At 39.4% G+C, this 72,089-nt stretch overlaps 1 long non-coding RNA gene across 1 annotated transcript; it reads left to right on the forward strand.

The window, feature by feature from the left end:
• The first annotated feature begins 458 nt into the window (after positions 1-458).
• On the forward strand, positions 459-41,220 carry LOC138427815 (uncharacterized). Its single transcript, XR_011252187.1, has 3 exons — positions 459-680; positions 21,094-21,220; positions 41,062-41,220. It is a non-coding gene; the product is annotated as an uncharacterized lncRNA (long non-coding RNA).
• The last annotated feature ends 30,869 nt before the right edge of the window (positions 41,221-72,089 follow it).

Here is a 72,089-nt window from a genome sequence, read left to right on the forward strand (position 1 = left end):
CAGCGCCTGATCAGGCGGGAGCCAATCAGCAGCCCCCAAGCTTGTCTGACTCCGTCTGCGCCAATCAGGAGGTGCTATCCTTATAACCTCTCTCTCTTTGAATCACACAGGGCGGTTGTCGCCTGTTTTGGGGAGGGGAGCCTGACTCAAGAGTTCAGGCTTTCTCTAGACCTCAGTTTGCCATTCACTGGAATGGGGAAAATACTGAAACAACACTCAGCTGGGGAGACAGCTGCACATAGAATTCTAGGAGAGTGTTATAAACGAATGGAGAACACGGTGTCTTCCTTCCCAGCACAGATCCTGTGCCTCTGTGCTTCGAAAAATTGTATTGAGAGAGTTTCTCTTCCCTCACTGCCACCCCCTCTCTGACTCAGGATTATCAATATGGGCTCTTCATCCATGATTGTCTTGCAGGCGGTGCGACGTTGCTGACCACAACAGGCCAGTAGGCAGAGCTAACTTTTATTCTCACCAACAATAGTGCAAACACCTGTCAGTAAAAGGCAAAGAGCAAAGGATCAGCAAAACAGGCTGAAGACTGGATAGTCACAGGGTAGAGCAGAAGCAAGAACGTGTTTGGGAGTGTTCAGGGCTGATGTAACCGGAACATGCAGGACTTGGAGTGCAACGTGGCGAGAGGCCTTGAAAGCCAGCCTGGAGCGTTTAAACATGCTTCCGTGAGTGACACAGAGCCCCGGGAGCCACCAGCTATTTTCAAGCAGGAGAAGGAAATAATCTCCGTTCTTCCAGAAGTTATCTCTGATGATTCAGAAAGTTAACATAAAGAGCAGATCAAGGATCACATTGGGGCTGGAAGATCAGATCGATAGGAGGTCATGAGACCTAAACACTAGGATATTAATGGCCAAATGGAAAGTACGGGCACTGGGTTGAGAGGTCTTTTGGAGTCAAATCGATAGCACTTAATTGATTGGATGCTTCCCGGGTAGCACTAGTGGTAAATAATGATCCTGCCAAGGCAGGAGACGGAAGAGACACAGGTTTGATCCTTGGGTTGGGAAGATCCCCTGGAGGAGGGCATGGCAACTCACTCCAGTGTTCTTGCCTTTAGAATCCCATGGACAGAGGAACCTGGTGGGCTACAGTCCATGGGGTCACAAAGAATCGGACACGACTGAAGCAGCTTAGCACGCATGAGAGATGACCTGGGAGAGTAGTCAGAAATGACTTTGAGGTTTCACTCCTGTTTGACTGGAAAGGAAGCACCTGCACTAACTGAAATAGGTGGTTTAAAAAAGAGAGAGAAGCAGATTTTGGAAAGAGAATAGGAGTTCAACTTTTAATATGTGGAGTTGAAATTACAAGAATATCTATGTGGAAAAAATACCTAGTAGACTGTAGGGAATAGGGATCTTAGTGCTAGGAAGAAAAATAAAAATGAGCTCCAAGGGATTTATACTGAAACTAGGAAGAAAACCGATCACCTGGGAAGGGACTGCACAGTAAGCAGATTCAGCAACAGAATCTTGGGAAATACTGACGCTTAACAGGAAGAAAGAGGACACAGAGTTAGCAAAACCTAGACTAACAAGTATGAGATATGAGGGAAAACAAGCAAGCAAACTAGAACAGCATATGAGAAGTAAAATATTAATTCCAGGAAGAGGGAGCAGGACATTGCAAAAAACAGATATCTGACAAAAGGACATTGGTTAAATAAATTATGAAACGTTTATTTAATAGACTATTATGCAGAAATTAAGATTATCTTGTAAAATTGTTGCCATCAGAAGATGTTTAATAAATCTTATTAAGAGAAGCATTCCTTTTTAAAAATAGTATGTACAAAATTATTTTTTAAAATTACATATATGACTGCAAATGGGCATGAGGGAAATTTTAGGGGGAGGGAAATGTTCTATATGCTGATTGAGGCAGTATTAACACAACTGTATACAACTGCCAAACATCCTCAAACCATAATGCCTTAGAAAAGGAGAAGTGGCTGGCGATGGTGTCTATTTCATAGAGTTATTCTGGGAATTAAGTGGCATGGTGCCTGGAACATAAGAAGGGCTTGGTCAGTGGCGAAGGAAAGGGTAATGGTAAAGAAGGAAAAACTTCTTCCTCTTTCCTTTCTAGGTTTGTCTGTTGTTCTAAGAATTAAGTTGACATGGGACAGATTAACAAGAGATAATAAAATTCAACTGCATACCTATAGGGGCCCTATAAGAAAAATGAGATCCAAAGACAGCTGTTACAGGTCTTGGGAGAAGTAAGCCACTCCTCACCGGATTTGTCCAACCTCTAGTATGGGGTGTGATAATGGATGAGCTTACCTCTTTGATTCCACCTAATTCTTAAAAAATATTTAACTTTTTAAAAAAGTCTTTATTGAATTTATTACAATATTGTTTCTGTTTTTATGTTTTGGTTTTTTGGCTGGGAGGCATGTGGGATCTTAGCTCCCCGACCAGAGATTGAACCCTCATTCCCTGCATTGAAAGGTGAAGTCTTAACTACTAGACAGGCAGGGAAGTCCCAGGTTCCACCTAATTTTAAGACTCTATGATTTTAAGTATATGAAAGCCCTTTCTCAAGATGATAGAAGTTAAATTTTGTTGTTTTCAGTCTGTGGAATGGATGTCCACCTTGCCTCTTTTGATTGTCTGAGCAATATCCCATCTCTTTATGGTTTTAAGCACATCTATTTAAATTGTCTTTATGACCTGGAATAGAGGAGCTTAAAATGGTAATGTCTGGCTGATAACAACTAACTGGATTTCAAAGTAGGCCTCTGGTAGAAATTTTATTATTATTGTATTTTATTGAAGTATAGTTGATTTACAATATTACATTAGTTTCAGGTAGACTGACTAAACTGAACTGAACTGATACAGCATAGTGATTCAGTTTTTTTTTTAACAGATTATACTCTATTAAAAGTTATCATAAGATAATGGCTATAATTCCCTGTGCTATATAATATATCCGTTTCTCTATTTTATATACAGTAGTTGATGTCTCTTAGCTCCATACCCCTAATTTTCCACTCTCCCTTTCCCTATCCCCTTTGGAAACTACTAGTTTGTTTTCCACGAGTCTGTTTTGCCTATACATTCATTTCTGTTATTTTTTATTTATTTGCGTTATTTAGATTATACATAAGTGATATCATACAGTATTTGTCCTTCTCTGTCTGCCTTATTTTACTAAGCATAATATTCTCTAGGTCCATCTATGGTGTCACAAATGGCAAAATTTCATTTTCTCTTAATGTCTGTGTGAAGTTCCATTGTGGGATTTCCCAGATGGCTCAGTGGTAAAGAATCTGCCTGCCAATGCAGGAGACACAGGAGGCATGGGTTCAGTCCCTGGGTCGGGAAGATCCCCTGGAGAAAGGAATGGCAACCCACTCCAGTATTCTTTTTTTTTTTAATTTTTACTTTACAATACTGTATTGGTTTTGCCATACATTGACATGAATCCACCACGGGTGTACATGCATTCCTAAGCATGAACCCCCCTCCCACCTCCCTCCCCATAACATTTCTCTGGGTCATCCCTGTGCACCAGCCCCAAGCATGCTGTATCCTGCATCAGACATAGACTGGCAATTCGTTTCTTACATGATAGTATGCATGTTTCAATGCCATTCTCCCAAATCATCCCACCCTCTCCCTCTTCCTCTGAGTCCAAAAGTCCGCTCTACACATCTGTGTCTCTTTTGCTGTCTCGCATACAGGGTCATCATTGCCATCTTTCTAAATTCCATATATATGTGTTAGTATACTGTATTGGTGTTTTTCTTTCTGGCTTACTTCACTCTGTGTAATCGGCTCCAGTTTCATCCATCTCAGAACTGATTCAAATGTATTCTTTTTCCACTCCAGTATTCTTGACTGGAAAATCCCATGGACAGAGGAGCCTCACAGGGTCACAAAGAGCTGGACATGACAGAGCACACACGCATACAAAATTCCCGTGTGTGTGTGCGTGTGTGTGTGTGCGTGCGTGCGCATGTGCACACGCGTGTGCATGCCACATCTTCTTCGCCCACCTGTCTGTTGAGGGGCATTTGGGTTACTTCCATATCTTGGCTGTTGTAAATAGTGCTGCTATGAACATTCAGGTGCATGTATTTGATTATTTGGCTTTAATATGGGTGCACATTATATTTTACTATCTGTATCACTCATTTTGGCATGCTGCAATATAATGGAGAAATTATTAGATGAGGAGTTAATAGGTCCTAGTTTCAGGTGAAACTAAATGCATGACTTTGAGAAAGGCATTAAATGCAGGAGCTTTCAACATGTGATCCATATACACCTGGAGATCCCCCAAGAAGCTCTCAGGGATCTTTGAGACCGCAATGAACTTCATGATAATATTAAACCTTTGTTTGTCTTTTTTCACCATCATGTTGACATTTGTACCAAGTAATGTAAACTTTTTGCACCTTGACAGGAATCAAGGCAGCAGCACCAAAATATACTAGAGTCATTGTATTTCTGTCACCCACTTGGAGGGAGTTCAGTTTCACTTAAAACTGTTCTTGATTAGGAAGTAAAATTTATTAATTATACTAAATCTTGACAGCTGAGAACATATCTTTTAAAAGTTTTGTGTTAAAAACAGGACGTATGCATAGAGCACTTCTGCTAACTATCACAAAATGATGATATAATCTTAAGAAAAAACATTACTATAAACACTTGAGTTGTGAGTTAAATTAAGCACTTTTTTCTAATCATTTTTTTCATATAAGATCATTTTTACTTAAAGGAATGACAGGCAAACTATAGACATTCAGACAGATGTTATTTAGAACATTAGTGATTGTTTTCATCAATGAAAACATCAGCTTGTTTTCATTAGTGAAATCTAGGAAAAAACTGCCAGTATATGTTCTCATGATAAAATTTGAGCTTTCAAGGAAAAGTTAGAAGTTAGAAAAACTTGCATGTGGCATTGAGTTGGACAACTCCCCTCAAATTACAGACTCCTCTGATGAAATCAGTGGTATTATTAATGATGGTGATTTTTTAATATTGTAGAATGAAACGTGTGAACATTTTGGAAGATTTGCGTAACGTTGTGAGCCAGTGTTTTCAAAATGAACAAAGAGCATTACAAAATCATGCATGGATAAAAGGTGCATTTGAAATGCAAGAGAGATCAATGGATTCTAATAAAAACAAAAAGTTCATTGATGTGGTTTCATATTCCGCACTGCAACTAACCTTTAAGTTGCTTGTTATTGTTCCATAAAAATTTGTTATGTTATCTGTTTATGTGAACATGTAATAGGTTACTTTTGACTAGACGGACCTTTGTTGGCAAAGTAATGTCTCTGCTTTTGAATATGCTGTCTAGGTTGGTCATAACTTTTCTTCCAAGGAGCAAGCGTCTTTTAATTTCATGGCTGCAATCACCATCTGCAGTGATTTTGGAGCCCCCCAAAATGAAGTCTGTCACTGTTTTCATTGTTTCCCCATCTATTTGCCATGAAGTGATGGGACCAGATGCCATGATCTTAGTTTTCTGAATGTTGAGTTTTACGCCGACTTTTTCACTCTCCTGTCACAAAGAGTCGGACACAACTGAGCAACTGAACTGAACTGAGTAGGTTACTATCTTACAGGTTATTGATAGGTTGTTGTTTAGTCACTTAGTCGTGTCTGGCTCTTTGCAACCCAATGGACTATAGCCCATTAGGCTCCTCTAGTAGAGAATCCATGGGATTCTCCAGGCAAAAATGCTGGAGTGGGTTACTGTGCCCTTCTCCAGAGGATCTTCTCAACTCAGGGATCTAACCTGCGTCTCCTGAATTGGCAGGCCACCAGGGAAGCCCTAATGATAGGTTATGCGGGTTTATTATATGAAGCCCATATAAACAAACCCTCTTCAGAGTCCTCTGCTTTTTAGTAACAGCTCTATTGAGATATAATTCACATACCATAAAATTCAGCTATTTAAAGTGTATAGTTCCCTGGTGTTTAGTATATTCACAGGATTGTGTAACCATCATCACAATCAATTTTAGCAGAGCCTCACTTAACAATTATTAGCAAACTGATTAATATAGCATAAACAGTCTTGCCTATGTTCTCAGGCAGAAAGAAAAGTTACTTTTTTGGAAGTCACTGCCCCATTCCCAGCCACTTTTTGCTGTCAACTTGCTAAACTTGCAATTAGTTAGACTCATAGCCTTTTTTTCCCCACCTGAACTGTTAAGCAAAAGCTTCTACATGCTGTTTGTAAAATTAATATTTTGAATATAAGCATGGTAAATTTCATCTTTTGTTAATCTTAACTTTGCAACCCTTTGAGTTCTTTGAATCCCCAATTCATTCCTCTAAGATATTAAATATCTCTTCCAGTTTTGCTTAATTGAAAATAGGATAAGTATGCCTTCTCTGTCACAGATAAGAGGGTTGTCTAGGTCAGAGCCAAGGACAGTGCAAATTGTTTTGAACTAATCTAAAAGGAGAGATTCTTCTCCCCTGAGTACCATGCAACGAACAGATAAGCTCACCTGACCTACCAGGGTCACTTAACTGTGTCCTCCAAAAAGTTATCTCGTTTATATCATGGGCCAGCCTTAGAACCAGAGCCAGTAGATAGCCAGTGAAAGGGAAAGAAAAAATATTCTATAATTTGGTAGCTTAAGGATAATGTTCTCTGTAAAAATAACCAAAGCTAATAGGGCTTCTGCCTTTTATCCCTGGTGAGGGCAACACAGTAAGATGAAAGGGTAACAGAAATAGTCTGTTACCCAAGTGTTAACAACTTGGCAAGTGTCGGTATCTGCTAAAAGCAGATGTACCCTGAGGCCATCCCTGTCTCTAAAGAAGGAGAATCTAAAGGAAGAAGGAATAGAAGGTGCATTTAGAATCAAGGGTTTGGGAATCAAGATATTCAGTGAAATGTAAAGAAGAGGAAATACATTAGGAGAGATTATCTGAATCTCTTTGAGATTGGTAACATCAGTGGAAAGGCTTTAAACTGTCCCCGGAGAAGTTATCTACTGATAATGGACTAAAGGTGACCCAGGGTTCCTAACAAGATCCCAGAAGGGCAGATCCCAGACTCAACCAGTGTTTCCCTTTCTTCTGTCAGAACTTTGGTTTGTTGAGGTGGTGGAGGTACTGGGGAGAGGCTGGCGATTCATGAGATAAGACAGGATTTGATAATAGATTGAAGGGGTGGGGAATGTTGCAATGGGCTCTGTTCACTTGAAAAGTCTTTTGTAGTTTCTTTGAATTTTGTTTTTATTTTAGACCTAAGTTGTACATAAAAGAGTCAAATAGTTTTATAAGTCTTGTTTTGAAAACAGCAGTATGCCATCTACCTCTCCTCACCGTTTTCTGTTCCACAGAAGTAACTATTTTCAACTCTTCTTTATTGAATTTATCAATATTGCTTCTTTTTTTTTTATGTTTTGGTTTTTTGGCTGTAAAGCAGGTGGGATCTTAGCTCCCCAACCAGGGACTGAACCCTCATCCCCAATGGACTGCCAGGAAAGTCCCCATTTTCAACTCTTTTTAGCTGACTCTTTTGGCATTTACTTCTGTATCTCTAAATGACAGGCTTATGTGGCTATCTGTTGGTATATAGATTTCACATGCGTTACTTATTGACTTCCCTCCACGAAAGATGAGACTACCACCTTCGTTATCATTATTACCACCACCACCACATTCTCATGGGCTGAGCAGGCTTCACCTTCCCTGTCCTCTCCAAATGGCTGTGTTCTGATATTTGGTTAAAACAACATTCAGTGTTTATGTTGCTATGACTATGTAAATATTGCTCACATATAAGCCATGCAATATGCCCATGATATCTTTCTTGCACAACCTTTTGTTTTCTCTGGCCCTCCTGATGACATTTTTTTCATTTAGTTTTCTATGTACTTAATCATCAGTTCAACCCAAACTCCCTGTTAATTGTCTACATCTCTTCTCAATAAATTTGGTCATGTTAGGTATTCTCTCAGTTTCATCTTCTTGAATAAATCTCCCCTGGAGCCCTCTCATCTGCTCCAACCTAGACTGGTTACTCTTTAAGCTGGTGCAGAGCTCTTGTTCTGGGAATTCTCTTTGGCATCATCGTAGAGAATCCCTTTTCTTCTTTTCTAGGTTGGATTCCCTGCTCCTGTATTCTGTGTGACCCTTTTTCTTGGTTTCTTCTTTTTCTGAAGAAACCCATTCTCTGTATTAATCTCATGAAAGAGTGTTCTTAAGATAGTCTCTTTGTCCTTATTTTCCAAAATTTCATGATGCTGTGCCTTGGTCTGGATCCATTTTCATTCAACATCAAGGACTTTGGTAGATTCTTCAATCTAGAAATCCTTGTCATTCAATTCTGATAAATTTTTTGATTGATTATTTCCTCGTCATCCACTCTTTATTCTCTCACTCTAGAGTCTCCAGAATTGATCCTTTATTAGAAAAAAAATCATTCTCTTTTATTTTCCATATCTTTTTCTTTTGCTTTTCTAGGCGGTTTCTTCAACTTCACCCTACAAACTTCTATTGCATTTTTTTAAGATCTTATGATACTTTAATTTCTAAAAGTTCTTTTGGAGTTTTCCTTTTTATTGCCTCTTATCTTGTTCTATGGATGCAATATTTTCATTTATTCCTTTAAAAATATTAACAATAATGTGAGGGAATATTTTCCTTCTCTTTGCATAGTCTCTTGTCCTCCAAGTATTTTCTTTTTCCTGGTTTTTTTTTTGGGCAGATATGTTTCCACAGATAACTGATGATCCTTAGTTCTCTTTCTACATACAAGCGTAGGGCACCAAAGAGCCAATCAGAGGCTCTGAGCATGTGTTGGACACATTTGATTTCCAGTGGACATAAGCAGATCTCTGTGTTTCTGACTGGATTCTTTCTTTGAGTCATCCTCACTACCGTAGGGTTTTCCTTTTAGGCTATCAGCCTCCGCATAGAAGCCCCCTTCAATTTCCTGCCTGAATAGTTCAGCTTGGCTGCCAGCATTTAGAAGCTGAAAGAGGAAAGAGGCTGACCTTCAATATGTAAATATTCTACCGAGCATGGGAATATTTTGTATAATATTGTGTGGTTTCTGTCTCCTGAATGGACCCAGATTGATATAATAACTCTTCCTTTAACTGAATCTGGTCAAGAGACTCTTCATTTTACCCTGTCCACTGAATAAACCTCCAGTGTTATGTGTTGAGTTGAGGTACCACCAAATCTAGAACCTTAGTGGCTTCTTGAGTGTAAATCACAATGCTTCTTGGTTCTCCCCAATGGCTGGCTTAAGCTTTAGCTTTCCAGGTTCTAAGACAGTGATCATTTTTTCATCTGTTTTCCAGCTTCTGAACTCTTATTGTGGTCTTGTCTCTCTTCTTTATGTCCTTGTGAGATTCAGTTCAGTTCAGGTGCTCAGTTGTGTCCAACCCTTTGCGACCCCATGAACCGCAGCATGCCAGGCCTCCCTGTCCATCACCAACTCCCGGAGTCCACCGAAACCCATGTCCATCGAGTAGGTGATGCCATCCAACCATCTCATCCTCTGTCATCCCCTTGTCCTCCTGCCCTCAATCTTTCCCAGCATCAGGGTCTTTTCAAATGAGTCAGCTCTTCACAACAGATGGCCAAAGTATTGGAGTTTCAGCTTCAACATCAGTCCCTCCAATGAACACCCAGGACTGATCTCCTTTAGGATGGACTGGTTGGATCTCCTTGCAGTCCAAGGGACTCTCAAGAATCTTCTCCAACACCACAGTTCAAAAGCATCAATTCTTTGGTGCTCAGGTTTCTTTATAGTCCAACTCTCACATCAGTACATGACCACTGGAAAAACCATAGCCTTGACTAGATGGACCTTTGTTGGCAAAGTAATGTCTCTGCTTTTGAATATGCTATCTAGGTTGGTCATAACTTTCCTTCCAAGGAGTAAGCATCTTTTAATTTCATGGCTGCAATCACCATCTGCAGTGATTTTGGAGCCCCCAAAAATAAAGTCAGCCACTGTTTCCACTGTTTCCCCATCTATTTCCCATGAAGTGATGGGATGCTATGATCTTAGTTTTTCGAATGTTGACTTTAAGCCAACTTTTTCACTCTCCTCTTTCACTTTCATCAAGAGACTTTTTAGTTCCTCTTCACTTTCCGCCATAAGGGTGGTGTCATCTGCATATCTGAGGTTATTGATATTTCTCCTGGCAATCTTGATTCCAGCTTGTGCTTCTTCCAGCCCAGCGTTTCTCATGATGTCCTCTGCATAGAAGTTAAATAAGCAGGGTGACAATATACAGCCTTGATGTACTCCTTTTCCTATTTGGAACCAGTCTGTTGTTCCATGTCCAGTTCTAACTGTTGCTTCCTGACCTGCATATAGGTTTCTCAAGAGGCAGGTCAGGAGGTCTGGTATTCCCATCTCTTGAAGAATTTTCCACAGTTTATTGTGACCCACACAGTCAAAGGCTTTGGCATAGTCAATAAAGCAGAAATAGATGTTTTTCTGGAACTCTGTTGCTTTTTCGATGATCCAGCGGATGTTGGCAATTTGATCTCTGGTTCCTCTGCCTTTTCTAAAACCAGCTTGATATGCCTCCTTTACTCTTATTTTACTAGGGTTTAGGGAGGGAGCAAATACATGTATTCAAAATGTCTTCCTTATCTGGAAACTTTCCTGTAGTCTCTCAGAACCTATTTATCCCACATAGATTCATGGAGTGCCTCATACTGCTTAAGCGCTTGGGACGCGTCAGTGAACAAAACAGAATATCCTTGTACTTATAGAATTTACACTTGTGTGCTTGTAGGTATATCTGTGTGTGTGTGAGGAGAGATAATAAAAATAAACCTAAATCCATAGAGTATATATTAGGTATTATATAGGTAAGGTAGAATATGCATCAGGAGGAGAGAGTATGGAGAAAATGGAGCCCTCCTACACTGTTGGTAGGAATGTAAACGGGTATAGTCACTATGGAGAACAGTATGGGGGGTCCTTTAAAAAACTAAAACTAGAATTACTATATGATCCGGAAATTCTACTTGTGGGCATATATCTGGAAAAGACAAAAACTAATTCAAACAAATACCTGCACCCCAATGTTCATAGCAACACTATTTACAACAGCTGAAACATGGAAGCAATGTAAGCGTTCATTGATGGATGAATAGGACCAAGAAAATGTGGTATGTGTACACAGTGGAATATTACTCAGCCTTAAAAAGAATTAAAACCTGCCATTTGCAGCAATATGAGTTACACTCAGAGATTATCATACTAAAAATGAAGTCATTCAAATATAAGATATAACTTATATGTGGAATCTAAACAAATGATACAAATGAACTTATTTTTAAAACAAATTAGACTCAGACATAGAAAACAAACTTATGGTAACCAAAGGAGAAAGGAGGAGAGGGATAAATTAGGAGAATGGGATTAACAGATACATCGGAGAAGGCAATGGCACCCCACTCCAGTACTCTTGCCTGGAAAATCCCATGGAAGGAGGAACCTGGAAGGCTGCAGTCCATGGGGTCGCTGAGGGTCGGACACGACTGAGCGACTTCACTTTTACTTTTCACTTTCATGCATTGGAGAAGGAAATGGCAACCCACTCCAGTGTTCTTGCCTGGAGAATCCCAGGGACGGGGGAGCCTGGTGGGCTGCCGTCTATGGGGTCACACAGTCGGACACAACTGAAGTGACTTAGCAGCACCACTATACAGAAAATAGATAGGACCTACTATATAATGCAGGGGACTATATTCAATATCTTTTAATAATCTATAATGGAAAAGAATTTGGAGAACATATATAAATATGAACCACTTTGCTGTATACCTCAAACTAACACAATACTGTAGATCAACTATACTTCGATTTAAAGAAAGTGCAGCAGGAATCAGTAGTAATTGGCAGGGGGGAAGGTTGCAGTATTTATTGATAATAAAATGATCAGTGTAGGTCTTATCAAGAAAGTAAAATTTGAGCAAAGACTTGAAGGAATTGGAATCATAAATATGTATATTTCTTGTTGGATGGATTTCCACATGTTTTCCACAAGTTTAGCCTCTGTTTATCCTTAGCTTAAAGGGAGACCAAAGTCTTCTCTTTATTTTGCACCCTCACTGTACTTGGCTTATAACAACTCTTCAGAGAACCCATCCTCACTAGCTGCCTATATGCCTGGAGAGATATTTGAACTTAGGGGCTAACCAGCCATATTCTTTTGGGTAAAACACAATTCCTGAATCTCAGTTTTTCCATTTGTATGTGGGAATGATGGTGAATCACTCGGCCTCATTCTCTACCTGCAAGCTAGTACCTATTTCTTCTAAGGTTAGAAAAATAAAAGCACAATAAAAATTATGTGATGAGCATGACATCTTTGATGACAAGAGAGACACAACTCACATTTTTTTTGGCAGGGAGAAAATACTGAACTTATCTTGGACTTTAGATTTACTAGGGGCTTCCATGATAGCTCAGTTGGTAAAGAATCCACCTGCAATGCAGGAGACCCCAGTTCGATTCCTGGGTCAGGAAGATCCGCTGGAGGATGGATAGCCTACCCACTCCAGTATTCTTGGGCTCCCCTTGTGGCTCAGCTGGTAAAGAATCTGTCTGCAATGCAGGAAACTTGGGTTCAATTCCTGGGATGGGAAGATCCCCTGGAGACGGGAAAGGCTATTCACTCCAGTATTCCGGCCTGGAGAATTCCATGAACTGTATAGTCCATGGGGTCATAAAGAGTTGGACACAACAGAGGGGCTCTCACTTCACTTAGATTTACTCTGGGGTATACTGATGTAAGCTGGTTTGACCCTGCCAATCCCACTTAGCCACCCCTCAAGCTCCCACCCACAGTTTTGCGGCTGACTTCATGATCAGTTGGCCAAGCAATATTCTTCCATCCAGGGTCACAATCAAAGGAACTAACTTTGAGTGCTTACATGCCCAGTACCATGCTGGTGCTTTGCCTGTTGATATTCACAACAGTCTGATGAGACATAAGTTTCTAGCCCTAATTTCAAGTAAGGAAACTGAATGGTAGAGTTTTTGAAATGTGAGCAAATTAACAAGAAAATAAAAACCCCATTTTATTTAGTAGGTATATTACTACGGGTTCTTCCGAGAAAGAACCAAAGAGACTTTTACCTACCCATCTCGCCATCTATTGACTGATGAACAAATGGATAGGTTTACTATAAGGAATTGTTTTACATGATGATGGAGGCTGAGAAGCAAACACCTGCAGAAGTTATTATCTATGCAAGCTAGACACCTGGAAGAGTGGGTGGTATAGTGCCAGTGTTCCATAAAACATTCTGAACTGCAACTCCAGGAGGCTGTCTTCTCAGGCTGTTGTGAGTGTCAACAGGTGAAGCACCAGTATGCTATTCACTCATGTTGATATATCTGTAGTCATTATGTATTATATATGAGTAATATTTCCTGACGGCTCAGTGGTAAAGAATCCACCTGCCAATTCATGAGACACGGGTTCTCTCCATGGTTCAGGAAGACCCTCTGGAGAAGGAAATGGCAAGCCACTCCAGTATTCTTGCCTAGGAAATCCTATGGACAGAGGAACCTGGTGGGCTATGGGGTTGCAAAGAGTCAGACACAACTGAATGACTAAACAACAACAAGTGACTAATATTAATATAATACATGCAACATAGATATAATATTATACCTATTCATTATTGATAAATCTATAGTTATTCATCCATTCTGATACTGATGGACATTTGTTATCAACTTTTTGCTATTAATATTTACATCTGACTCCTTGTAAACATGAGCAAGATTTACTCTAGAATTGGAAGTTTTGGGTCACAAGATTGGGTCACCAGCATCTTTGACTTTATTCAGTTCAGTTCAGTTGCTCAGTTGTGTCCAACTCTTTGTGACCCCGGACTACGCACACCAGGCTTCCTTGTCCATCACCAACTTCCAGAGCTTGTTCAAACTCATGTCCATCAAGTCAGTGATGCCATCCAACCATCTCATCCTCTGTCATCCCCTTCTCCTTCTGCCTTCAATCTTTCCCAGCATCAGGGTCTTTTCCAAGGAGTCAGTTCTTCACATCAGGTAGCCAAAGTATTGGAGCTTCAGCTTCCAATGAATATTTAGGACTGATTTCCCTTAGGATTGACTAGTTTGATCTCCTTGCAATCCAAGGGACTCTCAAGTGTCTTCTCCAAAGCATCAATTCTTCGGCACTCAGCTTTCTTTATAGTCCAACTCTCACATCCATACATGACCACTGGAAAAACCATAGTTTTGACTAGATGGACCTTTGTTGGCAAAGTAATATCTCTGCTTTTTAATATGCTGTCTAGGTTGGTCATAGCTTTTCTTCCAAGGAGTAAGCGTCTTTTAATTTCATGACTACAGTCACCATCTGCAGTGATTTTGGAGCCCCCCAAGATAAAGTCTGACACTGTTTCCATTGTTTCCCCATCTATTTGCCATGAAGTGATGGGACCGGATGCCATGATCTTAATTTCCTGAATGTTGAGTTTTAAGCCAACTTTTTCACTCTCCTCTTTCACTTTCATTAGGAGGCTCTTTGGTTCCTCTTTGCTTTCTGCCATAAGGGTGGTGTCATCTGCATATCTGAGGTTATTGATATTTCTCCTGGCAATCTTGACTCCAGCTTGTGCTTCATCCAGCCCAGCATTTCTCATGATGTACTCTGCATAGAAGTTAAATAAGCAGGGTGACAACATACAGCCTTGACGTACTATTTTCCCAATTTGGAACCAGTCTGTTGACTTTACTAGATACTAATAAATTTCCCCCCCCAAATGGTTGTACCAATTTACAGTCTCACTAGCAGTGCAGAAGAGTTTCCACTATTCCATTTACTCACCAACACTTGATAGTTTCAGACCTACTTTCCAATGTACTCTTGTAGCTTTAATTCCCCCTGCTTGCCTTCATTAATCTTTGATTTCAGCTAAATTATAGTACACACTGATACCTGAATATATCCTGTAATGTACTTCCTTTCTCCCTCAATATTTATTGAGTAAGTATACTATGCCAGAGGCCCAGCTAAATATTAGGAAACAAATATGAAAAGACATAGCTCCTGTCCTAAAAGACTTTCTACTTCCCTGGAGGGACAAGACTTGCAAGTAGAATTTAGAATATAATTGTTATGATGAAAGTCTGTATAAATTACAGTAGACAGTAAGGCAGAAGCAGCACACAAATGTTCCACCATTTGGGGCAGGGAAAGGAAGGGGAGTGGGAGAGACGGTCAGCAGAGCCTTCCCAGAGGAAATAGTTAGCCCATGTTTTCACTCTGGAAGATCTTGTTCTTTTCATGACCAGCTCCAAGGCCAACTCCACACAAAATGTTCCAATCACCCAAGGGAAGTACTTTGCATTTTCCTTACAGCCAGCATTATACCATCTTATATTGTTGTAGATATCTGTATACATATGCCTTACCTCTTCTACTAAATTATAAATTTATTTGTGGGAGGTGTTTCTGTCTTAGACCTCCTTCTGTCTCCCACCCAACCTGGAAGATTACTGACATACACTGTAAATTCAGTCAATGTTGCTGAATGAAAGATTAAAACAAAAGAGTAGTAGCTAAATCATTTGGCTTCCTTTCTTTCAAATGCTTGACTTTTGAAACATTTTAACTAATTACTAAATCAGACTGATTTGGGGCTATTATCCAAGTAACAGGAAGACCTTTTAAAAAACCCTTTATAAACATTTATTTTTAAATTTAATTAATTAATTAAAAAATATTTTTCAAAGTCAGTTGCTCAATTCCTTTGGTGCAAAAAAACATATTATGTAACCTTATAAAATCTGGCCAATCAAAAAGACTTTCTCTAGTCTTGTTTCCTGCTTCCTTAATAAACTCTATATGCCCATTTCAAAAGGTCTTGCCAACATTGGTTTATTATCACTGTACCCATCAGCAGAATGAAAAATGTTGGCATATTTTTTTGGTATAGCAATGGAGAAATGAGGTCGGAGCAATTCAGGACTTGGAAGCTAGTAGCTTTTATACTCTCTGTAGAATGTCTTCCTCTTTCTCTTCCAACCTGAGTTCCCGCCTCATACTGAAACTGACAGTTTGATTTGTTCCAGGATTTTGTGAGAAACATATGCTAGCTATTAACTAACAAACCCTATGCGAAGAAATTTCCACAGCTTTTTATATACACCCACTCAAGTGAAAGTGTAGTTGTTCAGTAGTGTCCAAGTTTTTGCGACCCCATGGACTGTAGCCCATGAGGCTCCTCTGTCCATGGAATTCTCTTGGCAAGAGTCCTGGAGTGGCTTGCCATTCCCTTCTCCAGTAGATCTTCCCAACTCAGGGATTGAACCTTGGTCTCCCACATTGCAGGCAGATTGTTTACCATGTGAGCCACATGGGAAGGCACCCACTTAAGGACATTATCTATACAGATGAAAACAGAAAGTTTCATAAACTTCAGTTCAGTTCAGTCGCTCAGTCATGTCCAACTCTTCGCGGCCCCATGAAGCACAGCACACCAGGCCTCCCTGTCCATCACCAACTCCTGGAGTTTACCCAAACTCATGTCCATTGAGTCGGTGATGCCATCCAACCGTCTCATCCTCTGTCGTCCCCTTCTCCTCCTGCCTTCAATCTTTCCCAGCATCAGGGTCTTTTCCAAGGAGTCAGTTCTTCGCATCAGGTAGCCAAAGTATTGGAGCTTCAGCTTCAGCATCAGTCCTTCCAATGAATTCTTAGGACTGATTTCCTTTAGGATTGACTAGTTTGATCTCCTTGCAGTCCAAGAGACTCTCAAGAGTCTTCTCCAAAGCATCAATTCTTCAGTGCTTAGCTTTCTTTATAATCCAACTCTCACATCCATACATGACTACTGGAAAAACCAGAGCTTTGTCTAGACAGACCTTTGTTGGCAAAGTAATGTCTCTGCTTTTTAATATGCTGTCTACGTTGGTCATAGCTTTTCTTCCAAGGAGCAAGCGTCTTTTAATTTCATGACTATAGTCACCATGTGCAGTGATTTTAGAGCCCCCCAAAATAAAGTCTGTCACTGTTTCCATTATTTTCCCATCTATTTGCCATGAAGTGATGGGACCAAGCTGAAGCTGAATGGCTCTCTGAAGACCTATAAGACCTTTTAGAACTAACACCCAAAACAGATGTCCTTGTCATTATAGGGGACTGGAATGCAAAAGTAGGAAGTCATTAATACCTGGAGTAACTGGCAAATTTGGCCTTTGAGTACAGAAAGAAGCAGGGCAAAGGCTAATAGAGTTTTGCCAAGAGAACGCACTGGTCACAGCAAACACCCTCTTCCAGCAACATAAGAGAAGACTCTACACATGGACATCACCAGATGGTCAACACCGAAAGCAGATTGATTATATTCTTTGCAGCCAAAGATGGAGAAGCTCTATACAGTCAGCAAAAACAAGACCAGGAGCTGACTGTGGCTCAGATTATGAACTTCTTATTGTCAAATTCAGACTTAAGTTGAAGAAAGTGAGGGAAAACCACTAGACCATTCATGTATGACTTAATCAAATCCCTTTTGATTATACAGTGGAAGTGAGAAATAGATTTAAGGGACTAGATCTGATAGACATAGTGCCTGATAAACTATAGATGGAGGTTCATGACATTTACAGGAGACAGGGATCAAGACCGTTCCCAAGAAAAATAAATGCAAAAATGCAAAATGGCTGTCAGAGGAGCCCTTACAAATACCAGTGAAAAGAAGAGAGGCAAAAAGCAAAGGAGAAAAGGAAAGATATACCCATTTGAATTCAGAGTTCCAAAGAATAGCAAGGAGAGATAAGAAAGCCTTCCTCAGTGATCAGTGCAAAAAAATAGAGGAAAACAACAGAATGGGAAAGACTAGAGATCTCTTCAAGAAAATTAGAGATACCAAGGGAACATTTCATGCAAAGATAGGCTTGATAAAGGACAGAAATGGTACGGACCTACAGGAGCAGAAGATATTAAGAAGAGGTGGCAAGAATACACAGAACTGTATAAAAAAGATCTTCATGACCCAGATAATCAGGATGGTGTGATCGCTCACCTAGAGCCAGATATCCTGACATGTGAAGTCAAGTGGGCCTTAGGAAAATCACTATGAACAAAGCTAGTGGAGGTGATGGAATTTCAGTTGAGCTATTTCAAATCCTGAAAGATGATGCTTTGAAAGTGCTGCACTCAAGATGCCAGCAGATTTGGAAAACTCAGCAGTGGCCACAGGACTGGAAAATGTCAATTTTCATTCCAATCCCAAAGAAAGGCAATGCCAAAGAATGCTCAAACTACTGCACAATTGCACTCATCTCACACGCTAGTAAAGTAATGCTCAAAATTCTCCAAGCCAGGCTTCAGCAATAGGTAAACTGTGAACTTCCAGATGTTCAAGCTGATTTTAGAAAAGGCACAGGAACCAGAAATCAAATTGCTAACACCGCTGGATCATCGAAAAAGCAAGAGTTCCAGAAAAACATCTATTTCTGCTTTATTGACTATGCCAAAGCCTTTGACTGTGTGGATCACAATAAACTGTGGAAAATTCTGAGAGAGATGGGAAACCCAACCACTTGACCTGACTCTTGAGAAAGCTGTATGCAGGTCAGGAAGCAACAGTTAGAACTGGACATGGAACAACAGACTGGTTCCAAATAGGAAAAGGAGTACATCAAGGCTGTATATTGTCACCCTGCTTATTTAACTTCTATGCAGAGTACATCATGAGAAACGCTGGGCTGGAAGAAGCACAAGCTGGAATCAAGATTGCCAGGAGAAATATCAATAACCTCAGATATGCAGATGACACCACCCTTATGGTAGAAAGTGAAGAACTAAAGAGCCTCTTGATGAAAATGAAAGAGGAGAGTGAAAAAGTTGGCTTTAAATTCAACATTCATAAAACTAAGATCATGGCATCCAGTCCCATCACTTCATGGGAAGTAGATGGGGAAACAGTGGAAACAGTGGCAACAGAGGCTGACTATTTTGGGGGGCTCCAAAATCCCTACAGATGGTGATTGCAGCCATGAAATTAAAAAACGCTTACTCCTTAGAAGGAAAGTTAAGACCAACCTAGACAGCATATTAAAAAGCAGAGACATTACTTTGTCAACGGAGCCAAGGCTATGGTTTTTCCAGTAGTCATGTATGGATGTGAGAGTTGGACTATAAAGAAAGCTAAGCACCAAAGAATTGATGCTTTTGAACTGTGGTGTTGGAGAAGACTCTTGAGAGTCCCTTTGACTGCAAGGAGATCCAACCAGTCCATCCTAAAGGAGATCAGTCCTAGGTGTTCATTGGAAGGACTGATGTTGAAGCTGAAACTCCAATACTTTGCCCACCTGATGTGAAGAGCTGACTCATTTGAAAAGACCCTGATGCTGGGAAAGATTGAGGGCAGGAGAAGAAGGGGACTACAGACGATGAGATGGCGGGATGGTATCACCAACTCAATGGACATGAGTTTGGGTAAACTCCAGGAGGTGGTGATGGACAGGGAGGCCTGGCATGCTGCAGTTCATGGGGTCACAAAGAGCTGGACACGACTGAGCGACTGAACTGAACTGAACTGAACTGATGGGACCAGATGCCATGATCTTAGTTTTTTGAATGTTGAGTTTTAAGCCAACATTTTCACTCTCCTCTTTCACTTTCATCAAGAGGCTCTTTAGTTCTTCTTTGCTTTCTGCCATTAGGGTGGTGTCATCTGCGTATCTGAAGTTATTGATACTTCCCCCAGCAATCTTGATTCCAGTTTGCCTCATCCAGCCTGGCACTTCACATGATGTACTCTGCATATAAGTTAAATAAGCAGAGTGACAATATACAGCCTTGATATACTCCTTTCCCAATTTGCAACCAGCCCGTTGTTCCATGTCCAGTTCTAATTGTTGCTTCTTGACCTGCATACAGATTTCTCAGGAGGAAAGTCAGTTGGTCTGGTATACCTGTCACTTTAAGAATTTTCCAGTTTGTTGTGATCCAAAACATTCAAAGGCTTTGACGTAGTCAATAAAGTAGAAGTAGATGTTTTTCTCGAACTCTTTTGCTTTTTCGATGATCCAGTGGATGTTGGCAATTTGATCTCTGGTTCCTCTGCCTTTTCTAAATCCAGGTTGAACATCTGGAAGTTCACGATTTATGTACTGTTGAAGCCTGGCTTGGAGAATTTTGAGCGTTATTTTACTAGCGTGTGAGATGCATGTAATTGTTCAGTAGTTAGAGCATTCTTTGGCATTGCCTTTCTTTGGGATTGGAATGCAAACTGACATTTTCCAGTCCTTGGCCACTGCTGAGTTTTGCAAATTTGCTGGCATATTGCGTGCAGCACTTTCACAGCTTCATCTTTCAGGATTTGAAATAGCTCAACTGGAATTCCATCACCTCCACTAGCTTTGTTTGTAGTGGTGCTTCCTAAGGCCCACTTGACTTCACATGTCAGGATATCTGGCTCTAGGTGAGTGATCACATATCATAGGTATTTGGGTCATGAAGATCTTTTTTGTATAGTTCTTCTGTGTATTCTTCCCACCTCTTCTTTATATCTTCTGTTTCTGTTAAGTCCTTTATTGAGTCCTTATTTCTGTCCTTTATTGAGCCCATCTTTGCATGAAATATTCCCTTGGTATATCTAATTTTCTTAAAGAGGTCTCTAGTCTTAAACATAGGTGAGAATATTTCATATTGGCTTGTAAATCCTCTGTGTTAAAAAGACTAATATGCAACTAATATGCAGATTTTAGGTTGGGAAAGAGATACAGCAGATACCAAAGATATCCATACCCATAGACTCTTTGTTGCCAACTCAGCTACACTGGTGACTTAGACATATCAATGGAAGCTTAGTTTGAAGCCAAAATCTATTAACAGGTTTACCTTACAAAGAATTGGAATGGGAATTGATAATCTTTCATGAAGGAAGATAAGAGATAAGTACTTGCCTATCGTAGTGAGAATCTTTAGCTTTTCCTTCATGAGGGAAATTCCCTTTGCATCTAGCCTTCTGCAGATTCTAAGAAAAAAAAAAGATCCTTTTCGTGAAGACGTTTGCAAAATCAAGTGTAATGTTTTTATCTTCTTTGAACATTTCACAGAAAAAGCTATTGTTGCAGTGAGTTAGTTGCCACAAAAATCAGGAGGAAACACACAGGAATTCACTCATCTTACTTGGTGATGGAGGACCAGCACACAAGACCTACAGTAATGTCTCCAAACTTCAAGGTGAGTGTATGTAATACTTCCTGCAGTTACTAGACTTGTATGAAGAAAGCGGACCTCTTCACAACATTATATTCAATCAGGGACTTTATAAGAATGGTGCATGGGATAAAGAGAACGGTGAGTCTCTCCAGTCAGGCATAGGGTCTAACGTTCAGTGGTGCCAGGATGCAGAAGCCAGAGGGCAGAATGATGGCTTCAGGCAGGAATCAACAGGAGGTGTCTCTGCTTCTTCTGTCATCAGTTCTTCTTTCCATTTTCTGAGACATGCACTTCTCTGTCACTGTCCCATATATTCATTCCACTCTACCCTCTGTTTGGGAAGAAAAAGACACCAGGCCCTTGCACAGCCCTGTTCCTGGTCTACTACTGAAGGGCTTACCTTCAATTATTCTTAGCTTGGACATCCATACTCCTTTCCCCTCAGTCTGGCAACCTAGCGAGTGATTCAATAAAAGGAAAAGGTGTTGGTCAACCTTTTTCAGATGCCAGTAAAGGATACCTTCCTACCTTTTGGATTCATCCAACAAAGCTAATAAATTTTTCTAATCCTATATTTCTTAGTCTGTGAGTTCAACTGACTTAATCTCAGATTAAGATAAAGTATCAAACTCAACCTCAGACAGACCAGGCAATGCCAAAATTTTGACACTAACATTGAAAAGAGAAGTAGTTCTCCTGTTCAGCTGAGCATGCCTACTCTCAAACAATTTAAAATTCTAGAATTTTAGAACTGGTAGAGAGACCTTTGTCCTTGTGACTACCCTTTAGTCTTGCTACTCATGAGTCTTGCCTCCAAAAATGTCCACTTTATGTGAAGTGGAACTCTGGTGCAGCCAGAATTTTTTCTGATACCTCTTTGTAATCAGAGAAAACGCAAGTGGCTGAGATCGTTGTCAGTATGTGGGTGTGGCTGGGGAAAAAATACCCTCTGTGACCAATAGTTCTTTCATCACTGTACTCTGCTTTCATACTGTTGCTCATGAATAAAACATATTCACAGGACATTTTGTACTTTTCTTTCCTTATTCAGTTTATGCAGATAGCCACTTCCTTTGGGCAGTAGGACAGAAACCTCAGTTCTGTGTAGCTAGAGATGAAGAAAAAGAGGCATGAAGAAATTACAGCATTTGTTGAAGACCACATGATGGGACCCTCTTAGAAATAGGATGAAAAGTCACAGTCCTGCACTCTGGGCCCATAAGTTGGTCTATTTTCTTCCCAATGAAAAGCTTGTTTACTAAAGAAATTCGCAATGACTTTCTTTTGGGGGGGACTTTCTTTTGGGGACTTTGTCTTGTCTTTAAGAAGAAAGAAAGGAAAGGAGAGAAAGAGAATCAGAGTAGTTTCGGTTTTTTACAAAACTACAAACTTGGGCCAGTTTGAAAATATGAACACTCCATAAAGTGAATATGAATTCTTTGCTTTGGTAACAAGAACAAGGTAAATCATATGGAAAGTCACATGCAACCGTGCAGTTAGGTTCAATCTGAATGGAGTTAAGACGGCCACATGTTCATCCTGAGATGCTGGGGGGAGCTGTGGCTGGCCTGACCAGATCATGTCACCTTCAGTCACTGACCATTGGGATCTCTGAAGTGGCTGCTTGGCCCAGCCTGGGTTTTCCCATAGCTGAGTTACACCCATGCCAAATTGGCCTGTGAAATGTTTACAAGCAGTTTTAAATATTATGATAAAAGGAACAAATATATCCAGAAGGCTTTAAAACCACCCTTTCCTATCAGGAGGATTTTCAACAGGTTTGGCCCTAATATTTGCAGAGCTACAGCAAGAGAACAAAGGCTCACATTTGTGTTCAAATATTTACAGTTTACAAATAAGCTTGATAAACTGTTAAAAGAGGACAGAGATTTCATCTTTCCTTCTGTTGCAACACATAAATGCCTCCATATTTTAAAGCCTAGATCTGGATTTAGAATTCCCAAATGCCACAGAGTTCACCACAGAAATTGTGGTGAGAGCTGGCTCCCAAGTTCCAGCCTCTAGACCCTTCCCCAGGCCTCCCCATTCTCAGAGGAGTTAGCTCCTCCAGGCTAACTCTCTAATCCCCACATTTCAGTTCCAGTTTTGTGCCCTTCAAACAGCCACACCAGGGATGCGGCGACATGTGCACAGGTGGTGCAGTCCACCCTTAGAAGGTAGACCTGGGAAGGGGCCCACACAGGCTCCAGAAGTGGGTTTGAGGCCATTTGGGCAAGAAGTGCTAGAGTTCCAAGTCCCCAAAACCTAGTGGAAAAGGAGGTGAATACAGATTCAGGGTGGACACAGCTGCTTGGTCCCACGGATGCTTCCACTTTATTGAAAGAAGGATCAAAGGGGCCCTAAAACCTGGGACTTGGGACACAGATTCCTCTCTCCTTGGTCCAAGTATGAAAGTGAAAGTCGTTCAGTTGTGTCCGACTGTTTGCAACCCCATGGACTATACAGTCTGTGGAATTCTCTAGGCCAGAATACTGGCGTTGGTAGCCTTTCCTTTCTCCAGGGTATCTTCCAAATCCAGGGATTGGAACCCAGGTCTCCCATATTGCAGGTGGATTCTTTACCAACTGAGCCACAAGGGAAGCCCAAGTATACTACTTGGTCCAAGTATACTAATTTTCAATACTTTTTTTTACAGAGCAGTATTGCCTTATTTTTTTCCTTCCAGTTATACTGAGATATAGTTGACATACAGCACTGTGTACACATAAGGTATACAGCATACTGATTTGATTTATACACATTTCGTGACGTAAGTCAAATCAGTATGCTGTATCCTGAATATTCACTGGATGAACTGATCCTGCAGCTGAAGCTCCAATACTTTGGCCACCTGTTAGGAAGAGCTGACTCATTGGAAAAGACCCTGACATTGGGAAAGGTTGAAGGCAGGAGGAGAAAGGGACGACAGAGGATGAGATGGTTGGGTGGCATCACCGACTCAATGGACATGAGTCTGAGCAAGCTCCAGGAGTTGGTGATGGACAGGGAAGCCTGGCATGCTGCAGTCCATGAGGGTCACAAAAAGTCAGACAAAACTGAGCGACTGAACAACAACATCACGAAATGATAATCACCGTAAGTTTAGTGAACATCTACCATCTCATGTGGACAGAAAATTAAAGAAAAAAATGTTTGCCTTGTGATGAGAACTCTTAGGAGTTACTCCCTTAACAACTTTCACATGTAACAAGCAGCAATGTTAATTATGTTTCTCACGCTGCACATCCCTAGTACTTGTTTATCTTATAAATGGAAGTTTGTCCCTCTTGACCATACTCATCAGTTTCCCCCTCTCCTGCCCATCACCTCTGGTAACCACAAATCCGATCTCTTTTTCTATGAGTTTGTGTGTTTTTGGAAGGATAACTGACCTGTAACACGGTATTAGTTCCTGGTGCACAACACAGTGACTGGATGTTTCTATACATTACAAAATGGTCACCACTTACTCATTTTTACTAAAGTGATACATATATATAAAGCAGATCAAATGGTAAGGATGAGTTTATAATGGGAAGTCAAATCATTTTCCCTCGCTGAACCACTCCTAGAATTTTCCTCAATAACCCCAGATCATGCTTTCACCTCTGTTTATTAATTTATCAACTTTATTATCTTTTTTATATAAACAGTCTTATTCTACTGAAGGGTGTTAAATAGGAAAGTGACAAGCAGATGTGCATTGTAAGAGATCATTGTGGATATAGTGTGGCGAATAGATTACAGGCACAGGAGCAGACACAGGAAACTATTAGGAAACTATTTCAGATCAAAGGAAAGCTACTGGTGGCAACAGAAAAGAGGGAAGAGGACAAACTGAAGAGATACTTAGGAGTTACAACCGAGAGGATAGAGTTGATAGGTGTGGAAAGGAGAAAGAATCAAAGATGATTCCTTCCTTATCTTTTCCTTGGTAGTACTTACAACAGTTATGATGAATTGGGTATTTGTGTGCTTGTTTAATGTTTGCCTTCCCTTCTGGCTTATAAGCAACCCGAGGACAGGGGCCAGTCTTATCCAACACCTTATTTCTGTGTTCATGTGCTAGCATAGCATGTGACACACAACAGTGTTTAGAAACTGTTTATTGGTTAAATTGTATTTTGGGTTATAAGCATATGGGTTTATGGTGGCATCATTCACCGAGTTCAGGGCATGGAGGAAGAAGAGGAAACGTGGAGAATGAGTTTTGACCATGCTGAGTTGCAGGTTCCTGTGAAACATCCCAGGGGAAGGGTCCTAGAAGCAATTGGAAATACATGTCTAAACCTTGGGAGAGACAGATGAGCTGGAGAGATGTGGGAGTCCGGAGTGTAGAGAAGATGGTCGAAGTCATGGAGGATTTGAGACAGCCAAACCAGCAGCGAGCCCAGCTGGTAAAGAATCCACATGCAATGCAGGAGATCCCAATATGATTCCTGTGTTGGGAAGATCCCCTGAAAAATGAATAGGTTACCCACTCCAGTATTCTTGGGCTTCCTTGATGGCTCAGATGGTAAAGAATCCGCCTGCAATGTGGGAGACCTGGGTTCAATCCCTGGGTTGGGAAGATACCCTGGAGGAGGGCATGGCAACTCATTCCAGTATTCTAGCCTGGTGAATCCTGTTGGATAGAGGAGCCTGGTGGGCTGCGGTCCATGGGGTTGCAAAGAGTTGGACATGACTGAGCAACTAATCACACAAACCAGAAGCTTAGAATAAGGAAAGAGATCCTAGGAGAGCACTCTGAGGAAGTAATATTTAAGGATTGCGCAGAAGAGTAGCAATTGACAAAGGACATAGAGAAATGGCCAGAGTGTTCTAGATAGGAGGAAAACCAGGAGAAATTGGAGTCTGAAGTTTAAGAGAAGAATTTTAAGAAAGAAGGAGGGGTCAACATGTCCAATGTTCCATCTAGGAACTCAAGCAAGGAAGGTAACCAATAATCAGGGTCAATTCAGTGGTGGGTAAAAATGCCAGAGTGAATTAAGGTGAAAGTGGAAAGAAAATTAATTTAGCAAATGTAAGTGGCTCATTCAAACTCACTTATCAGACTCGTTCACTGTCATCTTTAAAATCAGTTTAGATTTCAGAGAGGATAAAATGAATAACTTGAATTTAAAAAAAAAAGAGACAGAGAGGGACAATAGAGTCTGACTGTAATCAAGCCTCACCTCTCATAGGTAGGTGAGGGGAATACCAGGGAGGTGAGGCTAGGACTGAGGAGGTGGCTATGGGGTGCATGCCTATAAGGGGGAGGAGAGTAGCCTAGAAAACTCTGGTTAGTTCCTCATTTCACCCTGTGTGTGCTAAATTGCTTCAGTCGTGTCTGATTCTTTTGCAACTCCATGGACTGTAGCCCTCCAGGCTCCTCTGTCCAGGGGACTCTCCAGGCAAGAATACTGGAGTGGGTTGCTGTGCCCTCCCCCAGGGATTCTTCCCTCTGATTAGTTCATCATTTTGCCTTAGGTTAGCCCTGCTGCTGCTAAGCTGCTAAGTCACTTCAGTCATGTCCGACTATGTGCGACCCCATAGACGGCAGCCCACCAGGCTCCCCCATCCCTAGGATTCTCCAGGCAATAACACTGGAGTGGGTTGCCATTTCCTTCTCCAACGCATGAAAGTGAAAAGTAAAAGTGAAGTCGCTCAGTCGTGTCCAACCCTCAGCAACCCCATGGACTGCAACCTTCCAGGCTCCTCCATCCATGGGATTTTCCAGGCAAGAGTACTGGAGTGGGGTGCCATTGCCTTCTCTGAGGTCAGCCCTAATCCTCACCTAAGTACCTGGGGAAAAAGGTCAAAGGACTTATTACCAGGGTTTAGCTGATAGAATACCACCTCTCACAAATAGATTTTGTTAAGGTCCTCACTCAAGCAGCAAGAAGATAAAGCTCTGCTGAGAAATTTTAGGACGTTTCACTCAGCTTCTCAGTTTCTCCTCTGCAAAGAAGCTAACCAGTGATGAGAGCAAAGAATGTTGAACAACAACTGAACTTCCTTTCGTTGAGAAATTGAGATTAGGAATACCAGACCACCTGACCGGCCTCTTGAGAAATCTGTATGCAGGTCAGGAAGCAACAGTTAGGACTGGACATGGAACAACAGACTGGTTCCAAATAGGAAAAGGAGTACATCAAGGCTGTATATTGTCACCCTGCTTATTTAACTTATATGCAGAGTACATCATGAGAAACGCTGGGCTGGAGGAAACACAAGCCAGAATCAAGATTGCCAGGAGAAATATCAATAACCTCAGATATGCAGATGACACCACCCTTATGGCAGAAAGTGAAGAGGAACTAAAAAGCCTCTTGGTGAAAGTGAAAGAGGAGAGTGAAAAAGTTGGCTTAAAGCTCAACATTCAGAAAACTAAGATCATGGCATCCAGTCCCATCACTTCATGGGAAATAGATGGGGAAACAGTGTGTCAGACTTTATTTTTTTGGGCTCCAAAATCACTGCAGATGGTGACTGCAGCCATGAAATTAAAAGACGCTTACTCTTTGGAAGAAAAAAGTTATGACCAACCTAGATAGCATATTCAAAAGCAGAGACATTACTTTGCCGACTAAGGTTCATCTAGTCAAGGCTATGGTTTTTTCCAGTAGTCATGTATGGATGTGAGAGTTGGACTGTGAAGAAGGCTGAGCGCCGAAGAATTGATGCTTTTGAACTGTGATGTTGGAGAAGACTCTTGAGAGTCCCTTGGACTGCAAGGAGATCCAACCAGTCCATTCTGAAGGAGATCAGCCCTGGGATTTCTTTGGAAGGAATGATGCTAAAGCTGAAACTCCAGTACTTTGGCCACCTCATGTGAAGAGTTGACTCATTGGAAAAGACTCTGATGCTGGGAGGGATTGGGGGCAGGAGGAGAAGGGAACGACAGAGGATGAGATGGCTGGATGGCATCACTGACTTGATGGATGTGAATCTGAGTGAACTCCGGGAGTTGGTGATGGAGAGGGAGGCCTGGCGTGCTGCGATTCATGGGGTTGCAAAGAGTCAGACACGAATGAGCGACTGAACTGAACTGAACATTTTTTTGTGGTTCAAGAATTTGATTTGTTGTGTATAATCATTTGTGCCCCTTACCTTGTTAAATTGATGTTGGGAAGAACTAATAAAAACATTTGTGTGAACGGCTTCAACCTTAAGAAACCTTAAAATCAATGATAAGAATACAAGCGGATACTTCCTTCCTTAAGGGTTAATAAATTAAACATTAACCTAAAGTGCCGCTTACTCCTGGAGGCTTACACATTCAGCCCAGTTGCTAACTAGAAAAATGGGAAGATAAGGTATAGATTCTGGCCCTGACCTTGAAATTTCCTGATCCAAAATTTCCAGCTTTTTGGAAAATCTGGCATGAACAATGACATTCCAAGCCTTAAGTACAGAAAACCAGATCCTCACAACAGCCCTGACACCTAAGGTCTCAGACCAACCTCCTCGTAACACTGGATCCTAATAGCCCTTCAGTAAAGAGGAACCACATTCCACCAACTTTGCCTAGGTAGCCTGTTCTCAGTTCTTTTGCTTCCTAAAGGCTGTACATTCCTTGTTTAAGGTTCAGAAAGAGCCTCTTCTTTGTTGCATTCTCTATGCCCATTTCCACCACCTTGTAATCAATCTCTCCTACCATATAACTTCTTGTTCTGGACAGGTTAAAGTTGATTTGAAAAGAAAACTAAGAGAAGAGAATACAGAAAGTCAAATTTCTACTCAGAAAGCAATATCTCCATGGCACGTATGAGATTCTTTACTAATAGGCACAGTAGTTCAGAAATCAGGCAAAATTAGAAATAAGTTATAAGAAAGCTGTCCTTTCAATGTACTTCAGTAACAGTGAAGATGTTTTTGCATATATATTTTTCACAAAGCTCTCGCAGTGGACATATGTGATAATGAGGCTTAAGGGGCTTAGAGGCAGGCTCACAAATACCGGAGATTGGAGTCCAAAAAGATAAGTCTGTGTTTCCTTTAATCTTTACCCATCTCTTTACTCCAATTAAGTGTTCCTGGACCCCATAAACATTTTTCTATTAATGTTTCCACATATCTTTATAATTTCCAAGAAGGTCCTTAAGTCTGTCCCTAAAATTCATTCATTCAACTTATTTTTATTTTCCTTTTATTTTCCACCACTGAGCCAAGCACTGCCAATACAAACGGAAATTAGACATGATCCTCAACGTCGAGGAGCTTATGGTTTAGTGGTGATTCAAGAAAAAAGAAATTCAAACACCTCTGGAAATCTAAAAGCATTTTTAGAAATATAACATAACATCTGTATCTTGTTTTATAGATAAGTTAACATCTTCTGATTTTGTATTATTGAAATCATGACTCCAAGTATCCACCTGTGTACGCACGTAACCTTAGATGTTTACACGGTTAAATTTTAAACTGGTCCTTAAATAGAGGGGTTTTGCAATTCATTAATTTTTGAGTTTGTTTCTGAGGTATTTCTTAATACTGAAGCACTTACTGGATGATTTAAACATACTCACAAATTTTGAGAGTCAAAAGCCAATTCTGAAAATAAGTACAGTGTACAGTGTTCAAGAATTTCCTGTTCTCCTCAGCTTTGATGGCTTTGTTTGCCTTGTTCAAAGAGATATTTAACTATTATGTAGAACTCATATTTAACAGACAGCTTTACAAAGCTGAGTTGTGATATCTTCTCTTTTGCTGGTCCATTTTACCACCTAAAGAGTGTTTTTACAGTTTAGCATCTGGGCTTCTTGCTTCAAACACGTGGGGCTTGAAATTGAAATACACAGTTAAAGTGAAACAAAAGTTCATGATGCTTCACCATAATTATTTAATATTTATTGTATACCTTTCATTTTTCTAATTATTAACTCAAAGTTTTGGCTCAAATGATTCTAACCTGTAATCTATATACAATCAGTCTTAAAGAATGCTGAGTAGATTAACCCAGAGATAGAGGTAGCCTTGGAGAAGGCAATGGCACCCCACTCCAGTACTCTTGCCTGGAAAATCCCATGGACAGAGGAGCCTGGAAGGCTGCAGTCCATGGGGTTGCTAGGAGTCGGACATGACTGAGCAACTTCACTTTCACTTTTTACTTTCATGCATTGGAGAAGGAAATGGCACCCCACTCCAGTGTTCTTGCCTGGAGAATCCCAGGGACGGGGGAGCCTGGTGGGCTGCCATCTATGGGGTCGCGCAGAGTTGGACGTGACTGAAGCGACTTAGCAGCAGCAGAGGTAACCTATGAACTTGAAATCAAGTTATCTTGTAGAAAATAAATACTCCAATTTCGTTTCATTCTTTCATTCACACACATTAATTCAGGGCCTTCCAAAGGATAGGAACTGTTCTAGGTGTTGAAAAGACATCAGTGAACAAAACAGGCTCCCCAAGGGAGCTCATTTTACTGGAGCTTACATTCATTTGACCAAAACCCCCGAACAGCCAATTTTGAGAAGGGACTCCACTTTTCATGGAGGAAGGGAGAAAAATGACAGTAATCCCAAATCATTTGAAAGCTGCAGCATGGCAGAGTCAAAAGGCCTCTGGATTTGCAATCAGGTGACATTGATCATAGACGTCCTATACTCATTTTCCTTGTTTTCTGGGTCTTAGTTTTCTCATCTATTAAATAATGGCATTAAATTTCATAATCTCAAGAATCTCTTCTGGAGTGAATAGTCTATTATTTTATAATATGTAACAGGCATTTACTTGATTAAGGTAAATTCACATACAGTGAAATGCACAGATTATAGAGATATCTTTTTCAAAAGTACAGAAATGTCTGGGAGCCATCTTAAACTTCTCTACCTTCTGTTGCTACAGTATGGTGTAGAAGTGTATTTTATGTTCAGAGTAATGATCCTGAGGCATTGCATGATGCTGAGTCGGTAAGACAAGGTTTAATTATGTTCATTAGACTACCTACTAAAGCAAGAAAATGACTAAGGCAATATAGAGAGATTTCAAACAAAATTGTCTTCTCATAACCCATAGTTAATTAGAAACCCAATTGACTAGTATGCTCCTGTCCAAGAGTTGACAGCTTTCAGACTTCTTTATTCTTCTTTACAACCGTGACCAAGTCACTGATCCAGATCCCGGCCATTTCACACTGATTCCACTAAAATCAGTGGATTATGTCTCCTTCAAACTACATGAGACGAACCAAGAACTTCCAGATGTACAAGCTGGATTTAGAAAAGGCAGAGGAATCAGAGATAAAATTGCCAACATCCGTTGGATCATAGAAAAAGCAAGAGAATTCCAGAAAAACTTCTGCTTCACTGACTATGCTAAAGCCTTTGACTGTGTATATCACAACAAACTGGAAAGTTCTTAAAGTGATGGGAATACCAGATCACCTTGCCTGCCCCTGAGAAATCTGCATGCAGGTCAAGAAGCAACAGTTAGAACTGGACATGGAACAATGGACTGGTTCCAAATTGGGAAAGTAGTACGTCAAGACTATGATTTGTCAACCTGCTTATTTAACTTATATGCAGAGTATGTCATGAAAAATATCAGTTGAAGGATAAGCTGGAATCAAAATTACTGATAATCAATAACCTCAGATATACAGATGATACTATCCTAAAGGTAGAAAGCAAAGAGGAACTAAAGAGCCTCTTGTAGGTGAAAGAGGAGAGTGAAAACCTGACCTAAACTCAACATTCAAAAAATGAAGATCATGGCACCCAGTCCCATCACTTAATGGCAAATAGATGGGAAAACAATGGAAACAATGACAGACTTTATTTTCTTGGGCTTCAGAATCACTGTGGACGGTGACTGCAGCCATGAAATTAAGACAGTTGCTCCTTGGAAGGAAAGTTATGACAAACCTAGAAGGCATATTAAAAAGCAGAGATATTACTTTGCTGATGACAGTCCATATAGTCAAAGCTATGGTTTTTCCAGTAGTCATGTACGGATGTGAAAGCTGAACAATAAAAAAGGCTGAGCACTGAAGAATTGATGCCTTCTCAACTGTGGTGCTGGAGAAGACTGTTGAGAGTCCGTTGGACAGCAAGGAGATCAAACCAGTCAATCCTAAAAGAAATCAACCCTGAATATTCATTGGATGAACTGATCCTGAAGCTCTAATACTTTGGCCACCTGTTGGCTCAGTTCCAAGAGCTGACTCATTGGAAAAGACCCTGATGCTGGGAAAGATTGAAGGCAAGAGAAGGGGACGAGAGAGGATGAGATGGTTGGATGGCATCACTGACTCAATGGACATGAGTCTGAGCAAGCTCCAGGAGTTGATGATGGACAGGGAAGCTTGGCGTGCTACAGTCCATGGGGCTGCAAACAGTCAGACACTACTGAGCAACTGAACAACAACCACCACCAAAACAATCACTTCAGAGACAGAAAAAAAATGATTTAAATAAGAAACAGACTTATATAAGACTTATATAAGTCTTATTATGTTAAATAAGAAACAGATTGCATGAAGTGATTCTGAGTTGTGTGTGTGTGTGTGTGTGTGTGTGTGTGTGTGTGTGTGTGTGTTTTAAATGAAGGGGCCAAGGCCCGGGATAGGTTAGACACTTAAAGGACAGGCATCTGAGATAGAACAGACACTAAGAGACAGCTCAGTAGACAGAAGGCATATAAAGTGGTAGGTGCTCAGGAAAGCTGGGCATTTTTTCAGGAGACTAGAAGCAAGCCTGGCAGACATTTAAAGAGGCAAGGGCTGGAGTATGAAAACATATTTATTAAAGAGGCAGGAAAAGGGAGTATCTTGTCAGGGGCCTGGGTAGGAAGAAAGAACATGCATTCCTCTTCTCCATGTGAAAGAAAGAAAAAAAGAGAGAAAGAAAGAAAAAATATGAGCAAAGTGATAAAGTTCTGAGTTTTGTTTTACAACATTCCAGGTGTATTCTATCAAGTATATGTGCAACTAAAAAGAAAGTGAAAACAAGAAATAAAACATCTATTTTCCAAGTATACTTTTACTTCAATAAATCTTAATCCTTTCTAAATTCTAAGCATTAAAATATGCTAAATAAGGGTCTCTGGCAAACACGCCTCGCTGATGAGGCTGAGTGTTGGAAGATCTACAGTGGCGCTAGTGGTAAAGAACACACCTGCCAGGGCAGGAGACATAAGAGACGCGGTTCAATTCCAGGGTCGGGAAGATCTCCTGGAGGAGGGCCTGGCAACCAGTTCCAGTACTCTTGCCTGGAGAATCCCATGGCCAGAGGAGCCTGACGGAGAATCCCCAGTCCATAGGGTCACAAGGAGTCGGACATGACACAGCGACTTAGGACGGACAGATGGAAAACATGCCTCACTGATGAAGCTGAGTGTTGGAAAGGCAAGACTGTCCTCCTCCTCAGTTCATGGTATCTAAGGAGCTAAAGTGGAGAAGGCCATGGCACCCCACTCCAGTACTCTTGCCTGGAAAATCCCATGGACGGAGGAGCCTGGAAGGCTACAGTCCATGGGGTGGCTAAGAGTCGGGCACGACTGAGCGACTTCACTTTCACTTTTCACTTTCATGCATTGGAGAAGGAAATGGCAACCCACTCCAGTGTTCTTGCCTGGAGAATCCCAGGGATGGGGGAGCCTGGTGGGCTGCCATCTATGGGACATGACTGAAGTGACTTAGCAGCAAGGAGCTAAAGCACAACCAGAATTCTTTGAAATCTTAAAGGACACGTATACTGGCTTGATTCTTATAGAAGAATAAAGTTAGATTTCAAAATGGCTTTGGTCTTCAATATCTGATTATAACATTCAGGGAGAATTTGAAGTCTGGCCTATTATTTTAGAGCTGTATTCATTCACCAACTGGGTGCATTTACAAGTCACGCATTCCAAAAGTATAACTTTCTTTCATAGGATACCTTTTGAAACATTCATCTTGGTTGTCATTCAGTGAAGAAATCTTACTTTCCTCGTGTATGAATCATAATATCTCCTCAGAAGTTATTGTCCACAATAGCATTTCCACTTTTTGAAAAAACTAGACTAATTTCCTCCCTTCATGTTGCCTCTGATTAGACCTTCTCTTCTGTTTTCCTTTTCTGAAACTACTTCCTTCCACTGGTCAGTTAAATCAGTCTTTTAGAAACATTATTTTTTATCCCTTTCTCTTTCCTGGCTCTCCACCTCTCATTCTCTTAAAACACCTCTCATTATTCAGTCAGGCCAAACATTCATGTTGACCAGGCAGTGCACATCCAACAATGTAGGCGTCTGAAGGCTAGAAGAGATATAGGCTTGGAACCTTCAGTCAAGGGGCTTTCAGTCTGGTTAGGGAGACAGCAAGCATATCAGAGAAAACAAAACCACAAGGAAACCAGGACACTAGACCCTGTGATCTGGCTACCAGATCTGAGCTCTAGAGTTCAGAAAACCAAGCAGCCTGAAGTTGCAAAGCAGAGAAACAAATCCACACCATCATCTGCCAAGAAATCATACACAAATCTGCAGAGACACAGACCCTGCCCAGTGTGACTTCCCAGCTTTTGAACCAATATGGAACTGTTACAAAACAAGAAGAGAAGGCAACCAGATAGACTATGATTTTATGTACACTTTTAGCATCTTCTTTCTAGCTGTATTAATTTGTTAGCTGGATCACTAAAGATGATCAGGCCATTGAAAAAGGTGTCCATAAATATCAGAAACATGAGTGTGTGAGTGTGAGAAATAGACAGAGATGGAGGGAGACTTAGCCAGGTAGGAATCAATCAAAAGGTGAATAATCAGAATACAATGTGCCCCAACCTGCTCCATCAATATAGCCAATGTGTCACTGTGGAGAAATAGCACCATTTAAGAGGTCTGATATATTAATTAATGCTTGAATTATCATATAAAAAATAAATCTTTCCAAGATCTACCTTACAGCAGGTACTACCTGAGATAGATACTGGGAAATGGGAACCGTTCTAGTCTTTTCCTGAGCAAGACTGTCACAGAGATTGGCATTTAACGTCAGCAGACGGCTTGGCCATGCCTGCGTACCTAGTCATCCCAGTTTATTCTAGTTTCACAGCGAGGAGACTTTTGGTTTCTATCCGGCGCAATGTTCCTTCCACCTCGTGCCTTTCTATAAGGATGTTTAGTAAGGTCACCCCACACAGGTAAGGAAAGAAAACTGCCTCACCTAAAAATGTAAGGAAATGGTGCTCTCTGCAGGACAAAATGGTAATCGCAGCCCCAGTGACCCTTGAGGATGTCGTCGTGCTTTTTGTAGTACAATACTATTTCTCTCCACAATGTGGCGCTGCTGTTCTAAACGTCGTTTTTCAGCCAGTTTTGGGTGGGAAAGAGGGTGATGGGGACAGTGAAGATATAGGGTGGGAAGTACAAGCGAATTAGGAGGAGAGATTGGCTAAGGAAGAAAGCAGACTCTTTCTGCCAGAGAGGGTTTGCCTGGCAACTCAAATCAGACCCATTCCAATTAGAGTTACCCCTGAACCCAAATAATTCATTTTGGATCATTTAATCCAATGGTTCCCAAACCTTCCTGACTAACAGAATCACCAGAGAACTTTTTAAAAAAGATGTAGATCCCCAGATTCTACCCTCAAGAAACTCTGATTCATAAATCTGGGGAGGAGCCCAGCCACTTGAGTTTTTATAAAGCTCTCCCAGAGATCATTTATACAAGTTTTAGAGAGGAAAACAGAATTTTTAAGAGGAATCAATTCTTGCAGCTTACCATTTCCATTTCTCAATTCAATAACAACCAATGCCATGAGAATCTATTCTGTGGTTATGAGAATCTATTCCTGAGTTCTCTAGGAAATCAGAGCACAGTTGATTGACGATGCCCATCTGTCTCCTTGAAGTGCTTACTAAACAGACCTCTATTCTGTGTTTCTTCTCACCATGGGCAAAGACTGTGACCCAACAGAACCATAATTCCCTAGTACCAGACCACACTATCTCCTTTCCAGGCACTGATCACCCCAGTTAGAGACCAGAGGTGGTCTGGCTAACTTTGGCATCATTCAGAACTGAGTTTGAATCCTAACCCAACAACTGATTGGCTATGGGGCATTTACAATTTTACCTAACCTTTCTGAACCTTTATTTATAATAGGAGGTAGTCATACTTGCTTCTGAAGACTGTAGAAGACTCAAATGAGGTGATTTAAAGTCCATACATCCTGCCTGGCACAGGATGGTTAATGAACGGTATTTATTACTGGCAGTAGTAGTCATGCTACCTGGGATCTCTGGAACTTCTCTCCAGCACCCATACAATCTAAGAATTCTCTACATACATGATATTTTTTGCATCCTAATGACCTGTTTTGAGAGAGACTGCTCAGCCTTGTTTCTAATAACCTGTTTAAAAAGTAAGGGAAGTGTCCTTCCCTTCTCTGAATCATAGCAGATAGACAAAATGAATATCTTTAGCGATCCTTAATCCCCCAATCATTCATGTTAGAATGATACCATTGGAACCTACCTTAGCAGGAGTTTTCAGGTTTTGGTGAGTGATCAGATCCTCCAGAGCACATATTAAAAGTGCGGTTTCCTAGGCTATGGCTCATGATTCTTGATTAAGTTAACCTGGCACAGAGGCCAGGCATCATCACTTCAGCAGTCCTCACACTTGCACTGTGAAAAACATGGCCTTAAAAATAACTTAGTCCCAGGTGATGGGTGTTAACAAAACAGGGTGGTGATCCTCTTGCAATATATGTCTGTCGAATCAGGTTGTACACCTTAAACTTCTACAATGTTATATATCAATCATATTTCAATAAAATGGGAAAAATTACCCAGTTCCAGGGTATCACACTCAAAACCTTCCAGAAGCCAAGCAGATTGTGCATGTACAGGAAGGGACAGGGTGTCAGGTAAAAATGGCGTGACGCTTACCAAATGGAACTGGAAAGCCCATGCCCTATCTTCTTTACTTTTTAAAAATTAAGTTACAATGCATTTGGAAACAATTTGCTAGACGAAAGGAATTTGTCTCTGAGCATAGGAAGGTAAAATGACTTGCTCTTTATCATTGAGGAGTGATGGAGCAAGACTCACTTTGTGAATGTCCTGGTTACTGTGCCATGGTGACAGCCTCTTGAGTGGAACTCAACAGTGTCCTTCTTTTTTGGCCTGAGACTAAATTTTATATCCAGTTGGAGAAAAGGAAAAACAGCATTGAGAGAGCACAGCTCAGAGGGTGACTCCAGCCTAGGATGTTCCCCTAAATAAACCTTTTTTTTTTTAAGCGAAGAAGCCTAGATTTCACAGAGGAGGTCTTTATCCAGTGTTCTTGAGTGCCAAGACCTCTCAAACTGCAGAGAGATATGTGCCATCAATTATTTTTAATGGACTTTAACACTACTTAAATGTTTATTTTCAAAGCAACCAGAAGCAGCTTGTCTCCTTCCTGAGAGAACTCTCCACCTGGTGTATGCTATGCTTAGTTGCTCAGTTGTGTCCACCTGGTAATGGTGGTCATAGAGCCGAGGAAAGACAGAGTCTGATTAAATAGGGGAAGGGAGCAATGTCAGGAAACTGTGGGAAAGCAAGACACGGCATTTTTACACATGACTTGCCTGTCTCATATAATTTCAGGAAAACCAACATCCCATAAAAATAAGCAACAGAAAAGCATCAAGATTAAATCCAATAAAGGTTATCATGAGGAAAAGGAGAATGAGAAGCAGATAACATTTTTACAAACAGTGAAAATGAAAGCTATCATATTCTGCTCCAAAATGAACTGAAAAACACTTTTAAATGATACAAGACATAAAATAATAGTAGAAATCAGAAGTAGAGGTACTTGAAATAAAGTAACAGAACTCATAAAAGAACTAGAAATAAAAGAAAAAATTCAGAGACTGGAACACCAGAGTGAACAAACAAACAGAAAACACCATAACAGACATAGAAGGTGAAAAAGAAGGAAACTTTAACATAAAAAAGAAATTTAAAATATTAAAGAGAAAGTAACAAATATTAAAGGCAAACTAAAGTGAAAGTTGCTCAGTCATGTCTGACTCTTTGCAACCCCATGGTCTATACAGTCCATGGAATTCTCCAGGTTGGAATAGTGGAGTGGGTAGCCTTACCTTTCACCAGGGGACCTTTCCAACTCAGGGATTGAACCCAGGTCTCCCACACTGCAAGCAGATTCTTTACCAACTAAACCACAAGGGAAGCCCCCAAAAGACAAACTAAGGACATCCAATATTGCAATGATAGTTTTATACTATCATAGTTGGGAGAGATCCCAATTAAATTGGGAACATAAATGTTTAAAATTTTTATATTAAAAAAATTTTGTTTTAGTTTTTTAGTTTATCGTAAACTAAAAAGGATTAAAATTCATTCAATGATTTTGAAGTTTTTCATTGATTAGAACCCAAATCCCCCTTTCCTGGGACTTATCATGTGAACCAGTCATTCCATTTCTAAGTATTTACCTCCAAATAAATGAAAGTATATGTTCATACAAAGACTTGTACAAAGACTTGTATTAAATGTTAATAGCAGCTTTCTTTGTAAAAACTAAGAACTGGAAGGGCTTCCCTGGTGGATCAGTGGTAAAAAATCCACCTGTAATGCAGGAAACCAGGTTCAGTCCCTGGGTTGGGAAGATCCCCTGGAGAAGGAAATGGCAATCCACTCCAGTATTTTTGCCTGGGAAATCCCATAGACAGAGGAGCCTGGTGGGCTACAGTCCATGGCTTTGCAAAAGAGTCGGACATAACTTTGCAATTAAACAGCTGGAAACAACCCTTATGACCATCTACAGGTGAATAGGTAAGCAAAATGTGGTACATTCATGCAAAGGAATACTACTTAGCAAAAGGAAAAGAAAAGAAATGAACTTGGTAAATGAACAATTTGGAAAAACCTCAAAAACATTATATTGAATGAAATAGCACAGACAAAAAAAGTACATACTGTATATGATTTCTATCTATAAAAAATTCTAGGGCTTCCTTGGTGGTCCAGTGGTTAAGAATCTGCCTGCCAACGCAGGAGACATGGGTTTGATCCCTAGTCTGGGAAGATTCCACATGCTGTGGAGCAGCTAAGCCTGTGTGCTACAACTATTGAGCCTGTTCTCTAGAACCCAGGAGCCGAAACAAATGAGCCCACGTGCCGCAACTATTGAAGTCCTCACGCCCCACAGCCTGTGCTCCACAAGAAGAGAAGCTACTGCAATGAGAAACCCACACACTGCAACTAGAGAGTAGCCCTTGCTCATTGTAGCTAAAGTCCTTGAAACAACAAAGACCCAGCACAGCCAAAAATAAATAAATTTCTTTTTAATTATAAAAAATGCAGACTAATCTAGAGTGATAGAAAGATGAGTGGTTGCTTGGAAAATGTAATAAGAAACTGAGGTGGGGAGTAGAAGTTGGTGACATGGTATCGTATAACTGAAATTTTCTAGGAGAGTAGAACGTAAGTGTCCACACACAAGAGAAAAAATGAATATGCAAGGTGATGGATATGTTCATTAATGAATGGGAGGGAGCCTTTCATATGTACATGTATATTAAATCATCAAGATGTACATTTTAAATATCTTACAATTTTATTTGTCAGTTATACCTCAATATGGCTGAATTACAGAGAGAGAGAGAGAGAGACTAGGGAAATGACTGATAAAGAAGGGATAACCATGACTAGTGGGAAACGCATCAATAAATCATCCTCACAGGGAGCCAGCAAGGCTGGTGCTCAGAAGACCTGAGTAGTTAAGCAGTTCAGGCAATGGCCAGGCCAAAGGCATCTAAAGCCGTAGGTGAGGTGTCACTTCATCACGGCTCCTCTAGCACATTAGCAAAGGTATGGGCATTTGGGTGAGAATAGTTTTGTGTATTGCTTGGTGCCTTTTTTTTTTTTAATAAATATGAAATGTATTTCTTCAGAAGTCCAGAGTAAAATGAAACACCAGAGGGTTTCTTGGAGGGCTGGCTTTTGGACAGGCAGAGACCATTAGATACCGTGTTTCAGTCTTGCAGAACTTAAGCTGAATAGTTACCATGGGTCTCCTTGACTTGTCCTGTAATTGACTGTACTAAGGCATTCTTCTCTCTCTCCAGTCTGTCCTTTGGCAGATTGCAGCTGCTGACACAAAATAGCTTGCCTTTATTACCCTTTCCTTTATTTCCGCTTTTTTTTAAAAATTGTGATTAAAAATATATAAAATTTACCATCTTAACCATTTTTAATGGTATATTTCAGAAATGTTAAGTATAATTCTCATCATTGTGAAACAGATCCATTCTATTTCCTCTTGCCCCAAACCATCTCCTTTTCTATTCTCCACTTTCCCTTAATAAGCATCCTACTTTTCAATTCAAAATCTCAGAAACAACCTTTGTCTACTTCTATTCCACTTACTAATTCCAGTCAGTTCCATCTGTAAGTTGTGTTAGAGGCTGTAAGTCAGCCTCCTAACTTTCTCATCTCATCAATTCCTTCCTTTCTCATCTCTGTCTCTATCCTAGTCTAAAGCCTTATTACTTCTTGCCTAGATAACTAAGAGTTTTATAAGTGATTCTCTTATCTCCAGGATCTCTCCCCATAAAGCATCTGCTTGCAATGCGGGAGACCAGGGTTCGATTCCTGGGTTGGGAAGATCCCCTGGAGAAGGAAATGGCAATCCACTCCAGCCCTCTTGCCTGGAAAATCGCATGGATGGAGGAGCCTGATAGGCTACAGTCCATGGGGTCGCAAAGAGTCGGACACGACTGAGCGACTTCACTTTCACCAAATTAACATTTTTAATAAAAGTGTTTAAGCCTAGTATTCATCTGCTCAGAAAAATCTTCCATGACTCCTCTATAAAATAAAATATGGTGTCCTTAGCCTATCATACAAGGGTCTGCATGATGTGCCATAAATTATCTTTCTAGCCTCTTCACTAATAAGCATGGTGCAACTTCAGAGGACTGAGAAGAAAAGAAACATTGTCAGTGTACAAAGCAGAGAACACATCTCCATCGAGACCATTCCATAACAGCATATGGCACCAATTTCACCAGCGCTCTTGTTTCAAAGAATGCCTTTCCCTTTCTCGGTGTAATGTAAGTGTATAAGCCACTGTGAAATCATAGGCATTAAAAGTAATATGTTCACGTTTCTTGCATGCCTACATTATTTTTCTTTTGGAAATAAAAATAATTTCCTTGGACAATCATAGAACCAATGTACTGGAAAAAGTCTTCATATCTGTCTACTTTTCTTTTCATCTACTGCTACCACTTTTGGCCAAACCACCATCATCTATTTGCACCTCCACAGAAGTCTCCTAAATGTTTCTCTCTGTTTCTATTCAATCATTTGTCTAAAGTGTTCTTCACACAGCAACCAGAATACATTTTTCAATAATGTTAACCATATTATGATACTACTCCCCTGCTTAAAATCCTCCTATGACGGCTTAAAATCCTCCTATGACTTCCCATTGTCTTAGAAGCAAATCCAAATATCTTGCAGGCTCTTCCTGATCTAGTTTATTCCATCTATTTGACCTTACCTCCAACTATTCTCCCCTTTCTGCTTACTAGGCTTCAGCCACACAGGTTTTCTTTTGGTTCCATAAATCTGCCTGACTTGTTCCTACCTCTGGACCTTTGCATCTACTGTTCCGTTCACTGAAATGCTCCTCTGTGAATCCATGCCTGGTCTTCCTGTCTTTCATGTCTCATTTCATATATTCCTCTCTTCAGAAATTCCTTCCATCACCACCTGATCTAACGTAGGTCTCTGGTCATTTATTTTTTTAAACTGAGGTATAGTTGATTTACAGTGTTATGCCAATCTCTGTCGTACAGCAAAGTGACTCACTTATACACATATATACATTCTTTTTTTATATTCATTTCCATCATGCTTTATCCCACGATACTGAATATAGTTCCCTGTCCTATTAGTCATCAGTCATTTCTTATTAATTATCTTGTTTGATAGCATGTATCATCTGAAGTTGCTGTGTCATTTATTCATTATTTGTCTCCTCCACCATCACTACCTCTGTAATGTGAAGTTCCACGACATAAGTTCATTTCTACGTTTTCACAGCTGTCTCTCTTGTGCATAGAACAGAGGCACTCGTTAAATATGTGTTGAATGAATGAATGAATGAACTACTTCCAAGCAGACTAAAGGGAAACATCCTTAAACATCTCCAGAGATGATACCACCATTTTTCTGAAAATGAATTCCAGCATCCAATAACTTTTAGTTGTCAGAAAGTTCTTTCTAATATCCAACCTAAATCCTTTCTAAAGCAATTTCTGTCTCTTCCTATTTGGTTCTCAATGGAGTCATTAAACTGTCTTCTTACAGTCAGTCATAAATTTGTTATTAGGCCCTCTTAACACTGTTTTTACTCTTCACATTTTCTAACATTGTTGTCTTCATCTGTCGTTGTCAAATTCTCCGTCTTAAACTTTGTGAGCCCAATATTGGACCCAAATATTACTGCTTAAAATAATGCCTGTGTAAGAAAACCTCGGCTTATAAGTACCTACCTTAAAAAAAGAGTAGTTCTCATTGTCATCCCACCTCTTTCTTAATCTCTTTTTCTACAGGTTCCATATGTGTTTTTATAAGAGGCTTTCATGAAAATGCTTGGATCTTACAAGAATCTGTAAGTTCAAATGAGAATTGAAATAGCTGAAGGACACAGATCCTAGAAAAGACCCTCAATTTGACTGATTCATCTGTATTTTAGCCTAAACTCCACACAGAGCAGATTACAGGCACAAGGTCTGAGGTTCCAACAACCCAGAGGAAGGTTGAATGGATAACCGTGAAAGCACACTTCAGTGAGAAGTTATTAAGACTAAAAGTGAGTTTTAGGGGTGAATCTATTCAAAGTTGAGATGGGAGAAAAGATAAACAGAACTTTTAAACTATCTGTTTAAAAGGAATGTTTAAACTAGCTGGTATTCAAGAATGTGGCATAATTTTATTTACAATAGCCAAGACATGGAAGCGACCTAAATGTCAATCAACAGATACATGGTTAAAGAAAGATGTGGTACATTTATATAATGGAATACTAATCAGCTGTAAAAAAGAATGAAATATTGCCATTTGCAGCCACATCGATGGACCTAGAGATTGTCATACTAAGCGAGGTGAGCCAGAAAGAGAAAGACAAACACCATACGACATCACTTGTGCGTGGAATCTAAAATATGACACAGATGAACTTGTCTATGAAACAGAACCAGACTCACGGACATAGAGGGCAGACTTGTGGTTCCCAAGGGAGAGGGAGGATGCGAATGATGGGTTGGAAGCTTGGGATTCTCAGATGCAAGCTATTATATAGAGAATGGATAAACAACAAGGTCCTACTGTGTAGCACAGGGGACTGTATTCAGTATCCTTTGATAAACCATAATGGAAAAGAATACAAAGAAGAATGTGTGTGTGTGTGTGTGTGTGTGTGTGTGTGTGTGTGTGAAACTGAATTACTTTGATATACAGCAGAAATGAACACAACATTGTAAATCAACTATACATCAATAAAATAAATTTTTTAAAAAAGAAACCCATCTTTAGAAACAGTGTAGTGTAGCTGCAGGACGTCCAAGACAAAAAAAATTAAAAAACTATCTTAAAATCAGACAGAAAGTCACTACTTTCAAAGGAAAGATTATTAGATTTACATCTGACATTTCAGTAGGAACAGTGGAAGCTAGAAAACAGTAATGTATTCAATATGCTCAAATAAAATAAGCATAAACTAGAAATGTATATTTAGTAAAACTGTCTTTCAAAAGGGGCTTCCCTGATAGCTCATTTGGTAAAGAATCTGCCTGCAATGCAGGAGACCTGGGTTTGATCCCTGGGTTGGGAAGATCCCCTGGAGAAGGGAAATGCTACCCACTCCAGTATTCTCGCCTGGAGAATTCCATGGACTGTAGAGTCCATGGGGTCTCAAAGGGTCAGACATGACTGAATGACTTAATATCTTTCAAAAACAAGAATGAAATAAAAATATTTCAAACAAATATTGAGAGCTGGCCACAACACTGCAGGAATTCTAAGAGTTATAATTCAAGTAAAAGGAAAATGACCTGTTTCTTCCAAAATAATTAGCAAAGAAAGTGGCAAATATGTTGGTGACTCCAAAAAAGCAATAACTTGATGAAATAATGACAATGTCTTATGGGGTTTAAATAAAACAAGATAGAATTAAAATGCATGAAAGCAATAGCATATAAATTGGAAATGAGACCTTTGGAGGCAAAGTTTTTTACAGTCTTTTTTATTGTCAGGTGTGGTAAAAACATTGATTACCTTTGGACTTTGAAAAGTTGAATATGGATAATAAAACTCCAAGGGTAAACACTAAAAAAATAGAGAAAGTGTATAATTTCTAAGTTACTACTGGGAAATAAAGAATGAAGAAATATTCAATCGCTTTCAAGACGCAAGAAAAGATAGAAAAAGAAACATGCGGGAAGGTGGGACAAAGAGAAATCACATAGAAATACAAATATGTCTGTAATCACAATAAATGTAAATGGGTTAAATGGTTTCATTTAATCAGACTGATTAAAAGTAAGTTTATCCATATGAGGTTTTACAAGAGAGACATAAATCATAACAACTTTTCAAGTAAAAAGATGGGAAAAATTCACCAGGAAAACACTAGCAACAACAATTTGGTTAGTTATATCAATATTGGACAAATCAATGTTAAAGCAAAAAGCATTACTTGAGATAATGCAGATCAATTCCAAAAAGCTTAGCAATTCTGAACAACATAATTCAGAATTTAATCTAATAGACCTAGAAGATACCCAACATTACAAGGTATATACTCTTTAGAATTCAAAAATACTTTAAGTGACATATACCATATATGTGACATGGCTGAAGCAATACTTAAAAGGAAGTTTATAACATTAAATGCTTTTGAAAAGAGGATGATCATACTAGGGCTGGTAAGTGTTCCCCCAACACAGCAGTTAGCTTCTCCCAGAGCAGGTCATCCAAGAATGAGAACAAAATGGCATATAGCTTAAGAAGTTAAGAAAAGGGAAATAATAGATCCAAAAAAAGTAACTAAAATGAAGGAAATAATTAAGATAACCTCAGAAAGTAAGACTTTACATAGTACTTTCCACATGCAGGGTATTGTTCTAAATTCTTAGCACTTATTAACAAAACCATGCAAAATAGAAAAGAACATAGGCAAAACATTCTTGGGCATGTCAAGAGGAACATGAAAAAGTGCTCAGCATCATTAATTAATGGAGAAATGCAAATTAAAACCACAATGAGGTATCAACTCACATTGGGTCACAATGGCCATCATCAAAAAGCCTACAAATTACAAATGCTGAAGAGGGTATGCAGAAAAGGAAACCCTCCTGTACTGTTGGTGGGAATGTAACTTGTGTAGCCACTATGAAAAACAGTATCAAGATTCCTTAAAAAGTAAAAATAGAGTTACTACTTAATCCAGTAAGCCCACTCCTGGATAATATCTAGAAAAGATAAAAATTTTAATTCAAAAGGTTACATGCACCCCTATAATCATAGCAGCACTATTTATATTAGCCAAGAAAGACATGGAAGCAACCTAAATGTCCATCAGCAGATGAATGAGTAAAGAAGATGTGGTATATATACACAATGGAATATCATTCAGCAATAAAAAGAACAAAATAATTCCATTTGCAGCAACGTGGATGGACCTAGAGAATATCTTACTAAATGAAGTAAGTCAAATAGAGAAAGACAAATATTGGTATAACTTACACGTGGAATCTTAAAAAAAAAAGATACAAATGAACTTGTTTACAAAACAGAAACAAACACACAGACATAGAAAACAAACTTAAGGTTACCAGAATGGAAAGGGATGGGGAGAAGAGATAAATTAGGAGTATGGGATTAACAGATACAAACTACGAGCGACTTCACTACTGACTACTCACTACTACTATACATAGAGTAGATAAGGAACAAGGGTTTACTGTATAGCACAGTGGACTATATTCAATGTCTTGTAATAACCGATAATGGAAAATAATCTGAAATATATGTATCTGAATCACTTTCCTGTACACCTGAAACTAACACAAAATTGTAAATCAACTACATTCCAATTTAAAAAGAAAGAAAATCATATAACAGAAAGAATGAACAAAATCGAAGCTTCATTTTTAGAAGAAAAAATTAAAATTTTTAAATCTCTGGCAAGACTGATCAAGTAAGGGCAGGGGGGCTCCAAATAGCAATAAGTATAAAAATGACAGAGATTAAGTAGGTAATAAGAGTATATTATGATAAAAAGCAACATAAATGAAAACTTGCATGAAATGAACCAACTTCCAGAAAAAAAACATAGCTTTCTCAAACAGACTTAGGAATAAACAAAAACCTTGACTAATTCTATAATCATTAAGTCATTGAAACAATAGTTGAAAATCTTCCCAGATAGAAATCAGGTCCAGATTGTTTTACCAGTGAGTTAAAATATACATCGAAGGGCCAATTTCACTTTACATAAGCCAATCCAGAGTATGGAAAAAAATAAATTACTCCCCAACTAATGAAAAGCAAAATACCAGCACCAAAACTTGACAAGGACATTATGAGAAAGGGGGCTTTCTTGGTGGCTCAGTCGGTAAAGAATATGCCTGCAATCCAGGAGACCCAAGTTTGATCCCTGGGTCAGGAAGGTCCCCTAGAGAAGGGAATGGCTACCCACTCCAGTATTCTTGCCTGGAGGCTCTCATGGACTGAGGAGCCTGGCGAGCAGAGGAAGATTGTAGGTCAGACTCACTCAATAACATAGATGCAAAAATCCTAATAAAGTATTAAAAAACTAAATCCAATAATGTAAATACGTTATGACCAACTTGGGCTTATCCTAGAAATACAAGTTTGTTTTAACATTAGAAAATCAACCAATATAACTAATCACAGTAGTAGTGTTGTATCACTCAGTTGTGTCTGAATCTTTGCAACTCTGTGGACTATAGCCCACAAGGCTCCTCTGTCCATGGGAGTCTCCAGGCAAGAATACTGGAGTGGGTTGCCATTGCCTCCTTCAGAGGATCTTCCCAATCCAGGGATCAAACCTAGGTCTTCCTCATTGCAAGCAGATTCTTTATTGTCTGAGCCACCAGGGAAGCATAACTAATCGTGCTGGCATATTAAAGAATGATAATACGTTCACTCACTAGATAGATAAAATTCATATAGTATTCAACATCAATTTGTAATTGTAAAAAACTCTTATGAAAGCAGAAATCAATGGGAACTTCCTTAATCTGATAAAGCTTCTACAAAATCTCCCTGTATTTGTTATTCATTTTATACAATAAATTACCCCCAATGTTAATAGCTTTGCTCAATAATAAACATTCATGCTTTCACATGATTTCTGTGGGTTAGAAATTCAGAAGCTAGGGTTTCGCACGAGGTTTCAGTCAAGAATGTTGGCCAGTACTGCAGTTTCCTGAAGACTTGACGAGGCCCGGAGGGCCCACTTCCAAGGAGACTTACTCACAGAACTACCAAATTGATGCTGGCTGCTGGCAAGAGGCCTCTGCCACACTGACCCTGCCATCGGGCTGCTTGAGTAGGCGCCCAACACAGCATCTGGTTTCCAAAGTAGAGCAAAGTGGAAGCAGCAGTATCTCATAATCTAGCCTCAGAAGTCGCACATGGAAATGACACATGGTCATTTCCACAATATCTTGTTACACAGGTCAACCTTATTTAGCATTGGGTTGAGTATATCATTAGGCAAAAATCATATGAAGCCATCCTGAGGACTGGTTATCACAAAGCTATGACAAATGTTTTGTGGTGAAGCATTCAAAGTGTTGCAATTTCACAAACAAGACAAAGGTTGCCACTATCATCATTTCTATTCAGTATGGAACTAGAGGTGTTGGCTGATACAGAAAAACAAGAAAAAGAAACAGAAGGAAGAAAGAGTCACTATTTTTAGATCATATAATGTATCAACAAAGAAACAACAAACAAATATACCATGTTTCTAGATACAAAATCAATTTATGAAATTCATTTTTAAAATTTTAAATTAAAAAAAATTTGTTTTATTTATTTGACTGTCAGTGCCTAGTTGAAGCACTCAGGATCTTTGATCCTCGCTTCAGCATGCAGGATTGCAGGACTGCGGGATTTTTTTTTTTAGCTGCCACATGCAGGATCCAGTCCCTGACTAGGGATCGAACTTGGGCCCCCTGCATTGGAAGTGCGGTGCCCCAGCCACTGGACCACCCGGGAAGTACCAATCAGCTGAATTTTTACACATTAGCAACAATGTTAGAAAATTCAATTTAAAAGATGATTTAACTCAGGGGCCAGCTTGCCTGCCAATGGACCAGACCCAGCAGCCGCAACTAGGATCCTTTTGTCCCTGGTCTCCTCCTGACATGGACAACTGGCCAGAGTGTCCCGACCAGTAAGGAACAAGAGACTTTATTGACCTCTCTCCCCTTCCCTCTCTCTTTCCTCTCCTTAACCCTTCCTATCCTTCCCTGTTTTTCTCCTCTCCCGGTCCTGGACACAGGAATCTGGTCAAAGGGCCCTCAGCCTGAGCTGAGGATTGGAGACTGATCACCTCCTCTTGGCAGAGAACTCAAATTCTGGTTCTGGTCTGGTCTGATTTCTGGTAGGGCCGAGTTCCAGTTCTCCCTTCTCTGGAGGCCCAGGGAAATGTCCCATAACGCCTGGGTATCTGTAGGCGGCAGGAGACATCTGTAAGGCCACCCCTTTCGCACCCCCCTCTCCCGCCCCCTCCCCCTTCTTCCTCCCTCCTGGCTTCCTTTCCTCCCTTGAAATCTTTGATGTTAGTACTTGGATTCTTGTATTTAAGGCCTTCCCTGGTGGTGCAGAGGTTAAAGCGTCTGCCTGCAATGTGGGAGACCAGGGTTCGATCCCTGGGTCGGGAAGATTTCCTGGAGAAGGAAATGGCAACCCACTCCAGTATTCTTGCCTGGAGAATCCCATGGACGGAGGAGCTTGGTGGGCTACAGTCCACGGGTCACAAAGAGTCGGACACAACTGAGCGACTTCACTTTCAGAAGCGACCAGAACTTTCAACTTACAATAGCATAAAAATTATGAAGTACCTAGGAATAAACCTGACAAAATATACCTGAGACCTTGGAGGAGAATATCATAAGACTTCACTGAGGAACATGAGTGATCACCTAATAATGAAGGCATGTATCACCATCATGGACTGGAAGACTCAGTGATGCAAGGGTGCCAATTCCCCCCAAATTAATCTGCAGATCTGATAAATTCCAATCAAAAGCCTAAGAGAGTTTTGGGAGGAGGAGAGAATTCACAAAGTGAGTCTAAAGGATTAGATAGGAGGACTTGCCATAAAAAATATAAAGAATGATTATAAATCCCAGATAATTAAACTATATCTTACTAATATAGAGATAAAAATGTAGCCACTGAACTAAAATAGCCCAGAAACAGACTCATGAATAAATGAAAACTGGACTTACGATAGAGCTGGTAAAAAATTGCAGAGGAAAAAGGATAGCTTTTTTTGATAGGTAATTGGTTATCCATATGAAAAGTAATAAATTGGACCCCTACCTTACACCGTAAACAAAAATCAATTCTTAGTGAATTCAGAATCTAAATATGAAGGGCAAACTATAATATTTTTATAACGCAATATCAGAGATTATCTTTATAACCTATAGATAGGAAATAATTTCTTAAACAAGCAAAAAAGCTACAAGTTGTTAATAATAACGTTAATAATAACAACAGAAACACTAAATTTCATAGAATGTCAGATGCCAACGATTATACACCACTACTTTTAAAACAGGAAAAATATGTCAATTAAACTATAGGACAGTTTTCTTATTAATCAGGATTTTTGACCTTATATTTTATAAACTTACTTAAACATAGATTTTATATATGTACATGCATAAGAAAGGCAATTTGAGAGAAACAGACTGATTAAAATATTCAATATCCAGTATATACAAAGAATTTATATACTTCATTAAAAGAGGAAAGGCAAATAACGGCAATAGGAAAAAATAGGTGACAGATATGAAATTACACATCATAAAGTACCCAGCAGAGTATAAAATACTAGTTGGAATGTAAATTAGTATAATTGCTTTGGGAAATAATTTAACATCATCTTCTAAAGTGGAAGATGAACTAGCCCTACAATCATGGAATTTCACTTTAGGTATATATTCTAAAGAAACTGCTGTGAATGTGTACAAAAGAATCTATAAGAACATTCACAGCACCTTTGTTATGGATTAGCAAAAGATATGACACAACCCAAATACTATCAACAGTAACATGGATAAATTGTAAACTAATTAAATAGCCTATCGCAGTGAAAATGAATGCACTACAGCTATACATTAACAGCATGGATAATCTCAGGAATGTAAAGTTAAGTTAAAAAAGCAAATTGCAGAAAAATACATACAGTATGATTTCATTAATATAAGTTCAAAAACACAAAACCAGGGGACTTCCCTGGTGGTACAGTTAAGAATCCACCTTGTAATGCAGGGGATGCAGGTTTGATCCCTGGTTGGGGAGCTAAATCCCTACATGCCACTGAGCAACAAAGCCTCTGTGCCACAAGTACAGAGCCTGCATGCTGCAACTAAGAACTGATGCCGTGAAATAAACAAACACTAGAGAAAAACAAAACAAAAACACAAGTCAAACATTGTTTAGGAATTAAACATGTGAACAGCAAAAGCACGTTAAAGGAAAAAAGTTCAAGATATTATCTATCTCTGAAGAGGGAATAAAGGAGATAAGCTTGGGATGAGATATAAAGTGCATTTCAAACAGAATTAGTCTATTACTTGTATTAAGCTACGTAAGTGTTCATTGTATCTTGTCTTTAAATTTTTAATGTATACTTGTAAATTTTATTTTCATATTAATTAATATCTAAAGACAATTTTTAAAAGCTAGATATAATAGTACATATAAGATTTACACCTACTTTTCAAACAGAAATGAAACAGTCACGTAACTTGAAAGAAAATCTCAAGGAACTTCAAAAAAGTCATGATTATACAACCTACACTTTCTGATCACAATATAATAAAGTTAAAGGTTAACAATAATTTTTTAAAATGCATCCATTTAGAAAACATAAAATGCCTAATTAAATCATATTAGAGCTGAAATCAAGACAGAAATTTAAAAATATGGGATGTGGCTAAGCAGTTCTCACAGAAAAAATTTAAATGCATATACTAGAAAGTAATGATTGAAAATGAATAAAGCATATAATGCAAGAAGCTCTAAAAAATAAAATAAATTCAATTGAAACAGATGAAATTAGTAAAGTTAAAAGTCAAAATGAAATAGAAGACAAATGATAGGAAGAATCAACTCATGGAATAACAATCCGAATAACTGTCATTGGTAATCAATAAAATGCAAATTAAAATGAGATATGATTTTTACAAAAGAGATACCACTTCACACTCAATAGATTGAAAAAATGTAAAATGTGAAAGTAACCACTATAGAATCGAAAGACTCTTTCATTCAGTAAAAATGAAAAAGAAAAAATTGTGAAAATACCAAATGTGGATGAAGATGTGAAGAAACAAGAATTTTCATATTGCTTATGGGAATATAAATTGGTAAGAATACCATGGAAAAATATTTGGCAGAATCTGGCAAAGCCAAGAAAGCATATTTTTTTGGACCAACAATTATATTTATAGCTATATATTTTATAGAAACTTTGATATAGGAGTTCCAAGACACATGAATATCTGTGTAAAAAATTCTTAAATATTCACCAATAAAGAATGGATAAATAAATTTAGTAGATTCATGAAAGGTGTTATGTGGTAGTTTAAATGAAGAAACTAGGTTACATGAATCTACATAAATAAATAACTAAAGAAGAAAAAATAAACAAGGAAGACATAAAACTATGTGGCATATGACTGCATGTGTAGAAATATTGAAAACATCCAAAATAATACTACACGTTATTTAAGAATACGTATGTATTAAAGTATAAAACTTGCTTGGGAATTATAAGCACCAAATGCAGAATAATGATATGCCTGGGGGAAAAGTGAAGGGAAGAGAATTGGGATGTAGTATGTCAGAGACTTCGAGTATATCTGCTATCCTTTATTTCTTTTTTTAAAATTAAGCAAATAAATTACGACTTCCCTCATAGCTCAGTTGGTAAAGTATCAGCCTGCGATGCAATCCCTGGGTCAGGAAGAGTCCCTGGAGAAGGGATTGGCAACCCACTCCAGTATTCTTGCCTGGGAAATCCCATGGACAGAGGAATCTGACAGTCCATAGGATTGCAAGAGTCGGACACGACATAGCAACTAAACCACCATGAAGCGAGTAAAACAAAATGTTTGGATTTGAGGGAAGCAAGATAAATACAGATGTTTGTTGTTTCAGTTCCAAATGATATATTTTATAATATTTTAAACACTTTTAAATGACTCAAGAATATGTAGAAAACCTGAAAAGACTGATATTTACAAAAGATATGAATATGTTCTACTCAAGACAACAGCATCTGATTCACATAATTTTATATGAGTTCTAACAAGTCTTAAAGAAATGATAATATTTATGTTATTTGTATCAGGACTTAGAAAAGGATGAAAGTCCTTCAGTTTGTTCCAAAAATCTAGCATAATCCTGCTACCAATACCAAACTAGGATGACATTTAACATTTTAAAAAGGGAGGCAGGTAGGGCTAAATTTACTGACGTTCATAGATGAAGTATCTGAAATGAGATGTTAACAAATTAATTCAGCAATGCAGTAAAGTAATAATACATCATGAACCAGAATCGTTCATCCCAGAATTATGAACTATGTTGATATAATTCACTCCATTAACATAGTAAAGGAGGAAAACCTATCATCTCAATAGACACCACCAAGATAATTTAATAAGATCAAAGCCCATAACAGATTTGTTAAAACTCAACAGAAATATTAAGAAAATTTCTCAGTCTCATGAAGGATACTAATCTACAACAAAAATCATATTTAATGATGAAATATTTAGCAGCATTTCCACCTAAATAGAATAAGATTAAAATGACTACTATCAACATTATAGTCAAGTTTAGTCAAAGCAATAAAATAAGAAAAATAATTAAGAAATACAAATATTGAAAAGGAAAAGCAATTTGGTAGTATCTACCAGAAAACTAAGTGTGTATATACACAAGTTTTAGATGGCTGTGAACACATAGTTTTCCCCATTCCCTATTGGCACCACACTCCATTAAAATGGTGACAAAGAACTTACGGTTGCCAGTGAGAAGAGATAGTTAGGGACTTTGGGAAGGTCATGTACACAGTGCTACATTTGAAATAGATAACCAACAAGACCTATTGTATAGCATGTGGAACTCTGCTCAATGTTATGTGGCAGCCTGAATGGGAGTGGGGTTTGGAGAATGGGTACATGAATAGGTATGGCTGAGTGCCTTTGCTGTTCACCTGAAACTACAACATTGTTAATCAGCTACACACTGATACAAAATAAAAAGCTTAAAGTTTGGGTTAAAAAATATTATGACAGAGAAATACACATAAATTAAATGGTACAAATACTGAGGGAGTCTATAAGCAAAGGAAAGATTGCAACCAATATTTGGAAGTTAGAGAATGGATAAAGAAAGGGTAATTAATGAAGCCAGTTACTGCCCAGAGTACAGAGAGAGGGGTAGAGCCAAGGGCACTAACCAGTCTGTCAGAATCCCGGAGAAGCTCTTAGCTGGGAAGCACCAGGTTCAACAGACGGAATAAGTGAAATGTGGCGCTTATTAATTAAAAGTCTATTTACACAAGAGTTAAGCCATCAGTTTTACTCTCCCTCCATCAGTCAAGTATATATCCCTCTGGCAAATAAATGAAGAGTGTTCAAAATAAACCAAAAGGTGCAAGGAGAAAAATGGCTCAAAGGCTCAATATGAAAAATGCAGGCTCTAGAGTCACAGAACTTTCCCTCATCTGATACGTGGGATTTGATCACCCAAGTGAAAGGGTCCAAGGAGTTAAATATGAGATTATACATTTGAATAAGAGTTGGAGGCTTGTTGGAGTCATGTGTGATAGGCTCAATTGTGATCCCTGAAAGATACTGGAATCAAGATTGCCAGTTATTGAAATATCAATAACCTCAGATATGCAGATGACACCATCCTTATGGCAGAAAGTGAAGAAGAACTAGAGCGCCTCTTGATGAAAGTGAAAGAGGAGAGTGAAAAAGTCGGCTTAAAGCTCAACATTCAGAAAACGAAGATCATGCCATCTGGTCCCATCCCTTCATGGGAAATAGATGGGGAAACAGAGGAAACAGTGTCAGACTTTATTTTTTTGGGCTCCAAAATCACTGCAGATGGTGACTGCAGCCATGACATTAAAAGATGCTTACTCCTTGGAAGAAAAGTTATGACCAACCTAGATAGTATATTGAAAAGCAGAGACATTACTTTGCCAACAAAGGTCCGTCTAGTCAAGGCTATGGTTTTTTCCAATGGTCACGTATGGATGTGAGAGTTGGACTGTGAAGAAAGCTGAGTACCGAAGAATTGATGCTTTTGGACTGTGGTGTTGGAGAAGACTCTTGAGAGTCCCTTGGACTGCAAGGAGATCCAACCAGTCCATTCTGAAGGAGATCAGCCCTGGGATTTCTTTGGAAGGAATGATGCTAAGCTGAAACTCTAGTACTTTGGCCACCTCATGTGAAGAGCTGACTCATTGGAAAAGACTCTGAGGCTGGGAGGGATTGGGGGCAGGAGGAGAAGTGGATGACAGAGGATGAGATGGCTGGATGGCATCACTGACTCGATGGACGTGAGTTTGAGTGAACTCCGGGAGTTGGTGATGGAGAGGGAGGCCTGGAGTGCTGCAATTCATGGGGTCGCAAAGAGTCGGATATGACTTAGCGACTGAACTGAACTGAACTGAAAGATATTTTGAAGTCATAACCCTGAGTACCTCAGAATGTGACCTCATTTGGAAAGAAGATCATTGCCAATGTAGTTAGTTAAGATGAGGTCATCTGGGGTAGGGTGGGCTCTTAATCTAACAGCTGGTATCCTTAAAAGAAGAGGAGAGGAGACACAGAGAGGCAGACACACAGGGAGAGCACCATAGAAGGACACAAGCAGAGACTGGAGTGATGTGCCTACAAGCTATTGGTGTTATTTAGTTGCTAGGTTGTGTCTGACTCTTTGCAACCCCATGGACTGTAGCCCACTAGGCTCCCGGATCTTCCCGACTCAGGGATCGAACTTGTGTCTCCTGAGTCTGTTGCACTGCAGGTGGATTCTTTATTGCTGAGCCACCAGTGAAGCCACTTACAAGCTATTACAGCGTTTCTAGATTCCCTAAGTCATCTGCTTTAGAAAGTATTTTGTTATCCCATGCTTTTCATTTCTGTTCTCAGCATTCTTCTCCTTTTGGGGGAAAAAAAATGGACTATTCAGGAGACACTGAGAAGTTCAACTTGACAGAGGTACTATTTCCTCTCTGTCTTCCAAATTTCCAGGGAAGAAAATGTGACTGGCTCTGCTTGCCTGGAGAATCCCAGGGACAGAGGAGCCTAGTGGGCTGCCGTCTATGGGGTCGCACAGAGTCGGACATGACTGAGGCGACTTAGCAGCAGCTGGGGTGAGTATCAACTTAGTTATCACCACTGAGGGTGTTGGGGAAAGATTGCTACATGGTACAAAATCACTGCTGGAGGTCAGCCATTGGAAGTAAGACAGTCCATAAAAGCAGTCACCATGAGCTATGTAGATATTGCAAAAGTTTTCTATTAAAAGAGGAGAGTGAAAAAGTTGGCTTAAAGCTCAACATTCAGAAAACGAAGATCATGGCATCCGGTCGCATCACTTCATGGGAAATATATGGGGAAACAGTGGAAACAGTGTCAGACTTTATTTTTGGGGGCTCCAAAATCACTGCAGATGGTGACTGCAGCCATGAAATTAAAAGACGCTTACTCCTTGGAAGAAAAGTTATGACCAACCTAGATAGCACATTCAAAAGCAGAGACATTACTTTGCCAACAAAGGTCCGTCTAGTCAAGGCTATGGTTTTTCCAGTAGTCATGTATGGGTGTGAGAGTTGGACTGTGAAGAAGGCTGAGTGCTGAAGAATTGATGCTTTTGAACTGTGGTGTTGGAGAAGGCTCTTGAGAGTCCCTTGGACTGCAAGGAGATCCAACCAGTACATTCTGAAGGAGATCAGCCCTGGGATTTCTTTGGAAGGAATGATGCTAAAGTTGAAGCTCCAGTACTTTGGCCACCTCATATGAAGAGTTGACTCATTGGAAAAGACTCTGATGCTGGGAGGGATTGGGGGCAGGAGGAGAAGGGGACAACAGAGGATGAGATGGCTGGATGGCATCACTGACTCAATGGACGTGAGTCTGAGTGAACTCTGGGAGTTGATGATGGACAGGGAGGCCTGGCGTGCTGCGATTCATGGGGTCGCAAAGAGTCAGACACAACTGAGCGGCTAAACTGAACTGAACTGATAGACATTATCTGATTACTTCCTTATGATAAATTCCTAAAGGTAGAATTATTGAGTCAAATGTATTGTTATGATTAAAGTTTTAAATTCATGTTATCAAAATTGTTTTTCATTGGGTTAATTCACACTCCTATCAGCAGTATTACAAAATAACTACTTGATAATACGCAATTCTTTTGTCAGTACTGGGTGTCATTTTTTCTTAACCTTTGACAATGTGATAAATGAAGCTGATGTCTCATTGTTTTTATCCATCTTTTCTCTTATAATCAAGAAAGCTGAATATTTTATTTGCTTTGGGGATATTTTTACTTTCATGTTTTTGAAGCATCTAATTATATAAATCAGCCATTTTTAAATAGAGCTACTTTTTTCATCCTAATGGCTCATAATAGCTCTTTATATATTAATATATAAGAAATTTATTTTTTAAGATCTATGATGAAAATATTTCTATTTTTATTTTTGTTTATAGAGAGGGGTTTTTCTGGATGTCAGGTTGTATCTAAGAAGATGTCCTCAGATCAACTTGAATAATTGATTTTTAAAAATACTGTGGAGAACAATAGAGTAAATATTAACAAGTGAATCTTGAATACTTAATGAGTATAAGGTGCCAAGCAAATATGCACTCGTGGAAGTCTCTGTTATATTAATGGCGATCTAATTCTGTCCTCTTTTAATCATTGTGATAGTTCAGTCTTTGTCTCTTGTCACCTGGATTTCTTCACCTGGCCCTAAATTGTCTCTGCCACTAGTTTCAGCCAAGCCATCTTTCATCACTGCCCCCAGATAATCTTTCTGATATATGCATTTCATGTCACACATCTGCTTAACCCCCCTTGATGGGCTCTAGTTGCCTTCATTATAAAACCCAAACTTTAGCACAAGGCCCTTCCTCACCTGCATCCTACCAAATGTCTCTGGCTTTCCTTCTGTCTTCATATCACAAACACTGCAGCCAAACAGACTAATTATAGTTCTCCAAACATACCTTGTTGCTTCACAGATCTGCAATACCTCCTGTTATTTCTTCTATATGGAACCCCCTCACTCTCAGTCACTACTGATGAATTCGCTCATTTTTTTAAGACCTACACAAGTCTTTGTATACTCTCGGAAGTCTTCCTACCTCCCTCTCCTGTTCCTGTACGGAGATGGCCTCTAGGCTGCCACAGCACTCTTCTGAGTCTAAGTCTAGAAGTCTGTTTCTCCCAGAAGACCATCAATGTGGTGAAAGCTTCCTCTCTCCTCAGAATGCATGGTCTTACACAAAGCAAGTATGCCAATGTCAAAGTTTTAAATAGGGATTAAGCAATACAGCAGAGCTTCAGGACATTAATAGCAATCATTTGTACAGTTCATATCATTTAGAATACTCATTATATTGCTTTTTTTGCATATGCCTTAATTTCCACATTTTTAGGCTTAAAAGAATATTATCAAGCAAATATCTTCAGACAATAAGCTAGAATTGAAGGAAATTAAGAAACTTAGTTGTAAGATGCTTTAATATGTCAGGTGCTGCTATAAAATTCCAGGAGACCTAAGAACATCTTATTTCCAAATATCTATCATACTGAAAAGTTATGGAATAATGCAATATATTTCATTTTTAATGCAAATGTAGTTCATTTTTAACTCAGACCCCTGATTTGAGGACATCAAGTGGAAACTCCAAACCTAAAATTTGGAGAAGATGAGAGGAGATTAAGAAGGTAATATAAACCTCAAAATTGCTAAAAGACTAAGATTTTGTTCTCACAATAAAAAAATAAATGATAATTATGTGACATGATAAAGCACTAATACCTTAATGGTAATCATCTTGCAATGTTTCAAATCAGCATGTATCAGATCAACTTACACAATGCTGCATGGCAATTACATATCACTTAAGAAAAGAAGATTAAAAAGTTGAGCACAAACACAAAAGTACTGTGAAACTCATAACTTTATGTATCATCTATTTTACCTCAGACACTCAGATAACTCCTTTTTCCAGTATCAAAGTGATTAAAACAGCATTGTGTGGGGGTGTGCTAAGTCGCTTCAGTCATGTCCGACTCTTTGTGACTATGGACTGTAGCCTGCTGGGCTCCTCAACTCCAAATTGAAATAAATCAAAAAGTTTCCAGTTTCTTTGCTAGACTGAAAACAACCCAAAGATTCAGCAAAGTAAGAGTGATGACAATTTATATTATCATGGTCTTAAAATAAGCGAGAGGTCTTTAGGCCCTGGCATAGGGAGCTGTATAATATTAAATGAGGAAAGCAACCTGCAAAATATAATCTATATAATCTCCTTTTTGTGAAAAATGTTAACATACATGTTTATATTCATATATATATATATTTAAAAACCCAAAACACTATCCAAACTTTAGTGATTATCCTGGAGTAGGAAGAAGGCAGTTCAGCAAGGGGCCGTGTGCTCTCGACTTCATATGTTTCTGTTAGGCTTAAGTTTTCACAATGAGAAGGCATTAGCCTTGTTCAAAACAATATGGGTATGAAATCTTTACTTTGTGGGAAAAAATTCTGAGGGAGTGGGAGAACACATCAAAAAACTTGTTTTAAACCAGGTGTCCCTCTTCACAGAAAAGTCACCTAAGTCTGTTCTACTTCCTACAAGTTTTTCCCTTCCCTGGGAATTTCCTAGTCAAGTAGAGTACTCTGTCCCTGTTGTCAGGGAAGAAGTTAGGATTGAAATTCATGAGGCATCGTGCCTTGTTTTCCTACGACTTAACTCTGGGTCTTAAACAGACTCTGTGGCTCCCTTTCTGAAAGATGAAAGACAGATCTACAAAGGGTACAAACTTTCAGTTACAAGATGAACAAGTTCTAGAGATCTAATGTAGAGCATAGTAACTATAGTTAATAATACTGTATTGTACACTTGAAATTTGCTACAGGAGTAGACATTCAGTGTTCTCATCACACACATACACACACTGTTACCATGTGAGGTGATGGATGTATGAATTAACTTGATTGTGGTAATCATTTCACAATACAGACATATATCAAACTATCATATTGGACACCTTAAGTACTTACAATTTTCATTTGTTAATTATACTTCAACAAAGCCTAGGAGAAAAGAAGGGAGTGTGAAGGACCTAAAGCTGTTTGTGTGGGTGTCAAAACTGACTGACCTTATCTCACTGAGATCCCTTATCTTAAGGGATCTCAAATAAAGATCTGGAAGATTCAAAATGGACAACGAAGTTCATGGTCAAAATATTCAATTCAAGAGTCCTATGTCTTCTGGCCTGAATAATCCGATAATTGAATGGATCTAATAATTCTTTATTTTCAGTTCCCTTTGCCAGTGTAGATATGGCCAGAGAGGGTTCTGAAGCAAGAGAAATAAAGATGAAGGGAAGGAAACAAAGACAGACCATTGTTTCTGGGGAGCCCTGAGGAAAGGTGATGCAGACACTGAAGCAGATGTGACCACATGGAAGTGTGTTGGGGGCCCTTTGGGTTCCTATGCTGTGACTCAGGTGACCTTTCCTTCCTAAGTGGAACAGAAGGGAAAGCAGCTCTGAGATGTGAGAACAAGAAGCTTGGGTGTCCTCTTGGCTTCACCTTAGGGACTTGGTTGCCTTTTGAAACCTCATCCTTTCTTTGAAGTTCTGATTCTACCTTCTTCAGAAAACCTTCCCCAAATAAGCCTACATGATTTATACTCAGTTTGTAGCAATTTAATGCCTATTAAATGAGATTCTTATATTATCACCCTACTAGGTTGTAGGTATCTTTAGGGCAGAAATCTTATTTTGGTTTTAAAAAATGTCCACAATGTCTAGTGTTGGGTTGAGAAAGTAATGTGTTCAAGTAAGTGTTTAATGGAAAAGTTGAAAGGAAGAAACCAACAGGCTCCTAAAGGTGCCCAAGCTTCATTCTAACTTGAAGAATACAGAGTTGAGTCATATCCCTGCATTCTCAAATCAGAGCGCTGAGGTTCACCCGGTACATGGTATATTTTTCTCTGAAGAAAGCTACACTGAATGCAAATGAAGTCTCCAAGCCCTACAAAGTACAGTCAGGAAAACACAGTTCCTTCTAAATCCCTTTGGGGACCAGGCTCCCCTCTCCGTGTGTCTGTGTCTGCGGTGAGTATGCCTGGGTGGGGGAGGCTGGGGCGGGGTGGGAGGAGGCAGAGAGAGGGGAAAGACTCCATGCAGCGATTATGTGGAGGGGATTTGCTATGTCCCTTTTCTACCCCCCCTTCCTTTGTCCTCTTTCTCTGTGTTCCTCTCTTTGTCCCCTTTTCCTCGTCCCCTTCTTCTGCATTTGTCTGGGAGAGGATCCTGGAGTGTTCTTTTGATCGAATCAATCTTTCTCTGGCACTTGAGTTCTGATTGGCTGAAGGACTTAGGGAGGAAAAAAAAACTTTAATTAAGGAGATAATCTCTTCTTTGGAAGTTTGGCAGCTCCATTTCACCTCCCCTTAACTCTGTTTGGGATCACTTACACACCAAGGAAGTTGGGGTTTGAGGGGAATTCCACCCCACTACCACTGAGGAGAATACTTTTGCATCTTACCTCTCTGTCTCCCAAAGTTTAGAATTTTCTATCCTTATTACTCGAAAGGATTAGGATGCTTGTGAAGCCTTCTGCGTGCATCTTTCTTTTCACCTGTGTCTTCCAACTCAGCCATACCTGGTAAGTAACCCGGAATCTTACCTGGAACTGGGAATAGGTAATTGTGTGTAATCTATTGGAGAGAGCTTATTTTCATTTCTAGAACTGTAGGAAGCCTTGGGATCTCTCCTAGGGAAAAAAAATTGTTCCACAGAGTAGGACTCTTTCTAAATTTACAGTTGGTTTTAGTAAATCTTTAAGATTCTTGGCAATATAGAAATGGATTATAAGATGGGGGGGCTTCTTACTTTTGTAAATTGCTGGACCGCATATATTCAAGTCATTTTGGGGGAAACGGACAGTAGCCCTTTTTACCAAATTCTGATGTCAGCATTGTGGTGAAGAAGAGGTGTTTCAGAGCAAGATCTACTGTAAGCTGAATCTGATCTTTGAGGTGGAGGTGGGAGACAAAATTCAATGGAATCTTATTTTGCACTTTCTGACTTAAATATTTTTTTTCAGAATATTCTAAGTAACTGCTCATATCGACACTTCCTAGACACTGAAAAATTTACTCAAGGTACTGAGTTGGTACTAGGTTAACAAACATGTTTGAAATAAACTGTTTTAGAAACATAAATTTCTCTAAAAATGTATTTAATTTATTTCACTTACACATATTTCTAAATTGCTCAGAAAATGAGAAAATGTGTCTGAATATGCTTTGTAATCTATAAACCATTACACAAATCATAGGTGATATTATCCTCCTTTTCATTTAGCTCTTGGAAACCATATAATATCTATATAAGGAAATGTTAACAAGCAAGTATGCAATAACGCACAGAAGAAAGACCTGGGAGATACATGTCGCTAGGTGTTTGGAATTTCTCCCCAATTAAATATAAACTCAGTTTCTCTCTTTATCAATTTTAGCTTTGCCCATCTATGTAATCAAGATATAAATCCAATTGCTGCATAAACTATTGAGAAAAAATAGGAGTTTCATTGCTAAAATCAGCTTCCTACGCTGGTTGAGAGTGTATTCTAATTTTAAGTCGATCAGAAGTGTGTCAAATGAGTACAAAAACTTGCAAGCTAACACAATAATTTGCAACATCGATGATTATGAACTGAACCAACAAATAACTGGTCAGTTTTTAATTGGCATTTTAATTAAATATGTCATGTTAAAAAAAAAATCTGTCTTCTCTCTCCTTCATGAGAACAAAAAGACAAAAGGGAGAGGAGACTATTTCAGAGCATTTCTACTGACGTTCATGGTATTCTTCAGCTGATTCAGTATCAGCAAAAGAGAAACACGAGATTCCTTTCCCCAGTCACCAGGGCAGTGTGAAGAATTGTTCTATAAAAATACCTTTACTGTGTGTTCCTTCCCTGCTGGAGGGGGTCATGTTCATTTCATTCCGAAACTGACACAGCCACACTGAAAGGTGGCTGGGTTGCTTGTCTGTCCAAATTCAAGTGTCTGGATTCAAAAAGAGACAAGAAAAAAAGAGATGTGAAAGAAAGTTCTAATTTAAAAACAGGGTTTAAGAACCCCTTCTTGCCTCGCCTGACTTTGAGGAGAAAATGTACAAATCTCCTGTATAATGCAATTAGATTTTAATTGCCTTTCCCCTATAAGCCCCAATTTGAATGCAACATTTATAGTTTGCCAAGAGTCTGATTTGGGTAGCATTTGAAAGTGATTTTTAAGCTTCACATTAAATCTTGATTATTCTTATAATGGAACTATCAGGGTTTTACATAAGGTCATCCTTCCCTTTGTGCCATGCAGAGAAATTTGACCAACCGCAGCCTTTCAGAGTTTCTCTTAATACTTCATTATCAACCTTTTATGTAAGGATCCCAGAAGCATTTAACAAATAGAGAACCACAATTTCTGCTTGGCTGTTCAATTGTAGGCTTTCCTGAAATTGCTGTCTAAAGGAGTCTATCAACAGAAATTCCTGAGCTTGAAAAGGAGAGAATAAAGATGACATTCACCTACAATCTGCAGTTTTACTAGATATCTCAGTGCAAGATAATTAGGAGGAAAAAAGCATTCTCCACAGTTCCTTCTTGTTGGGACTTCTCTGAGAATAATTTTCTTTAGTAACTTAAGAAAAATCTTCTTTGAATTTGTTTGTCTTAATCCTAATGCCTTAAGAAAGAGAGAGAAGGGGAATGTACGAGGGCATGACACAGCCAAGCAGATGGTGATGGTTATGATGGTGGCCAGAGATCAGCCAATTTGACTTTTCACTTCCAATGCTTGTATTTTTCTGGAGTGAACAGGCCTAGAACATGTTTTTTGTTAACTTTTACCTTCATTTTACTCCAAATGATGTCTCATAACGATACTAGGTCTTGCTCAGTACTATCCACTTCTCTTTCTTTCTGCTCCACTCAATCACCACATCAGAAAGATGCACTGGGACGTAGATGTTAGCCCTGCTCTGCTCTCATGCTTTAAGGGAGATTTTTAACTGCCTATCCTTCTTTACAAAGGAGTTAAACAGGGTTAGTCTCTTTTCTGCAGTAGACAAAGAATTTATCTGAAAACTTAGGGTTTTAAGGCAGCTTTGAAATATATAATTCCTTGGTTCTCTGCATGTGTATTTTTTTGGGTAACCTTTCTATGGCTCTTGAAATTTCATCTGATAATGACATGCAAAACCCCTGATTTGAGATTATGTGTGTGTGTTGTGGTAGGGGGGCTTGAGTCCATATTCTCACTGAACATCATCTATAGTTTATTATTTTTTGCATGTATGTGAAACTATTTTTCATATAAATAATGAATCATAAAACACACACTCATTTAAAAATGATTGAATTCATGGTGATTTGTTGCCTATTAAGTTTTTGTAGAGTTCTTCACACTGATAGATATGAAAAGAATAGGTGCGATCGGGTGAGAACCCATTCCATTTCGTCAAACTAAGAGGATTCTCATCCCCACAGAGGTTGGGGATTTTCAAAGTTGGGGACATAAAAAGTAAGGTGTGTGAAATTGCTTTGGAATCTGGAAAATAATATGCCAATATGAAAGATTCACATACCTAATAGCTTTCCTGCTCAATAAAAAAAGGTTTATAGCCCATTAAAAAAAATGGCATGAGATTTGTGGAGTAACTTGGAGGTGGATTAGGTTGGCAGCTGCACAGTAGGAAGTCCTTCTAAGGGCTTGCAACACGATTACTGAAATTTAATTTCCATTTTGTCATTGATTTCTCAACAGTGGAGCCACGCATTGTTTCTTTCAGAGTCTCTGTGTCTCTTGCCCCATATAATAATATTAATATAATAACTATTACTATCTACAAAGGCTGTGAGGTCTGGAGGAGATACTTCATTACAGCTTTTCTTGCAAAACCAGTTTGTAGAAGCGATGACGACACTACTCCATGATACATTTTCATTTTTGTGTATGTGGATGATAATGTGATACAAAGAAAGATCTTCTTTTTATGACATTATAGAAAGAAAATTGGGCTTTCCTGGTGGCTCAGTGGTAAAGAATTTGCCTGCCAGTCCAGGAGACGAGGGTTCGATCTCTGGGTTGGGAAGATTCTCTGGAGAAGGAAATGGCAGCCCACTCTGGTATTCTTGCCTCAGAGATCCCATGGACAGAGGTGCCTGCTAGACTACAGTCCATGGGGTCACAAAGAGTCAGACACGACTTAGTGACTAAACAACAATAATAATAAGCAAATCAGGATATTTTTAAGAAGGGTCAGAAGAAAAGAGATTTCAAACCAAACCCTTTCTCTTCCATGGAAAGAGTTTACTGTTTCCCCTTTTTCCCAGGTGGAACACTTGGTTTAACACTACTCTATATTGGGTAATGCTATTATCTCCGGGACTATTAATAAAATCCCTTTTTCCTGGACTCCATTTGCTTTTTTTAAAAATCAAACTCATATAATCAATTTCTCTTAATCGGGGCATTTCTAAAGGATTTCATTTGCTCACATTTGGATGAAATGGGTTTTTGGCTAAAAGATTCCAAAGATTCCACCAGAGCCTTGCCATCTACCCATCCTCAAAGATTTAGCTCAGCTAATCCCTCCTCCAGGAAGTCTTCCTAGATTGAATTAGCTACCTCTGCCTCCATTTTTCATATTTTGTAGTTTAAAAATAGAAAGTTGCCTGGCTTACTGAAGTTCTTACTGCTGTATAGCTATAGGCTCCTGAGAAAGGGGAACTTATGATTAGCTTTGGCTTTGTCCCAGATTTGTCTTGGGACACAATCTATACTCAGGAATAATAATGATGTGAACCAATAGTTAGTGAGCATTCACTCTGTAACTTCGCCAAAAACACATAGCTTGTTAGTAATGAGACAGGAATTTGACTCAACATCACTTGCTACACTCAGCCACCAAACCATCCTGTGTCAGACAGGACTGCTTTGTCTCCTCTGCCCATGATTTGTAGCTCAGCAGCCAGAATACTGGACCGTGCTCCTTCATGCTATGGCCAGACTTTTTTCTCTGTCTGGCACTCCAATTCTTCTGGGAATTTTTAATGATATTAAATTTAGTCTGACAAACATGCAGAGGTCTGGCACTGAGAAACAAAAGCTTATACCTGGCTAATATTTTGATGCTTGGGGCTGGTGCACGGGGATGATCCAGAGAGATGATATGGTGTGGGAGGTGGGAGGGGGTTCATGTTTGGGAACTCATGTACACCCGTGGCGGATTCATGTCAATGTATGGCAAAACCAATACAATATTGTAAAGTAAAATAAAGTAAAAATAAAAACTTAAAAAAATAAAAAAAGTATTTCTTCTGTTAGCTTACTTAAATTGTCTCATATTAATTATCCATAGAATGCACTTTTATTTCATTCCTTCCATCTCATTGAAAACTATCGTCTACCTCTTGATTTGGGTTAGATATATGAAGTACTGGCTTTTGTCCCAAAACTCAAATTACCTGTTCTTTTCAAGATAGCAGGTTTGTGTTTGTATGGAGATCAGTGCAAAAACTTCTGTGCTATCTTTACTACCTCTGACGTTAAAAGTCTGCTTGCAACATAAGGAAGCTAGTTCTGACTATATTCTCCTAAGAATAAAGACATATATTTGTAGCATCTGTTAGAATTTCCAGGAGTCCAAGAATGATTATGGGTATCCTCCATTTCATCATTTTTCATTTAACAGCTTTTAAATAAACACTTGGGAATCTTTAGAGCTCTTTTGCCTTTTGGTTATCAAAGTAACTAGCCAATAGTGAAAACAGATTACCCAATATTCCTAATTTAATTGCATGGCAAGGAGACATATAGAATAAATATATAGTGTTGTTAAACCAGACATACCCAAAAAACTCTTCCCTATTTCCATCAGAAAGGCAGAGGAGATTTTATAGAGTTTAGAGAGATGGAGCAATACAATTTTTCTTAGGATAAACTCTCATTTTTCAGAAAGCAGATTTTTCTTCCTAGGTAAAAGATCAGGCTGGGTTAATAGTTGGGGGAACTCTGAGCCTGGTTCACATAAACAACATTCCCCACTGCCTCCCATTTGAAATATACCTACACTCTGAGGGCCTCTCGAAAGAAACTACCGTCCATTTTGGACAGACTCTCTAGTCTCATTATGAGCCAAACTTTTACGGTTTGTTTTTCTCAATCTTTATTGTTGGCTCTTGTTATTGATCATATCATTTCACTGTATGCTTCTAAGATCAGAGCTTTCTCCAGACCAAGAGAAATCAAACCATAAGGGGATCATTTAAATCCACTATTGTCTGACCAGTTCAAATTCACCTTTCTTAATAGGATATTTTCCCAACTTCAGCATCCTCCGGTACCAGCACAGTGTGAGGCTATGTGCCAGCAGCCTCAGAAAGACCCTGTAAGTGAGACAATAGTTCAATCTTTCTATGCAATTCCCTAAATGAAATTCTTACGTTTACTAGGTCAAGCTTGACCCACCCTTCAGAAGGAGAAATTCCCCTTCATTCAAAACTGTAATTCTTTTTTGCTATCCATAAATCATAGTCCTTTTGCTTTACTCGGGCCCTCCGTATCAGACTTTGAAGCTTTCACTTCATACTAATATCCAAGCTAATAAATTGTGATAGTTGAACTGTTTTATCCTGTCCGGCATTTCTTCACGTTAATCTAAGGCATCTGGGAGAGACTAGACTGCACAGATGGTTGGTTCTGTTCAGACTATTTATTCTGTTGTTTAATTCTATATTATAAACGTTTTCTTAGAAACATAGAGTAGCATATAGAATGACCTGCCATAGTTCAGCTTCAACAGTTATCAACTGCTGGTTCATCCTGCTTCATCTACACTTTTTGTATTATTGTCAACTGCACATATTTCTCTTTGTCTAAACCTTCCATGGTAAATACTACCATGGTTCAAAATAGGCAAAAGAAGGACAGGAAAAGGATTCTTTTGCCTGAGAGATCTTGATAGCCAATTAGAGTAAATCTTGGGGAACATCATATAGATATGACTGCCCTTGGGGGAAAATCAAGAACACAAATTAGTGAAAAGAGAAAATTTATTCAAACAGATATTTGAGTTTATTTCTATTTGAGATGTGGCTGGTTAGCAAAGGCAACAGAAAATGATAGTTGGGTCAGATTGAGGAAAGAAAACTTTTACCATCCATTTGGATCTAGTTCCATTAAGTAATGAAAATGGTACCAAAGTGCCAAAGCTTGTCAATTTTCCCACCTTGAACTGGTCACCTAATTGTGTTGTAAGAGAATTCTTACAGTTACCATACATACTTTCCTCCTTGATCCTGACATAAACCAATTGTCTGATCCATCAATGCTACTGAGAACATGAATATTTTCTAAAGTCTATACTACAGGGACCAATGTTAAAGATCATAAAATAAAACAAAGTTTTCTGCCTTCATAACAATCCTGGAAAGGGTTCCTGCAATCCCAGGCTTTCTGGGAAGAGTGGTTTGAGCTGTACCTTAGCAGCTTTCACTTAGAGACCACAGAACAGAGAATGAGTTCAGTTTATTCCCAGTTAGAGTCCTCATTTACATGCTAAGTGTTGAAGTGCTTTTTTGTAGCTCAGTGTTTCTCAGCAGAGTTTGCTACAATACATAAAGAAGGAGGGATATGAGGACAGAAAGACTGCTCTATAAAATATCCTGGAATACAAATGCCTTTTCAGTTTCAAAGGAAAAGATTATCCCTTGAAAATTTCCGATTTCTTTGGGAAAGGAATCTGCCTGAGACTGTTTTGCAGAGAGGCATGATATATTCTCGCCTGTGGGCTATTACTGTGGGCTATTATATATTATCTTTGCCTTTGCCAGTAGTTACTTGGCAAGGGCTAGATCTGAGATATCACGGGATTTTAATACAAGCGTTAAGGACAACTGTTAAAACTGAAGCATCTGTTTAACATTTCTTTCTTTATAGCCAAATGATGTATAACACTTTTTCTTAGTACTTTAGGGCACTGCATTTTAATATAGAAAATTCACATTTATATAAAACAGCTTGAGAATTATTTATAGAGCTGAATTCCTTTTGAAGAATGAGAGGGAGTTTAAAACCATGAAAGAGATAATGGGGATATGGCCAAAACTACACATTTGTTACTTTTTCCTTTCCTACTGATCTTGAAAAAAAAAAAAAAACCCAAAAACCCTTGGCTCTAGTCTTCACCGCAATCATTTCTTTCTTTCCTTTCACATCCACACTCCTTCAATGAATCTATGCTAGTTGCTTTCATTTCACAACTGTTTACTTGCTGTAATCTGGCCTCTGAAATAGATCTATTTCTCCACTGAAATAGATCTCTCCATTGATATCACCTCTGTTCCCTCCTGACAAACTTTTAAGTTGGAGGAAGGTTATCTTTGAAATCCTGAATCCTCTTCCCTTCAAGACGTTAAATATCTTGGGCCTTCTACTTTCTAATCCCATCCAATGACTAAATCGGAAAGAGCTTGATTTCAATTATTTCTACTTTACAATGTATAAGAATTAGTCATGCTGGTCACTCTTGGAAAAGTCTGCATTTTAAACTTAACTCTGTCTAATTGTACAGTGAATTATTTCTAGCTCAAAACTCCTTAGGTACTATCAGCAAATGAAGTGAAAATGTTTAGATCAATGAGATATTATTTCAGTCACCAGTAAGGCTTGCTTTCTATGTATATAATTGTGTATATGTACATATCTGTGCGTGCTCTGCAGGTCCGATGTTGCAGAGGCTAGAGTCACAACAAAATCTGCTCAGGAAGAGCTATCCTTGGGTTTTCCCCGGCCCAGTGGATTTTGTGAATTCCATGGGGTGAAACACCTGGCCATTAGACATACATTCTAAGAGAAAGTTGTTTCACTGAGGCATCTGCCAGCAGCTCTGCTAGTCTGGACCGTCCCCTCAACCTTTCTCCTCCTTTCTCCTATACTCTCTCTGTGCCAAACCACCAGCTCCAGCTGAAGATCTGTATCTACATTCATTTACCGCCACTTCTCCTCTTCCCTGGGCTTCACCCAAAGTTATTATTATCAGACTGTCTTCCTGAAGTGGGCCAACTAGGGCTTCATGACCCAGAGACTCTCTGTGGACTTCAAATGGCAAAGAGAAGCCAAATCTGTTACTCAAGGACTCGTGGGGAGAGTGAACCAAGGAGGGGATCAGAGGGCATAGAGATGAAAGTCCTGGGCATTGAGAAGAAAACACCAAATCCTGGAAAATTCTGTTTAGAACCTTTGTTTAAAAAAAAAAAAAAAAAAGGTGTGTGGAAGGGGAAAAGGGAATCCTAACTTAGAGTGAAGCTATATCAACCACTGGAGTTCCAATATATCTGGTTACACTTGCCAATCAGTAAGGCTGGCCTGTTAGCCTTGCTGCATGAGACTGAGTTCTTTCCTGGGAGGGACTCTCATACTGAGGGGACAGTGAGTCGAGCCCACAAACTTGGCACAGTAACAAGGTCCTGGTCACGCAAAGGGATGAGTAAGTCTGCAGGTAGCATGCTGGGTGCTCCTTCCTGGGCCTGCGCTGGTCTGTGCTGTGGGGCTGTACAAAATCAGGCATGTGTCCTCATGAGGGCTGCCACACCACTCAGAGCACGAGGTGATGGGCTACAGACCTCCTCATGGGCTACGCTAGTTTGGAGAAAGCCTACAAACAGGGAAAAATAAGTAAAACTAATTGGATAGTGTTTGCCCACAATTGATACCATATTAAAAAGCAGAGACATTACTTTGCCAACAAAGGTCCGTCTAGTCAAGTCTATGGTTTTTCCAGTAGTCATGTACGGATGTGAGAGTTGGACTGTGAAGAAAGCTGAGTACTGAAGAACTGATACTTTTGAATTGTGGTGGTGGAGAAGACTCTTGAGAGTCCCTTGGACTGCAAGGAGATCCAACCAGTCCATTCTAAAGATTTGCCCTGGGTGTTCTTTAGAAGGAATGATGCTAAAGCTGAAACTCCAGTACTTTGGCCACCTCATGCGAACAGTTGACTTATTGGAAAAGACTCTGATGCTGGGAGGGATTGGGGGCAGGAGGAGAAGGGGATGACAGAGGATGAGATGGCTGGATGGCATCACCAACTCGATGGACGTGAGTTTGAGTGAACTCCGGGAGTTGGTGATGGACAGGGAGGCCTGGCGTGCTGCGATTCATGGGGTCACAAACAGTCGGACACGCCTGAGTTCTGGCAGGCTCTAGAACTTCTGAGCAACTGAGCACACATGCACGTAGGAAGTTCTACAAAATTGCAGGTTCCCATTCTCTATTAGTTATGTCTGCATGCATGAATGCTAAGTTGCTTCAGTCCTGTCCAACTGTTTGCGACCCCATGGACTGTAGCCTGCCAGGCTTCTCTGTCCATGGGATTCTCCAGGCAAGAATACTGGAGTGGGATGCTATGCCCTCCTACAGGGGATTTTCCTGACCCTGGGATTGAATCCAAATCTCCTAAGTCTCCTGCATTGGCATGAGGGTTTTTTACAGCTAGTGCCACCTGGGAAGACCCTAGAACTTCCTAAGCAGATAAAATAAAGTGCATTTCTTCAAATAGTATCAGGTGAAGAAGGGCTTTGAAAATCTGAGTGTATGGCTCTATGGATAATAAATATTAGGTAAGAAAAGACAAACAAACAAACTTGGAGGCTTTCCAAGAGCTAAAAGAGAAGCTGTGGCATTTGTATTTGGGTTGATCCAAAGTCCCTCCTATCCTGTACCAGTTCCCTGGGAAAATTTTGCTGGTGATCAGGCTGATTCTGGAATAGCCAATTCAGGAGGCCAGATAGCCTATGAAAAAAGCTGTGTAGTGTTGGAAGCTGTGGGTGTTTATGCTCTAGATCAAAGAATTTTGAATTGTGGTTAGATTGTGGGCAGATTACAGCTACCGAGGTACTGCAAGTTTAGAAATTCCCCAGAGCAGAGAAGCAATGGGGAAATGATTAAAAAAAAAAAAAAAGCCCACAGGGCTCTGCTTCAGCAGTTATTCACAGCCTCAGAACTGCTAATGTATCTGTATCTATGGATGGTTGCTTAACAAGGGTTGAAAAGATATTTAGTGATGGAGAAAACAGCAAGGACCTAAACTCACATTAAAAGGAAGGGGAAGGAACTTGTTAATGTCGATATTACAGGGATTGTGGCAAAAGGTAGTGAAGACAAGACAAAAGGACATAATGTGGCCAGTTAGCCCAGATGGAAGCAAGTAAAAGCAGAGGTACTTCCAGTGAAACATTGAGAGATCTCAGAATGAATGATGGAGAGAGAGTGAGAGGGGG

This window comes from Ovis canadensis, chromosome 22, assembly GCF_042477335.2.
Source record: "Ovis canadensis isolate MfBH-ARS-UI-01 breed Bighorn chromosome 22, ARS-UI_OviCan_v2, whole genome shotgun sequence".
NCBI lineage: Eukaryota > Metazoa > Chordata > Mammalia > Artiodactyla > Bovidae > Ovis > Ovis canadensis.